This window comes from Mustela nivalis (assembly GCF_964662115.1).
Source record: "Mustela nivalis genome assembly, chromosome: 1".
Lineage (NCBI taxonomy): Eukaryota > Metazoa > Chordata > Mammalia > Carnivora > Mustelidae > Mustela > Mustela nivalis.
In genome coordinates, this window is record NC_139020.1 from 209,925,649 (window position 1) to 209,997,737 (window position 72,089).

A 72,089-nucleotide genomic window follows, 5' to 3' on the forward strand; every position below is an offset into this window, starting at 1 on the left:
GCAGCAGCCTAATCCACTGAGCCACCTATGTTTTCAAGATACATTTTTTGAAAATAGACTGATGACAGGATGGCATTGTAATATTAGTCTTCACCATCTTAGCACCAGTAAACTTCAAACACATGAAAAATAGAGAAATCTGAATACGTAGTTGGGCTCAAAAACTGACATGGTTTTCTATGTAGCACAAGAAAACGAAAATGTAAATGGTAAGTGTGCTGGAGCCAAAGGTTTCTGCTGATTTATGTTGACATAAATACTTACTCTTCTGAGTAATGAGGAATAAAGAATGAAAGTGGACTCCAGTCTTGCACTACTAACAAAAAAGTTCAGAATGGATTAAATACTTCAATGTAAGAGCTGAAACTATAAAACTCCTAAGACAGTACATAGGGGATAGCCTGGTTGATGCTTGGCAATGATTTTTTTGGATTTGACATGAAAAGCAAAGGCAGCAAAGCAAAAATAAATGTGGGAGTACATCAAACTAAAAAGAATCTACCTAAGAAAAGGAACAATCAAAAAGGCAACCTGTTTGACTTATTTCGCTAAGCATGATAATGCAACATGGAGGCTTAAGTGGGTAGGAGAAGAATAAATGAAACAAGATGGGATTGGGAGGGAGACAAACCATAAGTGACTCTTAATCTCACAAAACAAACTGAGGGTTGGTGGGGGGAGGGGATTTGGGAGAAGGGGGTGGGATTATGGACATTGGGGAGGGTATGTGCTTTGGTGAGTGCTGTGAAGTGTGTAAACCTGGTGATTCACACACCTGTACCCCTGGGGATAAAAATATATGTTTATAAAAAATAAAAAATTAATTTAAAAAAAAGGCAACCTGTGAAATGGAGAGAAAATCTGTGCAAAACTCATATCCATTAAGAGGTTCATATCCCCATTATATAAGAAACTCATATAACTCAATACCAAAAAATCAAACAATCGGGTTTTATTTTTTAAAAAAGATTTTATTTATTTGGCAGAAAGAGCACAAGCAGGGGGAGTGACAGGCAGGGGGAGAGGGAGATGCAGGCTCCCTGCTGAGCAGAGAGCCCCAACATAGGGTTCAGCCCCAGGTCCCTGGGATAAAGACCTGAGCCAAAGACAGATGCTTTAACTGACTGAACAACCCAGATACCCCTCAGATAATCGGATGTTAAAATAGGCAAAGGAACCTATCAAAATCCTAGAGGAGAACAAAAGCAGTAACTTCTTGGACATTGGCCACAGCAACTTCTTTCAAGACATGTCTCCAAAGGCAAAGGAAACAAAAGCAAAAATGAACTTTTGGAACTTCATTGAGATCCAAAGATTCTGCACAGCAAAAGAAACAGTCAATAAAACAAAGAGGCAACCCATGGAATATGAAAAGATATTTGCAAATGATACTACAGACAGAGGGCTGATACTTAAGATCTATAAAGAACTCCTCAACTCAACATTCAAAATGGGTATGTCAAAAAAAAAAAAATGGGCTGAAGACATGAATAGACACTTCTCCAAAGAAGACATACAAATGGCTAACAGATGCATGAAAAAATGTTCATCATCATTAGCCATCAGGGAGAATCAAATCAAAACCACATTGAGATACCACCTTATACCAGTTAGAATGGCCCAAATTAACAAGACAGTAAACAACAAATGCTGGGGAGGATGTGGAGAAAGGGGAAGCCTCTTACACTGTTGGTGGGAATGCAAGTTGTTGCAGCCACTTCGGAAAACATTGTGGAGATTTCTTAAGAAATAAAAATAGAGCTACTCTGTGACCCTGCAATTGCACTACTGGATATGTGCCCCAAAGATACAGATGCAGTGAAAAGGGCTGTCTGTACCCCCAATGTTCATAGCAGCAATGGCCACAACCTCCAAACTGTGGAAAGAGCCAAGATGCCCTTCAACAGATGAATGGATAAAGAAGATTTGGTTCATATACACAATGGAAAATTACACCTCCATCAGAAAGGATGAATACCCAACTTCTGTATCAACATGGACGGGACTGGAGGAGATTATGCTGAGTGAAATAAGTCAAGCAGGGAAAGTCAGTTATCATATGGTTTCACTTTTGGAGCATAAGGAATAACATGGAAGACATTGGGAGTTGGAGAGGAGAAGTGAGTTGGGAGAAATTGGAGGGGGAGAGGAACCACGAGAGACTGTGGACTCTGAGAAACGAACTGAGGGTTTTGGAGGGGAGAGGGGTAGGGGAATGGGTAAGCCTGGTAGTGGGTATTAAGGAGGGCATGTCTTGCATGGAGCACTAGGTGTGGTGCATAAACAATCTTGGAACATGGAAAAAAAAATTTTTTAAATGTAAATTTTAGGCTATGTGTATTTTGCCTCAATTTTAAAATAATAAATACCATATGATCTCACTTGTGTGGAATTTAAGAAACAAAACTGATGAACATAAGTAGCAAAAAAGAGAGGAAGGCAAACCATAAAATGAGTTCTTACAATAAAGGACAAACTGAGGTTGCTGGAGGGGAGGTGGGTTGGGGGTGTTTTAAATGGGTGGTGGACATTAAGGAGAGCACTCATTATGATGGGCACCAAGTGTTGTATGTAAGTGATGAATCACTATATTCTACTTCTGAAACTGGTACTACACTGTGTGTTAACTAACTGGGATTTAAATAAAAACCTGAAATTAAAAATTTTAAAAAACATAAAATAGGAAAAGGAGCTGAATAGACAGCTTCTTAAAAAAACCATAAGTGACTCTTAATCTCACAAAACAAACTGAGGGTTGCTGGGGGGAGGGGGTTTGGGAGAAGGGGGTGGGATTATGGACATTGGGGAGGGTATGTGCTTTGGTGAGTGCTGTGAAGTGTGTAAACCTGGTGATTCACAGACCTGTACCCCTGGGGATAAAAATATATGTTTATAAAAAATAAAAAGTTAAAAAAAAAAAAAAGACATAAAATTACCATCATGTACATAAAAAGGTTCTCAACATCAATAGACATCAGGGAAATGCAAATCAAAACCTCACTGAGATACTACTTTATACTTGTTTACATGTCTCTGTTAACCAGAGACAACAAATACCCATGAGTAGATTAAAAAAGGAACCATTTACACTATTTGTGGGATTGTAAACTGGTACAGCTACTATTAAAAACAGTGTAGCAGGTCCTTAAAACATTAAAAGTACTTACAAGGGAGACCCAAATAAATGTAAAGAATATTTTATTGTTGGATAGGTATGCACAGTGTCATAAAAATGTCAGTTTGCCTTAAATAGCTTTATAGGCTCAATGGAAATTCTGTAATGTTACTGTACTTGAGAGACTGATTTTAAGATTGTATGAAAGCAATGGAGAAAGAGCATTTGATTTGATGGCAAGTGAGAACAGAGTAATTGCTTTCTTATCTATCAATATTAATTATAGAGATTATAGAGATATAGTAAGTAAAATGGTCTGGTTCTGAATCAGAGTGAAAAATAGAACCAATGAAATGGGCACACATAGGAAGATTCTATTGAGGACAGAAGCAGTGAATAGTTTACTTATGACAATGTGGCATTTCAGGGGAAGGATGGTGCCATTCAACAAGTCTTTAGGTGGTAAGACTAAATATTGAAACAATACAAATTGCTTAACAGGAAAATGGCATTATTAGAGTTCTTGTTAAGATTATCAGGATAACTGGGGTGCCTAGGTGGCTCAGTGGGTTAAAGCCTTTGCCTTCCGCTTGGGTCATGATCCCAGGGTCCTGGGATCGAGCCCGGTGTTGGGCTCTCCACTCGGCAGGGAGCCTGCTTCCTCCTCTCTCTCTGCCTGCCTCTCTGCCTACTTGTGATCTCTCTCTCTGTCAAATAAATAAATAAAATCTTCAAAAAAAGAGATTATCAGGATAATTGGTAAAGGAAATAAGACCTCAAGTTTGCCAAATTCCTTGCCTTTCTCAAATTCACATAAGCTGTTTGCCTCATTCTGAGACTTAGAATGCTTTGCTTTAATCTCCACCTTTTTTAAAAATAATTTTTAAATTTTTTAATAAACATATAATGTATTATTAGCTCCAGGGGTACAGGTTTGTGAATCGCCAGATTTACACACTTCACAGCACTCATCATAGCACATACCCTCCCTAATGTTCATAACCCCATCACTCTCCCTACCACTCTCCCCCAGGCAACCCTCAGTTTTTTTTGTGTGAGATTAAGAGTCTCATGGTTTCTCTCCCTCCCTATCCCATCTTGTTTCATTTATTCTTTTCCTACCCCCAAACCCCCCACATTGAATCTCCACTCCTCATATCAGGGAGATCATGTGATAGTTGTCTTTCTCTGATTGACTTATTTCACTAAGCATAATACCCTCTAGTTCCATCCACGTCATCGCAAATGGCAAGATTTCATTTCTTTTGACAGCTGCATAGTATTCCATTGTGTATATATGCCACATCATCTTTATCCGTTCATCCATTGATGGACATCTAGGTTCTTTCCATAGTTTGGCTATTGTTTCCACCCCTTTTTAAAATATATTACTTTTTATTTTCTTCTAAAGATTTTATTTATTTATTTGAGAGAGAGAGAAAGAGTGAGCAAGAGAGAGCAGAGCACAAGCCAGAGAAGGGGCAGAGGGTGAGGGAGGAGCACACAACCCACTGAGCAGGGAGCCCAATATGGGACTCAGTCCTAGGACCTGGGGATTATGACCTGAGGTGAAGGCAGACATTAAATGATTGATCCATCCAGGTGCCCTACTTTTTATTTTTTTTAAGATTTATTTTTATTTATTTGAGAAGAGTGTGTGAATGTGAGAAGAGGTAGAGAGAGAGGGAGAGAATCCCCAAACTATTCCCCGCTGAGCACAGAGCCCTTTGTGGGGCTGGATCATATGACCCTGAGATCATGACTTGAGCTGAAATCAAGAGTTGGACTCTTCACTGAATGAGCCACCCAGGAACCTCTCTTTTTTTAATTACATATTTAAAGTGTACATAATGATGAGTTGATACAGATACATAATAGAATTATTACTGAGCAAGCTAATTAACATACCCATCTCCTCACATAGACACATCTCATATCTCTTCACAAAGACACTTCATTCTCGTGTCTAGTCATTAAGAGCACATCAAATCTAGGCAAGTCCTCTGGCTATAATGACACCATGGTTTAGCACTTTCCCCACCCTCTCCTTCTGTCACTAACATTTTCCTGAAAACAGTTCCCCTAAAACAACCATATAAAGAATCCCTTACTCTGATTCTGCTTTGATGGCCCCCCAAAAATCAAGCTCACAGTGTCATATAAATTTTTAAAAACACCAAAGCTATAGAAACCAAAGTCAGTTTTCATACGTAAGTTGAACTCTGTTTATGGTGTTTAGCCACTGAAAGATAAAAACTTGCTGAGAGAAGGGTCAGACAATCTGACTCACCCAGTATTCTGTACTTTGACTCATTCTAGAAGCCCAAGAGCAAGGCAGATGACACAATAACAAGATGTTTCTCAGATGAGTTTCTTCAAGGCTTCCTTAATGTTCTTGTTCCTCAGGCTGTAGATAAAGGGGTTCAACATTGGAGGGACCACAGTGTACATCACGGAGGCACTTGCAGTATCCCTGGAAGAATGAGTAACTGCAGAACTAATGTACACCCCAAAAGCTGTCCCATAGAACAAAGAAACAACTGAGAGATGAGAACCACAGGTAGAAAAGGCTTTGTATTTCCCTCCAACTGATGACATTCTTAGAGTGGAAGAGACAATTTGAATGTAAGAGAAAATAATCCCAAGGAGGGGGACACCACCCAATATGCTAGCTACTAAATACACCAGGATGTTATTGATGAGCGTATCAGAACAGGCGAGTTTGATGACCTGAGCAAGTTCACAGAAGAAGTGGGGAATTTCCAGGTCTCTGCAGAAGGAGAGTCGTAGCACCATTAGACTGTGGAGTAGGGCATCTGCAATGCTGATGGTCAGGGAGAGTAGAATCAGCAGGCCACAGAGGTAGGGGTTCATGATGACTGTGTACCTCAGTGGCTGGCAGATGGCCACATAGCGGTCATAAGCCATTACTGCAAGGAGGAAGTTTTCCAAGCATGCAAAAAAGAGGACGAAACCAACCTGGGTGAGGCAACCTGTGTAACTGATGGATTTGCTCTGTCTTTGGATGTTCACCAGCATCTTGGGAATGGTGGTGGTGGTGAAGCAGATGTCAGTGAAGGCCAGGTGGGAGAGGAAGAAGTACATGGGCGTGTGGAGGTGGGAATCAGAGCTGATAGCCAGGATGATGAGCAGGTTTCCAAGCACAGTGACCAGGTACATGGTCAAGAACAGTCCAAATAGAAGGGGCTGCCATTTTGTATCTTCTGCGAGACCCAGGAGGAGGAATTCTGCTACACCTGTTTGGTTTTCTGGCTCCATGTTCTTGATGAGACTGATGGTAATACAGAGGAGAGGATATGTAACAGATGTACAAGGATCTCTTGTATATATACAATGGAATATTACTCACCCATCAGAAAGGATGAAATGAATACCCAACTTCTGCATCAACATGGATGAAACTAGAGGAGATTATGCTGAGTGAAATAAATCAAGCAGAGAAAGTCAACTATCATGTGGTTTCACTTACTTGTGGAACATAAGGAAAAACATGGAGGACATTAGGAGAAAGAAAGGAAAAGTGAATTGGGGGAAATTGGAGGGGGAGATAAACCATGAGAGACTGTGGACTCCAAGAAACAAACTGAGGATTTTAGAGGATTTTGGAGAAATGGGTGAGCCGGTGGTGGGTGTTAAGAAGGGCAAGTATTGCATGGAGCCCTGGGTGTTATACACAAGCAATGAGTCTAGGAACACTACACTAATGATGTATGGTGAGTAACATAACATGATAAAAAAAAAAAGAGAAAATCCTGATATGAATTGGATCATATTATTTTTTCTTTTTAAAAAAAGATTTTATTTAAATTCCAGTTAGTTAAATACAGTGTAATATTAGTTTCAGGTATACAATATCATGATTAACACTTACGTACAATACCCAGTGCTCATCACAAAATTGAATATTATTAATCTTTTCCAGTGAACCTGGGCTGCTCAGTAGGTTAAGCATCTGCCTTGGGCTCGGGTCATGATCACAGGGCATCAAGGCCCAGCATCCGGCTTCCTGCTTTTTGGGGAGCCTGCTTCTCCTTCTCCCTCTGCCCCTCCCCACTGTGCGCGCGCGCTCTCTCTCTCTCTCTCAAATAAATAAATAATATTTTAAAGTCTTTTCCTTTCCTTTCACCTCTCTTTTAGTCACTCTCCTTTCCTCGGCCTCTTTTGTTTTTATCCTCATTTTTCTCACACTACTCAATTACCCCACTTTCATTTACTCATTCTTCACATTGTGCCAAATCATAGGAATAAGATAGGAAAAACATAAGTTTTTCTTCTTTCAAAATTCTACAGCTTCCACTTAGCATGCAGGAAACTAAAAACCAAGCAATATTAACTCAGGGTTTCAGAGAAGAGTTTCTCAAACTGTGCTTTGCCTCAGAATCCACTGGAAGGTTTGTTAATACTCACATAGCTGCCTCCTGCCCCAACTCAGAATATGAGATTCAGATTTAGACATCAGGCTGACAATTTGCTTTTCTAATAAATTCCCAATGTTGCTTCTCTCAGTGTGAGTTTTACTTTGAGGACCCCAATTTTAGAGTGTAGAAGATTGTGGGCATGGAAAATCTGCTTGACGACATGTTGGAGCCAACACAACATAATTATGGGAAGAATAGTAGCCTGATTTATCAACACTCTGCAGAGTGAGTCAGCTGGGAGTTCAAATCCATGTCTCAGTTAAGTCTCTTTATATTCTTTTTTTCCTTCCTTCCTTCCTGGAAATTTACACTCAGCTTTATCAACTCATTCTTAATTACAAGATAGACTCTATCATCACCGTGCAGCAATAACTTTTGAGAATTCCAGATTAGCTCTTCTTTTTCAGTGGGTCATCACAATCTGCCTATTAAATACTCCATTTCCATTTCAGTGCCTGGTCTTTGGAGTCTATAACAAAAGCCTTGCTATAATGGTTGTAATTAATGGTAATAGCAGATGTTCTACAAATAAATATAACTGCACACACTATCTTGAACACAGCATCTGTTGCCAGACACGGTCTTCAGTTGCCTTCTCATCCTAACTAATTTTATTCTCTCACTGCCCTGTCAGTCAGGTGCTTCTACCATCCTCCTGTTTACTCCTTAATGCAATTTAAAGAGAAAGGTTAAGGGGCAACTGGGTGGCTCACTTGGTTAACTATCCACCTTTGGCTCAGGTTTTGATCGCAGGGTCCTGGGGTTGAGCCCCAAAACAGACTCTTTGCTCAGTGGGTAATCTACTTCTCTCTCTCTCTGCCTCTCTCTCTCAAATAAATAAATAGAATCTTTTTTAAAAAATGAAAGAAAAGAGAGATATCTAGTGTAGTGAAATTACGGATACAAAATCTTGACACTCCAGTGAGATGTGTTGCAGGGATTGGAACTCAGGCTTCCAGACTTTGGAGCTGAACTCAGTACACCATGTGATGCAGTCTCTGTCTAGTGCAGATTTGGTGTCATGAAGGGTTAATCGGCTTCATCACTTGCCTTTTGAAAGTTTACACCTGCATAAGACTGCAAGTGTTTCCCTGCTTGAACTTCATCTAATCTCTGACCACATAGGTACTATGTAGCAAGTGATAGCTTCAAAACACTCCACACTCGGAACCAGAGATCAAGATTATAATATGGTACTTTAAGTTGTTATGGGTATTTTTCAATGAGATTCACTTTTCTCCTAACATTAGAATATTAAAACATTCTCTTAAGGTGATATTTAGCACATCTATGTTTTTCCCCCATACTGAAGAATTTGAGGAAGGAGGAATTTCTTGGCATCTTGAAGGAAAGAAAAAAAAAAAAAGCAAAAATTTGTTAGTGTGTTAAAAGCAGAATCCTGGGAGGAGAAAGATAAAATATACTGATACTAATGTCCAGGATGCTTGAGAGGAGTGTTGGTGTATTGGTAGGAAAAGGAAGAAGATTGTCAAATTAGCTTTAAGAGGAAAAACGAAATTGAGAAAGATATATCTGGATACCTCAAATGTCTTGCTAGTTAGGCTTAAATAATTTAATCCATAAAAATGGGAGCTTACAAATATATGTTTATAAAAAATAAAAAATTTAAAAAAAATAAAATAAAATAAAAATGGGAGCTTAGTGCCTGCGGAATATGAAGCACTTTTTATTTAGGATGATCGTGACAATTAGTTGAGAAAATAAGACCTTGTTTTTAGGAATGCCTACCTCTTCCTGCTCCCAGGGACCCACAGACCCACCCACAGCAACATATGAAATAAATACATGAATACTTTTTGTTTGACCAACAGTCACATTTTTTCATACATTTTCAAGATTTTATTTATTAGAAAGAGAGAAAGGGAGAAGAGAGCAGGGGGAGGAGCACAGGGAGAGGGACAAGCAAACTCCATGCTGAGAGTTGAACCTGAAGCGGGGCTTGATCTCACCACCCTGAGATCATGACCTGAGCCAAAATCAAGAGTCAGACTTTCAATAGACTGAGCCACCCAGGTGCTTTTTTCTTTTCCAGGGTAGCTTAATGAGATCATTCTCTTCTTTCATTTCCCTCTTTTTATGTGGATTAAGGAAATAGTTCCTTCCTACTCAGTTTAATGGATTTTCTGATGCTTAAAAAAAAAAATAACAGTTCTGTCCCTGTTGTATAACAGACAATTTTAAGGAAAGAAATGTTGAAAATCAGTCATAGAAATTCAGATTTTCCTCTTTCTATGTGTTTAGGCCCCTATCAAAGTCTGGGTCAGGGGCGCCTGGGTGGCTCAGTGGGTTAAGCCGCTGCCTTCAGCTCAGGTCATGATCTCAGGGTCCTGGGATCGAGTCCCGCATCCGGCTCTCTGCTCAGCAGGGAACCTGCTTCCTCCTCTCTCTCTCTGCCTGCCTCTCTGCCTACTTGTGATCTCTCTCTGTCAAATAAATAAATAAAATCTAAAAAAAAAAAAAAAAAAAAGTCTGGGTCAGGCAGCTTTGGCCACTCATTTCCAAAGTAATCTTTCGTTTATGTATCAGGAAGAACTCAAGAGTACCTCTGTTTCCTTTGTTACAGTGAGCTCCTGAGAATACTGTTACGGATTATCACCTAAAAAGGCAGAACAGGGTTATGTCCTGGGTGAGCCAGTGGATGTGCCAAATATTCTTAGGAACCAGTGTTTTAGAAAAAGTCTCTTCTGTGAACAACTCATTAAGATTAACTAATGTTCACAACTGAATGGCCCGAGGTCATCTCTATTTCACCAGTGAGAAACTATGAGCCCTTAGCACGGAGTCACGAAAACAAGCAACCAATAGCACGAATCAGCATTTCAATTTGGACACATAGGAGTTTGATTCTGTCTCCAGCGCTTGCTTTGTAAAGAAGGACATTTTCTGGGCGCCTGGGTGGCTCAGTGGGTTAAGCGGCTGCCTTCGGCTCAGGTCATGATCTCAGGGTCCTGGGATCGAGTCCCGCATCGGGCTCTCTGCTCAGCAGGGAGCCTGTTTCCTCCTCTCTCTCTCTGCCTGCTCTACCTACTTGTGATCTCTCTCTGTCAAATAAATAAATAAAATCTTAAAAAAAAAAAAAAGAAGGACATTTTCTTTTCAACTGTGCAAGAAGCCTAAGTCTCATTTGGATAATGAGAACCATTATAAAACCGTATGGAAATGTTGCAAGAATGAGTGATGAGTAGATGAAATCACCAAACACAGTGTTTGATATATGAGACACTCTTAATATTTCCTATTGTGATTTGTTTCTGCCATGGACACAAGGGTACCACCTGGCATGGTTCAGTATAAAAGGGAAGTGATAGGAGGGACAAAGTGTAGGAAGAGAGGAGAAACCAAGAATATCTTCAGCATAACAACCATAAATTTCAAGGGAAAATGGATGTGTTGAATCTCTTTGTAGGATTATTGCTTATGTAGGGAAACAGATAATGCCTATTTCTTATGGCCATATGATAAAATGCATAGCAACTAAAATGCATAAGTTAGGCCCAGACATATCAACACAAATATTAAAACTCCAAAGAGAAGATAATTTTCCTAACAAGACCTGTATCATGATACAGTTAAAGTGTCTTAAAATAATACTGATCTTAAACCTTTAATTTCTTGGGGCGCCTGGGTGGCTCAGTGGATTAAGCCGCTGCCTTCGGCTCGGGTCATGATCTCAGGGACCTGGGATCGAGCCCCACATCAGGCTCTCTGCTCAGCAGGGAGCCTGCTTCCTCCTCTCTCTGCCTGCCTCTCTGCCTGCTTGTGATCTCTCTCTGTCAAATAAATAAATAAAATCTTAAAAAAAAAAACCTTTAATTTCTTATTATAAAGCATTTCAAGCATACAAAGAGTACAGAGAAAACAAAGTAGTGGGTATTTACCACTAAAGATCACTAAATTAAAACATGTTCTCATGGTTCACTTCCCTTTCCAATTTCCCTCAACTCCCTTCTCCTCTCCCATCTCCCCATGTCCTCCATGCTATTGTTATGCTCCACAAATAAGTGAAACCATATGATAATTGACTCTCTCTGCTTGACTTATTTCACTCAGCATAATCTCTTCCAGTCCCGTCCATGTTGCTACAAAAGTTGCCTATTCATACTTTCTGATGGAGGCATAATACTCCATAGTGTATATGGACCACACCACATCTTCCTTATCCATTCGTCCATTGAAGGGCATCTTGGTTCTTTCCACAGTTTGGTGACTATGGCCATTGCTGCTATATACATTGGGGTACAGATGGCCCTTCTTTTCACTACATCTGTATCTTTGGGGTAAATACCCAGTAGTGCAATGGCAGTGTCATGGGGAAGCTCTATTTTTAATTTATTGAGGAATCTCCACACTATTTTCCAAAGTGGCTGCAGCAACTTGCATTCCCACCAAGAGTGTAAGAGGGTTCCACTTTCTCCACATTCTCTCCAACACATGTTGCTTCCTGTCTTGCTAATTTTGGCCATTCTAACTGGTGTAAGGTGGTATCTCAATGTGGTTTTAATTTGTCTCTCCCTGACAGCTAGTGATGATGAACATTTTGTCATGTGTCTGATAGCCGTAACCATGAGAGACTATGGACTCTGAAAAACAAACTCAGGGTTTTGAAGGGACGGGGGGTGGGAGGTTGGGGGAACCAGGTGGTGGGTATTGGAGAGGGCACGGATTGCATGGAGCACTGGGTGTAGTGCAAAAACAATACTGTTATGCTGAAAATAAATAAATTAATTAATTTAAAAAACATATTCTCCTATTTGCAGTAAATATTTTCAGAATTAAATTAATATATACTTATTTTCCCATATCCTTAATAACTTTTTCTTACCTTTTTCTTACCACCATACTGAACGTGGCATTCATGATTCCCTTGTGGTTTTAAATATTTTAATAAAAATGCATAAACTTCTGTTTTGCATTTTAAACTTGACCTATTGTAAATTTTGCATGTAGTTTTTTAAAGTAATACATTTAAGTTCTTGGTACATGTTTCTCTAGTTCATTAATTTTAAATATCTTACTTTATTTTCAATGTCTTATTATAACACAACTTACTTATCCTTTCTCCAACTGAGGCATTTTATAGTTGCCTTTGATACACCCACACAAACACATACAATGTGTAAACAATTTAAATAACATGTGGAGAACAACCATATTCAAGACTGTAGTTGCCTCTGTGAATGGAGGGGAACATAAAGGAATGTTCTGTCAATTCATGTTATTTTGTTACTTTCAAAAACATTTTAATTTTAATTCCAGTGTAGTTAACACACTGTTTTATATTAGATTCAGATGTCCAATATAGTGATTCAACAATTCTGTACATTACACAGTGCTCATCATGTTAAGTGTACCCTTAATTCCCTGCACCTAATTCACCCATGCCCAACCCAACTCTCCTCTGATAACTACCAGTTTGTTCCATGTTATTTTGTTATTTAAGAAAAGAACTCTGTGTGGGAAACAGTGTTGAGGTTCCTCAAAAAGTTAAAAATGGAACTACCTTAAAATCCAGCAATTGTACTACTGGTTATTTACCCAAAGAATACAAAAACAAAACCAAAGGGATACATGCACCCCTATATTTATAGCAGCATTATCTACAGTAGCCAAGATACACACACACACACACAAATATTATTCAGCCAGCAAAAAAGATGAAATCTTGCCATTTGCAATTACATGGATGGAGCTAGGGCATATAATGCTAAGTGTAATAAATAAGAGAAAGACAAATACCATATGATTTCATTCACATGTGGAATTTAAGAAACAAAACAAAGATGCAAAGGGGGAAAAGGAGATAGAGTAGAGATGGAGAGAGAAATCAAGAAACAGACTTAATTACAGAGAACAAACTGATGGTTACTGGATGGGAGGTGGTTAGGGGATGGGTTAAATAGGTGATGGGAATTAAGGAGTACATTTGTTGTGATGAGCACCAGGTTTCACATGGAAGTGTTGAATTGCTGAATTGTACACCTGAAAGTAATATACACTGTATGTTAACTAACTGGAATTAAAATAAAACATAAAAAAAGAACCAAAAACTCTGATGGCAAATACAAAATTTTACAAATTCCAGAAGCATGAGTACTTGCTTTTTTTTTTCTATTATTCCGTGTTCTTTTGCCTTTTAAATATTTCCTAGATTACTAAAAGGATACAGCATGGAGTATAGTTTTGGTACCTGCCTCATTCTCCACCTCCTCTGTCTTGAATACCCATTACCAGGAAACATTGTGAAAAACAAAGAACTCTTCTAGAAAGGAGTATCATGTGCCAGGAGTGGAAAGGAAAGGGGGGACTGGCCACATACTTCTTCAATTTGCCAAAGAAATGAAAGAAAATAGAAATCAAGAATATTCTTCAAAGTTGAGCCAAAGTAGATTTCTCTTGAGAACAGAGAAAGTCCTAAAATTTTAGAATCAGAGTAGGAGATGAGCAGAATGAGAGTTGGCCAACATTGGTGCAAAGCATTGGAAGCAAACAGGTGGAGAAGATTGATGGATCCTTAGGCAGACAGCCCACAGGTCACCAAACTCTGCCCATCTTCTGCATGTTCTCACCAAACAGTTACTGAATGGATCACTAAACAAAGAACTGTCCTTATTTCAAAACATAAAGTAGGGGACTTCAGATTACCTGGATGTCAACAGTTAGGAATGACATTCAGCTCTTCCCTGGATGTGAAGAAGAAAAATGAGAGCTCTGTTCCCAGTGAGCAGAGAAAGATACTGGAGCCCTGGGCTCCTGTGCAGAGATGCTGGACCCTGGGACAAGGCCCAGGTGGCCTGCAAATGACCTGGGTATGCCTGTGGAGTGGGGTGATCACACGCAGACTATTTGCAGTCTCTTTGTCTTTTGGGGGTTCAATATCCAAAGCTCCTCATTAGCCAAACTCTTACTCTCATGTGATTATAGGGCAGTGCTAATCCTGGGGGAGTGAGGCTCAGATGAGGAACTTTGCTTTGTCTGATTCTCTCACCCTGACTGGTCAAACATATGTTATCTTCTTCCTCCTTAATTCTTGGCTCACATCGATTTCAAGTCACCTACACAACCAACCACATCTTCCTCTGTTATTATATTCTAGACTTTGTTAAAGGTATATTTAAATTCAAGTCTATTGTAATTAAAATCTCAAGAAGACTGATAATACATTTGAGCTAAAAAAAAAAAAAGGTTTCTTTACATGGGTAGATAAATATTACCTGGACCAATATATGTGATAATGTAGGAAATGTACCCTAAAAATGCAAACACTGAGGGTGCCTGGGTGGCTCAGTGCGTTAAAGCCTCTGCCTTCAGCTCAGATCATGATTCCAGGGTCCTGGGATCAAGACTCACATCCGGCTCTCTGCTCAGTGGGAAGCCTGCTGTCTCCCTCTGTCTGCCTCTCTGCCTACTTGTGATCTCTGTCTGTCAAATAAATAAATAAAATCTTAAAAAAAAGAAATTTCACTTTCAACTTTTCCCAATTCAAGATTAATGGCTTCAGTATACTTTTTTTCACATTAAGGACCATGGGTTAAAATTACGAGTCTTGGTTATCAATATTGTTGCAGTAAATTACAAATTATTAGAGTAATAGTCAACCTGTGATAGTATATGACTCCGAAGATGTAATCATAAGATTTGGGGCCCATTTGTTGTAACAACAAAATTTTTTATTTGATTTTATCTTATTTTTTCCCAAGTTTTATTTAAATTCTATGTAGTTAACACATAGTATACCATTTATTTCTGGTGTAGGATTTATGAGTCATCACTTACATAGAACACCTAGTGCTTATCACAACATGTGCCCTCCTTAATACCCATCACCCAATTAGCCCATCACTCTGCCCACCTCAACCTCCAACAACCCTCAGTTTATTCTCCATATATGGTCTCTTATGGTCTGCCTCCATCTCTGTTTTTACCTTTTTTTTTTTTAAAGATTTTATTTATGTATTTGACAGACAGAGATCACAGGTAGGCAGAGAAGCAGGCAGAGAAAGAGGAGGAAGCTAGCCCCCTGCTAAGCAGAGAGCCCAATGAGGGGCTCGATCCCAGGACCCTGGGATCATGACCTGAGCTGAAGGCAGAGGCTTTAACCCACTGAGCCAAACAGACACCCCTCTGTTTTTACCTTTTTTTTCCCTTCCCTTCCTCTATGTTCATCTGTTTTGTTTCTTAAATTCCACATATGAGTGAAATGATGTGGGAATGGTCTTTCTCTGAGTGATTTATTTCACTTAGTGGGTATTTAATAATACCTTCTAGTTCCATTCACATTGTTGCAAATGACAAGATTTTTTTTTTGATGGCTGAGTAATGTCCTATTGTTTATATATACCATATCTTCTTTTTAAATTTATTTTTTATTTATTTTCAGCATAACAGTATTCATTATTTTTGCACCACACCCAGTGCTCCATGCAATCCGTGCTCTCTATAATAACCACCACCTGGTACCCAACCTCCCACCCCCCCGCCCCTTCAAAACCCTCAGATTGTTTTTCTGAGTCCATAGTCTCCCATGGTTCACCTCCCCCTCCAATTTCCCCCAACTCCCTTCTCCTCTCTATCTCCCCATGTCCACCATGCTATTTGTTATGCTCCACAAATAAGTGAAACCATATGATAATTGACTCTCTCTGCTTGACTGATTTCACTCAGCATAATCTCTTCCAGTCCCGTCCATGTTGCTACAAAAGTTGGGTATTCATCCTTTCTGATGGAGGCATAATACTCCATACTGTATATGGACCACATCTTCCTTATCCATTAGTCCGTTGAAGGACATCTTGGTTCTCTCCACAGTTTGGCAAGGCGTGGCCATTGCTGCTACATACATTGGGGTACAGATGGCCCTTCTTTTCATTACATCTGTATCTTTGGGGTAAATACCCAGGAGTGTAATTGTAGGGTCATAAGGAAGTTCTATTTTTAATTTCTTTTTTTAAATTAATTAATTTATTTTCAGAAAAACAGTATTCATTATTTTTTCACCACACCCAGTGCTCCATGCAATCTGTGCCCTCTGTAATACCCACCACCTGGTACCCCAACCTCCCACTCCCCCCGCCACTTCAAACCCCTCAGATTGTTTTTCAGAGTCCATAGCCTCTCATGATTCACCTCCCCTTCCAATTTACCCCAACTCCCTTCTCCTCTCTAACACTCCTTGTCCTCCATGATACTTGTTACGCTCCACAAATAAGTGAAACCATATGATAATTGACTCTCTCTGCTTGACTTATTTCACTCAGCATAATCTCTTCCAGTTCCATCCATGTTGCTACAAAAGTTGGGTATTCGTCCTTTCTGATGGAGGCATAATACTCCATAGTGTATATGGACCACATCTTCCTTATCCATTCATCTGTTGAAGGGCATCTTGGTTCTTTCCATGGTTTGGTGACTGTGGCCATTGCTGCTATAAACATTGGGGGTACAGATGGCCCTTCTTTTCACTACATCTGTATCTAGGGTAAATACCCAGGAGTGCAATGGAAGAGTCATAGGGAAGTTCTATTTTTAATTTCTTTGAGGAATCTCCACACTTGTCTCCAAAGAGGCTGCACCAACTTGCATTCCCACCAACAGTGGAAGAGGGTTCCCCTTTCTCCACATCCTCTCCAACACATGTTGTTTCCTGTTTTGTTAATTTTGACCATTCTAACTGGTGTAAGGTGATATCTCAATGTGGTTTTAATTTGAATCTCCCTGAGGGCTAGTGATGATGAACATTTTTTCATGTGTCTGATAGCCTTTTGTATGATAGCCTTCATTGGAGAAGTGTCTGCTCATATCTTCCCATTTTTTGATATGTTTGCCTGTTTCATGTGTGTTGAGTTTGAGGAGTTCATTATAGATCCTGGATATCAACCTTTTGTCTGTACTGTCATTTGCAAATATCTTCTCCCATTCCATGGGTTGCCTCTTTGTTTTGTTGACTGTTTCCTTTGCTGTGCAGAAGCTTTGGATTTTGATGAAGTCCCAAAAGTTTATTTTCGCTTTTGTTTCCTTTGCCTTTGGAGACATATCTTGAAAGAAGCTGCTGTGGCTGATATCAAAGAGATTACTGCCTATGTTCTCCTCTAGGATTCTGATGGATTCCTGTCTCACATTGAAGTCTTTTATCCATTTTGAGTTTATCTTTGTGTATGGTGTAAAAGAATGGCCAAGTTTCATTCTTCTAAATATAGCTGTCCAGTTTTCCCAGCACCATTTATTGAAGAGACTTTTTTCCACTGTATATTTTTTCCTGTTTTGTCGAAGATTATTTGCCCATAAAGTTGAGGGTCCATATATGGGCTCTCTACTCTGTTCCACTGGTCTATGTGTCTGTTTTTATGCCAGTACCATGCTGTCTTGGTGATCACATCTTTGTAGTAAAGCTTGAAATCAGATAGCGTGATGCCCCCCGTTTTATTTTTGTTTTTCAACATTTCCTTAGTGATTTGGGGTCTCTTCTGATTCCATACAAATTTCTGGATTATTTGCTCCAGCTCTTTGAAGAATACCGGTGGAATTTTGATCGGAATGACATTAAAAGTATAGATTGCTCTAGGCAGTATAGACATTTTAACAATGTTTATTCTTCTGATCCAGGAGCATGGAATGGTCTTCCATCTTTTTGTGTCTTCTTCAATTTCTTTCATGAGTATTCTGTAGCTCCTCAAGTACAGATCCTTTACCTCTTTGGTTAGGTTTATTCCCAGGTATCTTATGGTTCTTGGTGCTAGAGTAAATGGAATTGATTCTTTAATTTCCCTTTCTGTATTTTCATTGTTAGTGTATAAGAAAGTCACTGATTTCTGTACATTGACTTTGTATCCTGCCACGTTGCTGAACTGTTGTATGAGTTCTAGTAGTTTGGGGGTGGAGTCTTTTGGGTTTTCCATATAAAGAATCATGTCTTCTGTGAAGAGAGGGAGTTTGACTTCTTCATTACCAATTTGGATACCTTTTATTTCTCTTTGTTGTCTGATTGCTGTTGCTAGGACTTCTAATACTATGTTAAACAAGAGTGGTGAGAGTGGGTATACTTGTCTCAACAGGAAGGCTGCAAGCTTTTTACCATTGAGGATGATATTTGCTGTGGGTCTTTCATAGATTTTGTAAAGTTCAAGAATGTTCCCTCTATCCCTATACTTTGAAGCGTTTTAATCAGGAACGGATGCTGGATTTTGTCAAATGCTTTTTCTGCATCAATTGAGAGGACCATGTGGTTCTTCTCTCTTCTCTTATTAATTAGTTCTATCACATTAATTGATTTGTGAATGTTGAACCGTCCTTGTAGCCCAGGAATGAATCCCACCTGGTCATGGTGGATAATCTTTTTAATGTGCTGTTGGATCCTGTTGGGTAGGATCTTGTTTAGAATCTTAGCATCCAGGGGCGCCTGGGTGGCTCAGTGGGTTAAGCCTCTGCCTTCAGCTCAGGTCATGATCTCAGGATCCTGGGATCAAGCCCCGCATCAGGCTCTCTGCTTAGCAGAGAGCCTGCTTCCTCCTCTCTCCTCCTGCTTTCTCCTCTCTCTCTGCTTGCCTCTCTGCCTACTTGTGATCTCTCTCTCTCTGTCAATAAATAAAATATTAAAAAAAAAATAATCTTAGCATCCATACTCATCAGTGATATTGGTCTGAAATTCTCCTTTTTGGTAAGGTCCTTGGCTGGTTTGGGGATCAAGGTAATGCTGGCTTCATAGAAAGAGTCAGGAAGTTTTTCTTCTGCTTCAATTTTTTGAAACAGCTTCAGGAGAATAGGTGTTATTCCTTTTTTGAAAGTTTGGTAGAATTCCCCAGGGAATCCATCAGGTCCTGGGCTCTTGTTTTGGGGGAGGTTTTTGATCACTGCTTCAATCTCGTTACTAGATATCGGTCTATTCAGGTTGTCAATTTCTTCCTGGTTCAGTTTTGAGAGTTTATAGTTTTCCAGAAATGCGTCCATTTCATATAGGTTGCTTAGCTTATTGGCATATAACTGTTGATAATAACTTCTGATGATCGTTTCTACTTCCTTGGTGTTCATTGTGATCTCTCCCTTTTCATTCGTAACTTTAAGAATTTGAGCTTTCTCTCTTTTCTTTTGGATTAGTGTGGCGAATGGTTTATCGATCTTATTGATTCTTTCAAAAAACCAGCTTCTAGTTTCATTGATACGTTCTACTCTATCTCTGGTTTCTACCTCATTGATCTCAGCTCTAATCTTGATGATTTCCCTTCTTATGTGTGGAGTTGTTTTGATTTGTTGTTGATTCTCCAGTTCTTTAAGGTGTAGAGATAGCTGGTGTGTTCTGGATTTTTCAATTTTTTTTTTGAGGGATGCTTGGATGGCTATGTTTTTCCCCCTTAGGACTGCCTTTGCTGTATCCCATAGGTTTTGGACTGAACTGTCTTCATTCTCATTGGTTTCCATGAATTGTTTCAGTTCCTCTTTGATCTCCTGGTTAACACAAGCATTCTTAAGCGAGGTGGTCTTTAGCTTCCAGGTGTTTGAGTTCCTTCTGAACTTTTCCTTGTGATTAAGCTCCAGTTTCAAAGCATTGTGATCTGAGAATGTGCAGGGAATAATCCCAGTCTTTTGGTATCGGTTGAGTCCTGTTTTGTGACCCAGTATGTGGTCTATTCTGGAGGAGGTACCATGTGCACTTGAGAAGAATGAGTATTCTGTTGTTTTAGGGTGGAATGTTCCGTATATATCTATGAGGTCCATCTGGTCCAATGTGTTAATCAATGCTCTTGTTTCTTTATTGAATTTCTGCTTCGATGATCTGTCTATTTTGATCTGTCTATTTCTGAGAGAGGTGTGTTAAGATCTCCTACGATTAGTGTATTCATATCAATATGATTCTTTATCTTGATTAACAGTTTTCTTATGTAATTGGATGCTCCCATATTGGGGGCATAGATATTTACAATTGTTAGATCATCTTGGTGGATAGTCCCTTTAAGAATGATGTAGTGGGGAGAAGGGGGGTGAGGTTATGGACATTGGGGAGGGTATGTGCTTTAGTGAGTGCTGTGAAGTGTGTAAACCTGGCGATTCATAGACCTGTAACCCTGGGAATAAAAATATATGTTTATAAAAAATTTAAAAATTTAAAAAAAAGAAAGAATGATGTAGTGTCCTTCTGTATCTCTGACTACAGTCTTTAGTTTAAAATCTAATTTGTCTGATATGAGAATCGCTACCCCAGCCTTCTTTTGAGGCCCATTGGCATGAAAGATGCTTCTCCATCCCTTCACTTTCAGTCTGGGTGTATATTTAGGTTCAAAATGGGTCTCTTGTAGACAACATATGAATGGGTCCTGTCGTTTTATCCAATCTGCAACCCTGTGCCATTTTATGGGCACATTTAGGCCATTCACATTGAGAGTGATTATTGATAGATACGTTTTTAATGACATCATGTTACCTTTGAAGTCTTTCTTTCTGTAGATTGTCTCTATATTTCTGTTCAATGCTATTCTTAGGATTTTTCCTCTTTTATAGAACCCCCCCCCCTTAATATTTCCTGCAGTATCGGCTTGGTGGTTGCATAGTCTTTTAAGCCTTGCCGGTCTTGAAAACTCTTTATCTCTCCATCCATTTTGAATGTCAGTCTTGATGGATCAAGTATTCTTGGCTGCATGTTCTTCTCATTCAGTGCCCTGAATATATCTTGCCAGCCCTTTCTGGCTTGCCAGGTCTCTGTGGACAAGTCTGACGTTATTCTGATGGGCTTTCCTCTGTATGTAAGGAGCTTCTTTGTCCTAGCTGCTTTCAAGAGGTTCTGCCTACAATTATAATTCTTCATTCTTACTATTAGGTATCTCGAGGACTTTCGAGAATCTGTAATCTTGGGGGGAAACCGTTCGGCCTCTAGTACATGAACGCTTGTTCCATTCACGAGATTTGGAAAATTTTCATGAAGAACTTGTTCCACTATATCTTCTAGACTTCTTTCTTTCTCCTCCCCTTCAGGGATTCCAATAATTCTGACATTGGAACGTTTCATGGCATCATTTATTTCCCTGATTCTGTTTTCGTGGCTTCTAAACTGTTTGTTCCAGGCTTCCTCCTGATCCTTTCACTCTATGTGTTTGTCCTCCAGATCAATAATTCTATCTTCTGTCTCAGTTATTCTAGCTTTGAGAGAATTTAGATTAGATTGGAACTCATTGAGACAATTGTGAAGCGCATCCCTGGTAGCTTTCAGCTCTTCCCTAACATTGAAAACATGATCTCTGGTCGTTTTCAGTTTGGCCCTAATCAATTCCGTTTGGTCACCCATGGCTTTCTCCAACCTAGCTATTGCTTGGATTTGTTAGCCTGAATTCTCTTTCCGACATATTGTCTATGTTGATAGCTGTTAGCTCTGTTGCAGAAGGCCCATCCTCTGTATTTTTCTTCTGTTGGGCATTCCTCCTCCTAGTCATTTTGGTGAGAGATGGCTGAACGGGTGTAGCTGGATGTATCGACTGTGTTGTAGTCAAGGTGCACCCTTGAACGCTTCTGAGCAATCAGGGTTCCCCACCCAAATGAGAGAAAAAAGAAAAGGAAAAGAAAAAAAGAAAGAGAGAGATAGGAACGAAAGGTGAGATAAAAGAGAAGGTTCAGCCCAAATGGGCCGCAAGGTAAGACTTATGAAGTATACAAACAAAAAGACTGATAAAAGTATATGACAAGAGAAAAAAACAATATATTTATATTTGCATATATACATATGCAAATAAAGGAAGAATCTCGTCAAAAAGAACCCCAAGTGTAAGATTTATATACTATCAGGACAAACACAAAGCACAGAAACACTGGTGGAAGAAAATGATGGGAGAGTGGTTATAATTTCTCAGTGTGGGCGAGGAAGGTGGTTTTGATTTTTCCTGGGTGTATCTTGATATTTTTGTTAAAGGACTCAACTTTCCTAAAATAAAGGGGGATTAAGATTTGTTTTACCTATAGGGGTAGCATTGATTGGAGAAAGGGGATTACCTTGAAGTTTAACTCTATATGAATATTAGAAAATAAAAATTTAAAAAAGGAATAAACTAGACTAAACTAAATTTTTTTTAAAAAATTAAAAAATAGAAATGCAAAAGGAAAACACAGGTGTATGTATCAAAAAGTTCAGGTTAGAAGGTTATTATGGAATTTGATGTACTGGACATCTCACTGTGATGGTAAATAGGTTAAAAAATTATCTATATAATAATAAAAAAATTATCTATATAAAAAAAAGAGCCAGAATAGTGGGAACGAATTAATAATAAAAATTGTCCTATGAAGTAGTGGTGGTGGTTCTCTTGTTGTCTTTTTTTTTTTTTTTTTTTTCCTTTCCTGGTTGGTTTTCTGGGGGAGGGGCCTGCCTCAGTCAATGATGTTCTCTGAGTTAAGTCCTCCCGCCCCCCTCAAGGGGGTGGGCTCTGAGAAAACTGTTTTTTTCAGGCTTTTGTTCTCTGGAGGTTTTTATATTTGTTCACTTTTGTTTTTCTCTCTCACCTTGACCGCTTTTGATGTTTTTTGTAGTTTTAGAGGAAAGCAAACTGCACCCTGACCTTCCTCTCAGAGAGAAGCCTCAGTCTGGCTGCAGAGCCCAAATAAATCCCCCCTTGGCTGCTGGCCGAGCAGGTTCCCAGCCGCGGTCCCTGGGGACTCGGGATTTTTTGCTTGTACGCAAAACCAGGGCAGCCACGGCTGTCTGGGCAGCTCCAGACTGCCATAGAGGTTCCAAGCCGTGATTGCATGCTGAGATTTTCCCACTGGCCCCAGCTGGGAGGTCCTGGTCTTTCTGGGTCTGATTGCATCAGGCTGGCGCCTGTGCACACCTCTCTCAGGGGAGGGCACGGGGCGCGACTCTGATGATGGCAGGGCACTCGCGTGGGGACTGCAAAAAGGCTGTGCTTCTGTTGGCTGGTGAGGCTCCCAGCCCCTCATGGGAGCCTGGCCCCACGTGCTCTCAGGTGTACTGGTGGTTCAGGGAGCAAGACCTGGTTTCTCTGCCGCACTCTCTCTGGCTCAGCGCCAGGGGTGGCTATCCTGGGTCTGGGGACTTAAGCCCCTGTCCCTAACACCCGGATTCCCACAATTACCCCCCCACCCCCCGTGATCCTTTGCTCTTTTTTGAGTGCTTTCTACCAGACTCCCAAGTTAATGCTGGTCCCCAGGCACAGGGCACTCTAGTACTGGGACATTACTTTCCAATGGGTCACCTCTGGTGGCTCCCTCCCCCTTTTGTTTATCTTCTGATATCAGTCTGACTTTCCCACTGCACTTTACCTGCCCACTGGTGTCTTCTGCTCTGGTAGAGATCTAGATGTGTATAATTCTGATCTCAGGCTGATTTCGTGGGTGATCGGAGTTCTTTGGAAGGTAATCAGTTCACTTTAGGGTACAGGTTGAAAGGGCACCTCCTCCTACTTCCCCGCAATGTTGTCTCCCCTATACCATATCTTCTTTATCCACTCATCAGTCAGTAGACATTGCTGCTGTTTCTGTAATTTGGCTATTGTTGATAATTCTGATGTAAACATTGGGGTGCATGTGTCCCTTCAAAACAGTGTTTACATGTCCTTTAGGTAAGTATCTAGTAGTGCAATTACTGGGTCATAGGGTAGTTCTATTTTTAACTTTTTGAGGCACCTCCATGCTGTTTTTTAGAGTGGCTGCACCAGTTTGCATTCCCAATAGTGTAAGAGGGTTCCCTTTTCTCTGCATCCTTGCCAACATCTGTTGTTTCCTGTGTGGTTAATTTTAGCCATTTTGATGGGTGTGAGGTGGTATCTCATTGTGGTTTTGATTTGTATTGCTCTGAAGATGAGTGATGTTGAGCATCTATCTTTTCATGTGTCTGTTAGTCATCTGGGTATCTTCTTTGGCAAAATGCCTGTTTGTGTCTCCTGCCCATTTCTGGACTTGATTATTTGTGTTTTGGGTGTTGAGTTTTATAAGTTCTTTATAGATTTTGGATGCTAGCCCTTTATCTCATATGTCATTTGTTAATATCTTCTCCCATTCCGTAGGTTGCCTTTTAGTTTTGTCTGTTTCCTGCACTGTGCAGAAGCTTTTTATCTTGATAAAATCCCAAGAGTTCATGTTTGCTTTTGTTTTCCTTGCTTCTGGAGACTTGTCTAGGCAGAAGGTGCTATGACCAAGGTCAAAGAAGTTGCTGCCTCTGTTCTCTAGGACTTTAGTGATTTTCTGTCTCACATTTAGGTCTTTAAGCCATTTTGAATTTATGTTTGTGTGTGGGGTAGGAGAGTGGTCCAGTTTCATTCTTTTGCACGTCTGTCCAGCTTTCCCAGCAGCATTTGTTGAATACTGTCCTTCTCCCACGGGATATTCCTTCCTGCTTTGTCAAAGATTAGATTAACATGTAGTTTTGGGTCTATTTCTGGGTTGTGTGTTCTGTGCATTGATCTATGTATCTGTTTTTGTAGCAGTACCATACTGTCTTGATGACTATAGCTTTATAATACAACTTGAAGTCTGGAATTGTGATGCCTTCAGCTTTGCTTTTCTTTTTCAAGATTGCATTGGTTAGTCAGGGTTTTGTGGTTCCACACCAATTTTAGGATTGTTTGTTCTAGCTCTGTGAAAAACAGAGGGAGGTTGGGGTACCAGGTGGTGGATATTAGAGAGGGCACGGATTGCATGGAGCACTGGGTGTGGTGAAAAAATAATGAATATTGTTTTTCTGAAAATAAATAAATTGAAAAAATTAATAAAAAATAAAGAATTCAGAACTCAAAAAAAAAAAAAAAGGAAAGAAAAACAGAGGGATTGTATTAAATGTGTATTGCTTTGGGTAGTACAAACATTTTAACAATATTTGGTCTTCCAATCCATGAGCATGGAATTTTTTCCATTTCTTTGTGTCCTCTTCAATTTCTTTTGTAAGTGTTCTGTGGTTTTCAGAATATAGATCTTCTACCTGTTGGGTTAAATTTCTTTATCCATTTATCTATTTCTAATTATCTATTATCTATTTCTTTATCCATATATCTATTGATGGACACTTAGGTTGTCTCCATGTCTTGGCTATTGTAAATATGTTGCAGTGAAAATAGTGGTACACCAGGATGCCTGGGTGGCTCAGTCCATTAAGCGGCTCCCTACAGCCCAAGTCATGATCCCAGTGTCCTGGCATTGAGTCCCACATTGGGCTCCTTGCTCGGTGGGGAGCTTGCTTCTCCTTTTGCCCTGCCTGCTGCTCTGCCTGCCTCTGCTCTCTCTGTCTGACAAGTAAATAAAATCTTAAAAACAAAAACAAAAATGGTGGTACACCATCTTGAAGATAGTAGTTTCATCTCCTTCAGTTACATTCCCAGAAGTGGGATTGAGGGATCGGATGGTAGTTCTATTTTTATATTTTTGAGGTAACTTCCTTGTGTTTTGCATAATGACTGCACCAATTTACATTCCCACCAACAGTATGCCAAATTTACCTTTTCTTCACATCCTTGCCAATGCTTGTTTTCTCTTGCCTTTTTGATGATTCTAACAGGTATGAGGTAATACCGCATTGTGGTTTTGATTTGCATTTCATGGTGCTTATTGATGTGGAACATCTTTTTGTGAACCTGTTGGCGATCTGTATGTTTTCTTTAGAAAATGTCTATTCAGGAATGCTGGAGTGGCTCAGTTGGTTAAACCTCTGCCTTCAGCTCAGGTCATGATCCCAGGGTTGTAAGATGAAGTCTGGCATTGGGGGGTGGGGGGGGGGTCCTTGCTCAGCAGGGAACCTGCTTCTCCTTCCACCTGCTGCTCCTCCTGCTTGTGCTCTCTCTCTCTCTCTGACAAATAAATAACTGAAATATTTTAAAAAAAGAAAATGTAACTGGGTGATGGGTATTAAGGAGGGCACATGTTGGCATGAGCACTGGATGTTATGTGCGACTAATGAATCGTTGAACATTACAACAAAAACTTATGTACTATATGTTGGCTAACTGAACATAAGATAAATAAGTAAATACTCAGTTTCTCTGCCCATTTTTAAATTAGATTTTTTTTTTTTTTGCTGTTATATGAGCCTGTCACATATTTTGGATATTATCAGATACATGATTTATAAGTATTTCATTCCATAGGTACGCTTTTCATTTTGCTATTGCTTGCTTTGGGGCCAGAAGCTTTTTCTTTGATGTAGACACACTTTAATTTGTGCAACTGTGGCTTGTGTTCTGGTGTCTTAATTGTTGCCAAGACCAATATCAAAGAGTTTCCCTCTGTTTTCTTCTAGCAGTTGTATGGTTTTCTGGTGCTATGCTTAAGTCATTATTCTACTTGGAATTAAGTATTAATCTACTTGGAATTAATTTTGTGAGTGGTGTAACATACAGGGTTCAATTTCATTCTTATGCATGGGGATATATAGTTTTTTATTATTTATTTTTTTAACTTCTTAATTTAATTTTATTTTTTTCATGTTCCAAGATTCATTGTTTATGCACCAAACCCAGTGTGCCATGCAATATGTGCCCTCCTTAGTACCCACCATCAGGCTCACCCATCCCCCACCTCCCTCCCCTCCATAACCCTCAGTTTGTTTCTCAGAATCTGCAGTCTCTCATCTTTTGTCTCCCCCTCCAATTTACCCCAATTCACTTTTCCTTTCCTTCTCCTAATGTCTTCCATGTTATTGCTTCACAAGTAAGTGAAACCATATGATAATTGACTCTCTCTGCTTGACTTATTTCACTCAGCACAATCTCCTCCAGTCCCATCCATGTTCATACAAAAGTTGGGTATTCATCCTTTCTGATGGAGATGTAATATACCATTGTATATATGGACCACATCATTTATAGTTTTTAAAAAATATTTATTTATTTGAGAGAGAGAGACCAGGGGGAGGAGCAGAAGAAGAGGGAGAGAGAGAAACTCAAGCAGATTACCTGACAAGTGTGGAGCCTAACTTCAGGCTTGATGCCATGACCCTCAGATCATGACTTGAACTGAATTCCAAGAGTTAGACACTCAACTGACTGAGCCACCCAGGCACCCCTATAGTTTTTCCTACACCATTTACTAAAAAGACTCTTTTCTCCTTTGAGTGTCCTTGGCTGCTTTGTCAAATACAAGCTGATTGTATATGTGAGGGTTTATTCAGGGCTCTCTCTCCTGTTCCATTGGTCTGTGTGTGTGCTTTAATGTTAGTACCACACAGGTTTTTTTTAAGATTTTATTTATTTATTTGACAGAGAGAGGGAGAGATCACAAGTAGGCAGAGCAGCAGGCAGGGGGTGGAGGGAGCAGGCTCCCCGCTGAGCAGAGAGCCAGATGCAGGGCTCAATCCCAGGACCCTGAGATCATGACCTGAGCCAAAGGCAGATACTTAACCTACTGAGCCACCCAGGTGCCCCCACAGTTTTGATTACTATAACTTTGTAGTGTGGTGTAAAATCAGGACATGTGATGCCTCCATCAGAAGTGTCCAGAAGTCATTTCAGGCTTCCAGAGGAGCCCAGTCACATCACAGATATAGGCTGATTAGAGCTCAACCCTTGGGAAACAATTGGGAAAGCATGCAGTTAAACACTTTCCAGGGAGAAATTGGGATCCTTGTGTTTCTACCTCCTCTTTCTGTGCTGAGCTTGAGGGGGGGGGATAACCATGAGAAGTGCTCATGTAGTCCTGTAAAAACTGCCTCTTGGTTTTCTGTAGTATCTGGGAACTTGGAAACACAAAGCCACATTGCCCTCACAGCTAGAAGATTTGGGAGCCAGTCCTTCAAGTTTGCCATACAAGTTGGGGTCCTATGTGTGTGGTCTTAAACTTCCACTCTTCAGGGAGTTGCTGAGTTGGGGATTCTCTCCTGGTTGTGAGGTGCTGTCCCAGGGATGGGGTCGATGGTGTGAGCATACCTCAGCTTTTCCTACCTGTTTAGAGGTCAGTATTTTCTCAGCCCTCTGATACATAGGAGTCACCCAGCCAGTTTCTGGATTTCTGTCAGAGGGAATTAATCTCTGTGTACCTGTATAATGAGTGTGTTATCAGGAGGAGGGGTGTCAGGAACCTCCTCTTCTGTCATGTGGCTGGTGTTGATGAGAATTCATTAAGTTTAAACATTTAACCAGACCAATATAAGTTCAAATTTATTTAATATGTAGTATTGGGTAATGTAAAGGAGTGTTTAAAAAGACACATTAGGGTCCTATAAAAATGACAGTTTGTAGGACAAAAATGATCAGATACTGGAAATCAAATACTGGTGGCATCAATCTAATACCTGTCTTCATGGCCATATTGCCTCCTCCTTTTCTCTGGGTCTCCTTCACTTTTACCTGTTTTATAAGGAAACATATGATTTCTATTTAGGGCTCACCCAGATAACCCAGTGTAAGTGCATCCTTTGCAAAGACCCCTTTTCCAAGTAAGTTCTGGTACCATTCATCCTTTTATCATATGAGGTACTAATCACAAATTAGGGGGATTAGGATGTGGGCACATCATACTGAGGGGCCCCATTTCACCTCCTACAGATGTACTTTGACTGACTCCGTCAAGAGGCTTATTCTCATCTGACACTGGGACGGACAGTTTCTTGTCCCTGGGCATCATGTTCCAGCATGACATCTATATTTGCTGCCACTACCTTGCGACTGGAGGAGAACGAGTCCTCGGACAAAGCCACCAAATGCAGAACAGAGTGAAGCTTACTCCCCTGTTTCACATTCCCTGTCTTGAAGTTCTAATAATGACAAACAACTGTTTCCTGTTCGATCATATTAGGGATAGGTATTTTTCTCTTCATAGAACTGAAGGATTCTTCACTGATGAAGCAGAAATAACTCACAATTATTTCAGAATGAGATGATATCATTATACCAATCTTACAGATCATGAAACTGAGTATAGTGGATGGTTACTAATGTTACCTCAAGGGAATACAGTTTACTAATGATTGGTCTCCATAATTTCTAAATCAGGGTGTGAAAGGTGAACTCCCTTGCCTCACTGTAGGTCTGACTTTGGTTTTTTTTTTTAATTCATTATTTATTTATTTATTTAATTTTTTAAAAGATTTTTTTTATTTGACAGACAGAGATCACAAGTAGGCAGAGAGGCAGGCAGAGAGAGAGGAGGAAACAGGCTCCCCGCCAAGCAGAGAGCCCAATGCGGGGCTCCATCCCAGGACCCTGGGATCATGACCTGAGCCAAAGGCAGAGGCTTTAACCCACTGAGCCACCCAGGCACCTCATGACTTTGGGTTTTAATTGACATGATCTAATCACAGGATCAGGTGGAAGCCAGTCTCTATATAAGACCACAGTCATGCTTCTATTCTTTTCTGAGCTATCCATATTCTACAACTTTCCTTCTAAGAGTCATCATATAAACATTATAAAGTTTGACCTCTGCCTCAGACTCTACCTCTGTGGAGCTGAGAAAAACCTTGAAGTAAGAATTGAAACAATTTGTCAAGCATAAAAAAGTTGAATAAAAGTAAAAGTTGTCATGTTAGAAGCATTTGGTGACAGAAGTAGCAGGCATTCTGGTTCTCCTGTGATTTGTATAACTTTGATTTATTCTTACAACACAGCCCAAGGTACATGGCCCAATCACAGAAAAGAAGGTATCCTCCTGGCCAGTTTCTTCAAGGCACCCTGCATGTCCCTATTTCTCAGACTGTAAATAAAGGGGTTCATCATTTGAGGAATCACAATGTACATCACTGAAGCCATAGTATTCCTCCTGGAAGAGTCACTAACTGCGGAACTAACATACACTCCAACAGCCGTCCCATAGAACAAGGACACAACTGACAGGTGAGACCCACAGGTGGAGAAAGCTTTATACTTTCCACTATCTGATGGCATTCTCAAAACAGAGGAGAAAATTTGAGTGTAAGAGAAAATGATTCCAGAGAGAGGAACACCCCCAAGTAAGCAAGCCAAAACATACACCAAGATATTATTGATGAAAGTATCAGAACAGGCAAGCTTGACAACTTGAGCAAGCTCGCAGAAGAAGTGGGGGATGTTCAGGTCCGTACAGAAGGATAACCGTAGCACCAGCAGGCTGTGGAGCAGGGCATTGGCAATGCTAATGAGCAGGGAGAGCACCGTCAGCAGGCCACAGAGTTGGGCATTCATGATAACGGTGTACCTCAGTGGGTGACAAATGGCCACATAGCGGTCATAGGCCATTGCTGCAAGGAGAAAATTTTCCAAACCAACAAAAACCAAGACAAAGCAGACCTGGGTGAGGCAGCCTGTATAACTGATGCTCTGAATCTGTGCTTGGATGTTCACCAGCATCTTTGGGATGGTGGTTGTGCTTAAACAGATGTCAGTAAAGGACAGGTTGGAGAGGAAGAAGTACATAGGGGAGTGGAGGTGGGAATCAGAGATGACAGCCAGGATGACCAGCAGATTTCCCAGGATGGTGACCAGGTACGTGGACAGGAACAGATTGAAGAGGAGGGGCTGTAGTTCTGGATCATCTGTCAATCCTAGGAGAAAGAATTCTGAAAATACTGTCTGGTTTCTGGGTTCCATGTTGTTCATGAATCTGATGGAAAAGATGGAGTGAAAATTTAAAAAAAAAGAAAAAAGGAAGCGTCCCCAGATGAGCCCCAGCAACATCACCTGGGAATTGTTGGAAATGCAAATTCTGGTATCAGTCCAGATTGCTAATAAACTCTGAGGTGAGTGATCTACTTTTTTGCAAAATAATGATCTATTTTTGGCAAACTGTCCAGTTGAATTTGATACACACCCAAGTTTGAGAGCCAGTTCTTTTAGAAAAATGAAGGAAAAAAAAACCCACTATTGAGGATCCATGTGAATGTTCCAACTTTCCCTCTGCTAATTTTTCCCTCTAACATCATTTTGCATTCTTCTTCCCCTTCTCCCTATGTGGCCTTTCTTTTTTCTTTAAACCACCAGCTTTGTCAGAAATATTTCTTGCCTTCAAACAAATAGAAAGATAGGAATCACGTTATCCTATCTATCCTATAGAGTCTGCTATAGAATCTTTGACATGCTCAGAATCATCTGAAATGTGTGTCAAATTATTGATGAGTTAAATCATATTATTACTCCATTCACGCATGGGGGCTCGTAGGGGAGGTGACACTTATGTCATGGATGTGAAGTACACAGTGTGTGGCAAAGGCTAGGTCTGAGTTCAGGTCATCTGACTGCTGAGTTGGCCGTCCTTTTTTTTTTTTTTAATGTGTTGAAGTTTTTACTGAAATTCCAGTCAGTTAACATACAGTACAATATTAATTTCAGGTAACAGTACAGTGATTCAGGGGCACCTGGGTGGCTCAGTGGGTTAAAGCCTCTGCCTTCAGCTTGGTTCGTGATCTCAGGGTCCTGGCTCATCAGGCTCTCTGCTCAGCGGCGAGCCTGCTTCCTCCTCTCTCCCTCTCTGCCCGCCTGTCTGCCTACTTGTGATCTCTGTCTGTCAAATAAACAAATAAAATCTTCAAAACAAAACAAAACAAAACAAAACAAAAAAACAGTACAGTGATTCAGTACTGCCACACAATACTAGGTGATCAACACAAGTGCCTTTCTTGATCCCCATCATCTAATCAATCCCTCCACCCCCTCCCCTCTGATAACCATCCATTTGTTCTTTATAGTTAAGAGTCTGGTTTTTTTGTTTTTTTGTTTTTTGCCTCCCTCTTTTCTTTTTCCCTGTACTCATTTGTTTTTTCTTAAATTCCGCATATGGAATGACTTGACCAATCATTGTTAATGCTTCTGGATGATATGGCATTACTATTCCTAAACCACCTCATGTTTCATAACTTCCTTTAAAATGTTAATATTTTCATCTTGAGAAATGCCATAAATCTTCCCTTCACCTACAAGGCATGTCCACCTCTACCCATGATGTAGAGTAGCAGTGTGAAAAAAAAATGCAGCCTGTCATGGCATCCATTCAAGTATATGCTCTGCACCTGAGCATAGATTGAAAAGTGTTGCTTATAGAGACCCCTGGATGGCTCAGTCGGTTAAGCATTTGCCTTCGGCTCAGGTCATGATCTCGGGCTCCTGGGATTGAGTCCCATATTGACTTCTCTGTGGGGAGCCTGCTTTCCCTCTGCTTGTGCTATCTCTCTCTCTCTCTCTTTCTCTCTGGCAAATAAATAAATAAACTCTTTAAAAAAAAGAAAGAAAGGAAAAGTGAACTGGAAGAAATTGGAGGGAGAGACAAAGCATGAGAGACTGTGGACTCTGAGAAACAAACCAAGGGTTTTGGAGAGGTGGGGGTTAGGTGAGCCTGGTGGTGGATATTAAAGAGGACATGTATTGCATGGAGCACTGGGTGTGGTGCATAAACAATGACTCTTGGAACACTGAAAATAATAAAATAAAATTAAGATGTTAAAAAAGAAAAGAAAAATGTTGCTTATTAACTTGAAAGTCACAGGACTCCTCCATGGAAATGCTACTCATCTGTGTTAGAGGTTCATTCTAAGAAAAACTAGGCAACTATGTCAGTGATGTTCTCTGTCCTTAGGGGACTTTTCCAGCAAAGGTGATAGGGGGCATATCATTTTTAAAAAGAGGTGGTGGATATTATAGAGGGCACGGATTGCATGGAGCACTGGGTGTGGTGAAAAAATAATGAATACTGTTATGCTGAAAATAAATTTTAAAAAATACTGTTATGCTGAAAATTAAAAAAAGAAAGAAAGAAAATTTTTTAAAAAACCCAATGGTGACCACCATAACATAATAGAAATAAATAATAAATAAATAAATAACAGCTACATGAAAGAATCAAATGGACAGACTCTTCAAAATGGAGGAAAATTCAAACAATTACTGATCCTTTGAAGACAAAGACCTTCAAGACAGTGCATATTTATAAGATACTTAGAAGATAATCAAGTGCTCTAATAGGATTGCTCTGTGAAGCAGTGGTGCTGCCTCACCTGGGGGAGACAGAAGTTGCCATGACAGTCTTTATCATTTGGAGTATTACTTAGACCCAGAACTGAGAATGTGACCCAAACCAGCACTTGCTTTGTGAATGGGAAAAGTTGCTCAACTGTATGGAGGCATTGGTGTCTTCAATATAGAGTGGAAGCTGTCACCAAGTCTTACGGGGATGTTGTAGTGATGAGCAGAGCATAGAAGAAAAGCATCCAGATTAGCACTCAGCATATAGGACACTGTTAGTAATATTTGCTATTGTGTGTGTGTGTGTGTGTGTGTGTGTGTGTGTGTGTGTGATTTTTGATCTGTGAACAATGGCACCTGGAATATTTCATTTCTCAGAAGGAAGTAGTAGGAAGGGCAACAGAGGAGAGACAATAAAAAGAGAGTACATCCTTACCGTGATAACTGCAAATTTCAGAGAAGTGTTTATGAGCTGAAACTCTAGCTGGGAATCTTTATTGTGTAGAAGAGGAATGAAGTGCCCAGGAATGATGTCAGTATTCATTTGGCATGGACTAGACAGCAATCAAAATGAATTAAAGAAAAAATGAGTACCCAACATTTGCATCAACATGGTTGGAACTGGAGGAGATTATGCTAAGAGAAATAAGTCGAACAGAGAAAGACAATGATCATATGGTTTCACCTATTTGTGGAACATAAGGAATAGCATGGAGGACATTAGGAGAAGGAAGGGGAGTATGAGGGGGCAGTAATCAAAGGGGGAAATGAACCATGAGAGACACGGACTCTGGGAAGCAAACTGAGGGTTCTGGCGGGGGCATGGGTGAGCCCAGTGATGGATATTAAGGAGGGCACGTATTGCCCTCCCAGTGGAGCACTGGGAGTTAGTTATATGCAAACAATGAATCATGGAACACTACATCAAAAACTAATGGTGTAGTGTATGGTGACTAATATAACATAATAAAAAATTACAAACAAAAAATGAATCAGGATTATAGATTGATACAATATAAAAAGGTAAGAAGAAATTACATGAGAAAACTTCAAATATATATTGAAATCTCTCAGGCTGTAATCCCTAATAAAAATAAACCCCAGGAAAAAATAACAGAGAGACCACAGTGAAATGCTGGGTTTCCCACTAATTGATATGATCAAGTTTAGACAAGTTTAGATATGATCAAGTAAGCCTTAGGTGGGGCTGGATCTTGGGACTCCAGGAACCCAATCTGAGTGGAAGGCAGATGCTTTTTTTTTTTTTTAAGATTTTATTTATTTATTTGACAGAGAGAGATCACAAGTAGGCAGAGAGGCAGGCAGAGACAGAGAGGGGGAAGCAGGCTCCCCACTAAGCAGAGGGCCCAATGTGGGGCTCTCTCCCAGGACCCTGGGATCACAACCTGAGCCAAAGGGAGAGGCTCCAACCCACTGAGCCACCCAGGCGCCCCTGGAAGGCAGATGCTTAATAGACTGAGCTACCCAGGCATACCTCATTCTTGGTGTTTTTATTGCAATAAATCATAGAGATATAGGTGAAGCCCCCACATCATAAATTTGCACAATCTTGATTCTTTCCTTCTCCAAGGGAACCAGTACACTGACTTTATATACATTATTCCCCTGAAACTTTTATTATGATTAGTATTATCCCCTGATAAAAAAAACTTACATCCTTTTGCATTTTAAAAGCTTTATATACATGGAACCATACAATACATGCCATTTAAAACTGGCAGGCTTGGGTGCCTGGGTGGCTCAGTGGGTTAAGCCACTGCCTTCAGCTCAGGTCATGATCTTGGGGGTCCTGGGATCGAGTCCCACATCGGGTTCTCCGCTCAGCAGGGAGCCATCTTCCCTCCCTCTCTCTCTGCCTGCCTCTCTGCCTGCTTGTGATCTCTGCCTGTCAAATAAGTAAATAAATAAAATAAAACCTGGCATGCTTATGCTATTTATTTATTTATTTTTAAAGATTTTATTTATTTATTTGACAGGCAGAGATTACAAGTAGGCTGAGAGGCAGGCAGAGAGAAAGGAGGAAGCAGGCTCCCTGCTGAGCAGAGAGCCCGATGCAGGGCTCGATCCCAGGACCCCAAGATCATGACCTGAGCTGAAGGCAGAGGCTTTAACCCACTGAGCCACCCAGGCTCCCCTGCTATTTATTTTTTATTATGTTGTTATATTTAGTCCCATTCACTAATGTTAATTACCAGAGAGTATTACATGATACTGTTACATCAGTTTATTTCTCTACTCCCTAATTGATAATTATTATGGTCAATGTCTTTTATCCTGTGTATGTTTATGAAGACATGTGCAATATGAAACTAGGCATGGGGGATGCCATCATATTCAAGATTGTATTGTGTTTGGGAAGGGGAGAACAGGAATGAAGGGGGAGAAAAAGAGGTGCTTTCTCTTTGCATATACACACACTTTTCTACTTTGTAAAAAAGACCTGAAGCCAGTATGGCAGAATGTCAACATTTGCTCATTCTGGGATGAGTGGAAGGGTGGCCATATATTTTCTTGTTATACATCTCTGCTATTGTTATATAAAATGCTTAGTAATTTTATGAAGAGAAATTACATGTCCTAACAAAGTGTCTGGCTCTGTCTTTCTGTATCTGACTCCCTTCCTTGTGTCCTCAAGTGAGCTACAGGGATAATACACTTTTCCCTGCATGGTATGTTAGGAATCTGGAATGCAAGTAAAGGGAAAAGCTGACCCAAACCCTTCCCCAGAAGCATCACAAGAATTCAAGTAAATGTGAAAAGAGAATATAACAGTCAATCTTGTTTTAAAGGGGGCTGATTTCTACTCAGGAGGAAAATATGTTTTGTCATGTTTTAGAGAGATTAGGAGACCAGCTGATTGAGACTGGGGTCAGTATCCGTACAACCGGGCACTTGTTAACAGGAAAACAGTCTGGAATGCATGGGACACCTGAGTCTCATTTCATGCATGCATTCTCTTAATTGCTTCCCCTGGATGAGTCTGTAGTAAAATACTGCCCTTCTTACTGAAGCATTAACTAAAGGATTTTCAGTTACCTGGCTGGCATCAGTGTGGAGTGGTGCATGACATGTCACCTACATACAATGACGGAAGATCTGTCTTCAGGAAGGGCAGCAAGACCTAATGAGGCAATGGGCTTGTGGTCAAGAAAGATCATTCCTGGTTGGAGCCTCAAGTGTTCTTCCTGATTAGGTAAGGGCTGTAGAATGAGGTTGTTACAGGCTGACTCTTTACAATGTTCTATCCCTAAGGGGCACGGAGGGGGTGTCAATATCCAGAGCTCCTCATTAGACAACATTTTTAGTGTCCTTCCGATCCCTGGGCTCTGCAAATCCTTAAAGACCAAGACTATAGAAGAGAGGGATGCCTGATGGCTAATCCTTGAGCCTGTGAGGCCATGTGTATGTCATCTATTCTCCCTATCTGTTCATGCTTACCTCCATCTCACATAGCTTGCACACATACACACACACTCCTTTTCTATGAATTCTAGACTTCTTTTAGAGTTACAAAGGTATCACTATGTGATTAATGATATCTCAAGGACTGATTCCAGCTTTTAAGTGTGAAAATACTATTGATGTGCTGGTTGTAAATAATATGTTTATAAATACAGTTATTATAAGATGCAACTCCTGGGGATAGTTCACCTTTAGAGTCATTGAATGTTTCCGGTATTTTCTTTCTCTTCCTTATATTTTACGTGGGACTATATCATCTCTTCTTTGTGATTATTGTGGCTGTGATCCATGTAGACAGACTTCGTACTCTCCTTTTAAACTACTATACATGGGTTAATTTAATTTAAATTTAAAAAAATTTAAAAAACAGCTCTTGGCACTTGGTAGTACTTGAGTAAATGTGTGTACATATGAATAACTGAAAAAAAAAACCCAAATGAATAAAAGATACTACTTTGGATGGAAAAAAATTTTTTTAAACAAAATAAACTTTTTCCCCTATATTTTATTTACTTATTTTAGAGAGAAAGAAAAAGAGAGAGAGCATGAGTGGGATGAAGGGCAGAAGGAGAAGCAGACTCCCCACTGAGCAGCAAGCCTTAGGTGGGGCTTGATCCTGGAACTCCAGGAACCCAGTCTGAGTGGAAGACAGATGTCTAATAGACTGAGATACCCAGGCACCCCTCTTTTTAAACTTTCATGATTACCTGTTCCAAGTTCTGCACTATAGATGCAGCACATATTTTTCTTCCCACTGTGGAATTTGGATTGAGTTATGGTTCATTTTTAATTGGGTTGTGATGAAGTACGATGTCACCTAAAGGTGGTAGTGTGCAAGTTGTGAATCACCCAGATGTTTCCTCTGGAATTCAATAGGTATAGATGATACTCCCTGTTAATGTCCACTTAAAAACATTTTTCTTTAGTACTTTCGTATTTTCATCTATTCAGTAACTTATCTCCCATTTTAATGTTTCATTCCGCAAACACTCTTGGCATGTATGCCAAAGAGCCAATTAAAGCAGAAAAGAAACGCTCTATCTCCCATTTTAAAAAGATGTTATTTACTTATTTGAGAGAGAGAGAGGGAGCATGAGCAAGGGGAGGGGTAGAGGGAGAGGGAGAGGCAGACTCTTCATTGAGCAGAGCAACCGATGCAGGGCTCCATCCCAGGTGGGTGAGATCATGATCTGAGCTTCAGTCTGATGCTTAATTGACTGAGCCAGCCAGGTGCCCCAATTTCACATTTTTTAAAATGTAAATTCAAGTTCATTAACATACAGTATAACATTGGATGAGTAGAATTTAGCGGTTCATCACTTACATATGTCACCCAGTGCTCATTACATCCTGTGCCCTCCTTAATGCCCATCATTCATTTAGCCCATCCCCTGCCCACCTCCCCTCCAGCAACCGTCACCTTGTTCTCTATAGTTAAGAGACTCTTATGGGGCGGGGAGAGAAACCAAGATGGTGGAGTAGTAGGAGACCTTAGTTTCTTTGGTCCAAAGAACTCAGTTAAATAGCTTTCAAATCATTCTGAACACCTGCAGATGCAACTGGAGATCTAAGGAAAGAATAGTTGCAACTCTACAAATAGAAAAGTATCCACTTTTTGCAAGGTAGGAGGTGTGGGGGGAAAAGAATCTATGGCCATATATGGGAAGATAAACCATGGGAAGAGGGAGCCTCTCTGTAAGCCAGCTACCAGAAAGTGATATAACAGTGAAGTATAAAATCAGAACATTCAGAAGTCTGCGCTGGTGAGGGATGTCACTCAGGTGGCTAAGTGGGGCTGGAACCCTAGATGGGACAGTGTGGTCTCAGGATCCTTGGGGTCTCAGGAAGACGAGGGGTACCTGAGTGCAACAGAGTTCCCAGGCATCAGAGCAGGAAAGTCAGCTGTAATCAGCAAGCCCAGGAGTGGGCTCTCAGCTCCGGGTTGCCATAAATCACAAACCAAGGCATTTGGGTGACTGCTCTGTGAGCAGGGGCCCAGCAAGTGTCAGAACCAGCAAGAACCCACTTCCTTCCACAGGGAGGAGTGACACAGGAGCATGCCACAGGAGTCTGCAGGGTTTGGAGACTTGAAGGGGGTCATGTGTCTGAGATAGAAGTGCTCAGTTACAGGCTGGGTGAGCACAGAGTGCTGATAGAGACCAGGGAGACAGGAGAGATTGACTGCTTTTCCACGAGGGCTCACTGAGGAGTGGGTTCCTGAGCTTTGGGCTCCAGGTCCACATACCAAGAGCCCGCCATTTTCATTCTCATCCTCTAAAGCCTCATGGAAAGCCTTCAGGAACAAAAGCCACCTAGAGCAAACCAGCAAACCAAAGTTGAATACTTAACCTGGCCCCCTGGCAAGGGTGGTGCAGTTCTGCCCAGGGAAAATACACTTGAGAATCAAAGTAGCAGGCCCCTCCTACAGAAGATCAGCAAGAACATCCAGCCAAGATCAAGTTTACCGATCAATAAGAATTGCAAAACTCCAGTTTTAGAGGGGAGAAGTGTGGGGGTGAGGGTGACAGGGTGATGGGTATTAAGGAGGGCAAGTGCTGTGATGAGCACTGGGTGTTATATGTAACGAATGAGTCACTGAACACTACATCAGAAACTAGTGATGTAGTATACAGTGGCTAACTGAACATAATAAAAAAAAATTGCAAAACTCCAGTGCTAGGGAACTATACATATAGAATTCATGGTTTTTTTTCCCCCATGATTCTTTAGTCTTTCAGTTTTAATTTTTTCTCTTTCCTTTTTCAACCAATTTGTTATTTTATGAACTCTTTTTATAAATCTTTTTAAATTTTCATTTTTACAGTTACATTCTATCCCCTCATTATATTTAATTTTGTGTGTGTGTGTGTGTGTGTGTGTGTGTGTATAATTTTGAGATACAGTTTCTTCTAACAAACCCACCACAATACACTCAGGATGTAGTGTATTGCTCTGTTCACCTGTCTGTTCATATTCCTTCCTTTTTTGTGTGTTTTTTTTCTCTTTTGTTTTTTCTTGTCTTTTAATTTTTATTTTTACAGTTACCTTCTATCCTTTCATTGTATTTAATTTTATTTTTGTACATACAGAAGGTTTTCTTTGCAATTTCGGGATCTAGGTTTTTTTTTTTTTTTTAAGATTTTATTTATTTATTTATTTGACAGAGAGAGATCACAAGTAGGCGGAGAGGCAGGCAGAGAGAGAAGGAAGCAGGCTCCCCACTGAGCAGAGAGCCCGATGCGGGACTCGATCCCAGGACCCTGAGATCATGACCTGAGCCGAAGGCAGTGGCTTAACCCACTGAGCCACCCAGGCGCCCAGGATCTAGTTTTTTAACAAAGAGACCAAATACACACAGGATGCAGTGTATTGCTCTATTCTGTCCCCCTGATTATATTCTCTCTTTTTTTTCCTTTTATTTTTAGTTTATTTTTTTTGGTTTCAGGTCTCTTCTGATTTGTTTAGTGTATATTTCTTTGGGGTCATTATTGACATTTTATTACTTTATTCTCTTTTTCATCTATTCTTCTCTGGACAGAATGACAGGATGCAAAAATTCACCTCAAAAAAAGAATAAGAGGAAATACTGACTTACAGGGACCTAATTAGTATGGGAATAAGTAAATGTTGAAACTGGAGTTCAGAATAATGATTATAAAGATACTAGCTGGGCTTGAAAAAAGGCATGGAAAACACTAGAGAATCCCTTTCTGGAGAAATAAAAGAACTAAAATCAAATCAAAACAAAAATGGCTATTAATTAATGAGATGCAATAAAAATGGAGGCTCTAACTGCTGGATAAATGAGGTAGAAGAGAAAATTAGTGATAGGGAGGACAAAATGATGGAGAATAAAGAGGCTGAGAGAAAGAGATAAACAACTATGGGATCACAAGGGGGAGAATTCAGGAGATAAGTGATCCTATAAAGAGAAACAATGTTAGAATAATTGGGATCCCAGAAGAAAAGGAAAGAGAGAGGGACAGAAGAATAGTAATAAAAATTCAAAAATTGAAGTAAGAAGAAAGATAGATCCTATTTCCCATAGAACTGGAGCTTTGCAGCGTCTATGATCAGTAGACTGGTATATGTGAGGTGTTTGTGCTCATCTTCTGGGAAGGGACATGCGGCTCTGATTCTCAGGTGGACATGCCCTGGTGGAGAAGCACCTCCCCACCTAGTGGATGGGGCTTGGTGTAAGTGGCTCTGGGCTCCACTAGGTGGCACAGTTTTGAAGTGCTGAAGGCTTTCAGCACTAATACACCGGATGAAAATGGCTGTGCCCTGCTCTCCAGCTGCAGAACTGAGAGTTTGCGCCCCCCACTCTTCAGAAAGCCCTCACAGAAAAAGAGTCAATCAGTTTTGTGTCCCTGACTTCAGTAAGATACCTGTCTTCACCCTGCCAGTATCCCAGCTGTTTTATCTCAGGTGTGTGGTTGAGTTTTAAAACTCCAAATTCTAGGGACTCTCATGTCACGTACCCATGCTGATCCTCTGAGGGAAGGTCTTGCACATTTTTGCTGCTTGCCAGCCCATGCCAGGCAAGCAGTTGCACAACTGGGCAGCAGTTGAGTTGCCCAGAGAGCTGACACCTAAGCTTGCTGCCCTCAGCTGGAGTCTCTGCTCCTCTGCCTGGGAACAGTGCAGCATGTAGGTGCCGCCCACTCTTCTTGTGATCCAGAGGATCCTCTGACCATGCTGTCCATGCTTGGGCCTCCACACTCCTTCCCTACCTGAGTGCCTTTAAGTGATGCATGACCCTGGTGGTGGTGGCCTTCTAAAATTTCATATTTTATGCTCCACTGCTTATAATGTTTTCTGTAAGCAGGTGATCCATCTCTAAGGTGTTCTGTGGATGTCAATGGGGGAAGTCCTGCACTAGAACACACCTGGGAAGCAGGCAGAGAGCTGTCCCCCAGTTGTGGTGCTGACATCATACTTCCTCTCCTTACAATGAATCATGCTCCTTTGGTTATCCTGGGAGACCTCTGTCATTTTCCCCTATACACACATCCAGAAAGATACTTCTGGGGGGGGGGGTGCCTGGGTGGCTCATTTGGTTAAGCATCTGCCTTCAGTTCAGGTCATGATCCCGGAGCACTGGGATGGAGCTCCATGTTGGGCTCCTGGCTCAGCAGGGAGTCTTCTGCTCCCTCTCCCTCTGCCACTCTTGCCACTCGTGCTCTCTCTTTCTCCCTCCCTCTCAAGTAAATAAAACCTTAAAAAAAAATACTTCTGTCTGATGGCCCCACATTGTTGTACTTGTGGAAAAAGTGATAGTCCCCAACACCACCAACTTCTTTTTTCTCCTGTGTTATGTTACACTCCTCCACAGAAACACTGTTTCATTCACAATAACACATTATAAATTTTGTATAAGAGCCCTAATTATGCAGCCAACTCTTTTAAGACTTATCACTCCATCAGTTTTACTCAACCTTGTTTCTCTGTGTGGACTCCACCTGAGATGAGCAAGAAGTATTGCAAGGAGAAGTAATTAAAATAAATAAAAATTCAGATACATTGTTTTTTTTTAGCTACATTCTTACCAATGAACCAACGAGATGAATCAACGAGAAGGAATTAAAGCAAACAGGGTCTCAGAAAAATGATGAACATCCGTTACCCTGCCTACTCAATCATTTGATTATATTATTCAGACCAGAAAAACTACAGTAAAGATAAACAAATATGAATGTTGAAGCAGGTGGTAAAAGTATGTGAGTTCGAAAGGATTATACAGGTTATGAATATAGGCAAGATAAGAAAAACTATGATATGAGTTAAATGTTAATTCCTACTATATGTCAGGTGTTATATTAAGTGCTTGTCATGGTTATGACAGATGACTGCCCAACATGAATTAAACCTTGATGGTCAGTCTAAAACTTTCATTTTAATCATTTCTTCCTCACCAGTAATTATATTAAAAAGGAGCATATGATCCTCTTCTTTGTGGTGAGATTTAAGGGGATATCTTCTGGATGATGCCATGGAAAGGTCAGTTTTCAAATGGCTCAGGGAAAGACAGTCCGTTTTCTGTCCCTGGGCATCACAACTGAGTATGACACCTGTGTCTGCTGCTACCATCAGTCCTAGAATGACATCACCTCGCGGAGAACTAATGAAACCCTATTCTCTTATCCTTATACATTCCCTACCTCTGAATGAAAGATACTTTCCTTTCTTGTTTGAGAATATTAAAGAAAATTTATCTTTTCTTCTTCTTCTTTTTCCTCCTCCTCCTCCTCCTCCTCATTTTTTTAAGTAGGCTCCATGCCCAGTGTGGAGCCCAACATAGGGCTTGAACTCAGGACCCTAAGATCAAGACCTGAACTGAGAGCAAGAGTCAGATGCTTAACCACCTGAGACACCAGACACCCCCAAAGGTTTTCTTTTTATTATTAGAACCAAAGACTTTCAACTTCAGGTTAACATATTTCACAACTGGCTCAAACAACTGAGATAATCAGATTACACTGATTCTGTGGATGATGAAACAGTTTGGTAGATTCTGATGTTGCTCCCAGGAAACTCTGAGTGATTATGGAGTGTGGGTAGGAAAGGCCAGCTCCCTTGCCTCATGGTAGAAGCCCATCTTGGGTGAGATTTGCATGGTCCTAGATGTGGGATAAAGTGGAAGCTAGTTTCTACCTGTAACCATGACTCTGCTTACACCATTTCTCTGCCCTGTCTAACTTCTTCCATTTTTTGTGAACATGCTGTCCCCCTAAATCTATATAACAAGATTCCAGGATTCAGGTTCTCCCTCTATAGAACACTACCCAAAAAACTGAGTTTAGATGCTTGAAATCACTGCCAAACATCACAGAGTTAGACAAAAAGCAAAATCAGAATTCAAGCCCATGTTGAAATGCATGTATCCATCATGTTATCTAGTCATTTTAGATGATCTTGGTGATAGAAGAGTATTCTGAAAGACCAGAATACCTTTTACTTTGACTCATTCTAGAAAACTAGCCCAAATATGATGAAGCGTTATCCTACCTGATCATTTTTTTCAAGGCTTCCTTCATATCCCTGTTGCGCAGACTGTAGGTAAAGGGGTTCATCAATTGAGGAACCACAGTGTACATCACTGAGGCCACTGCAGTGTTTCTGGAAGAGTCCGTAACTGCAGAGCTAATGTACACCCCTAATCCTGTCCCATAGAACAAGGAAACAACTAAGAGATGAGACCCACAGGTGGAAAAGGCTTTGTATCTTCTGCCAGCTGATGGCATTCTCAAAAGAGAGTAGAGAATTTTAGCATACGAGAAAATGATCCCAAAGATAGAAATACCACTCAACACACTAGCCATAAAATTAGCCAAGATGGTATTGATGAAGGAATCCGAACAGGCGAGCTTGATGACCTGTGCGAGTTCACAGAAAAACTGAGGGATTTCCAAGTCAGTGCAGAAGGACAGTTGTAACACCATCACACTGTGGAGGAGGGCATCCATGATGCTAATGTACAAAGAGAGTAGAATTAAGCATCCACAGAGGTGGGGGTTCATGATAACGGTGTACCTCAGTGGGTGACAAATGGCCACATAGCGGTCATAGGCCATTACTGCAAGGAGAAAATTCTCAAAACCGAGGAAAACCAAGACAAAGCAGACCTGGGTGATGCAGCCTGTGTAACTGATGCTCTGGTTCTGTGCCTGGATGTTCACCAGCATCTTTGGGATGGTGGTTGTGCTTAAGCAGATGTCAGTAAAGGACAGGTTGGAGAGGAAGAAGTACATGGGGGTGTGGAGGTGGGAGTCAGAGATGACAGCCAGGATGACAAGCAGATTTCCCAGGATGGTGACCAGGTACATGGACAGGAACAGGCAGAAGAGGAGGGGCTGCAATTCTGGATCCTCCGTCACTCCCAGAAGAAGAAATTCTGATACATCTGTTTGGTTTCTGGGTTCCATGTTGTTAATATAAGACATTGGGTGACAAGAGAATAAAATGGATGGTCAACTGGACCTCCAGCAGCAGTACCTGGGAACTTGTTAAAAATGCCAATTTTTGGATCCAGACTTACTGATGAAAAGCTCTAGGGATGGTGACAGGCGGTCTGTTTTAACAAGCTTTCCAGATGATTCTGACATATGATAAAATCTCAGAACTTCTGTTCTCAAAAAATGTTTATCTATACTGTGAACCCAAGTGAATATTCAAATCTTTCCTCTGTGTATTTCTCCCTCCGTCCTTCTCCCTCATCCTCTTTCCTCTGCACAGTTTATCAGCCAAATTTTTTCTTTAATTTTTTCAATTTATTTATTTTCAGAAAAACAGTATTCATTATTTTTTCACCACACCCAGTGCTCCATGCAATCCGTGCCCTCTCTAATACCCACCACCTGGTACCCCAACCTCCCAACCCCCACCACTTCAAACCCCTCAGATTGTTTTTCAGAGTCCATAGTCTCTCATGATTCACCTCCCCTTCCAACTTCCCTCAACTCCCTTCTCCTCTCTAACACCCCTTGAGAGTGTGAGAGAGAAAGTGACAGTGTGAACAGGGAGGGTGGCCGAGGGAGAGGGAGAAGCAGACTCCCCGCTGAGCAGGGAACTCAGTCCCAGGACCCTGAGATCATGAACTGAGCCAAAGGCAGTTGCTTAACGGACTAAACCACCCAGATGCCCATCAGCCAGAATTCTAATGAGCAATGAGTGTCTAACATGTATCAAGTTTTGAGAGTGAAGAAAGAAAACATGGCTTTATTTCTTTAGAATTATTCCACACCTTCAAAAAATCAAACAAGTAAGAATAAAATTATAGAGGCACCTGGGTGGCTCCATTGGTTAAGGGTCTGCCTTCAGCTCAGGTCATGATCCCAGGGCCCTGGGATTGAGCCCTGTGTCATGCTCCTTACTCAGTGGGGATCCTGCTTCTCCCTCTCCCTCTGCCTGCTGCTCCCCTGCTTATGCTCTCTCTCTCACTTTTTGTTTCAAATAAATAAAATCTTTTAAACAAAAGAATAAAATTACAGAATTCATCTGATCTTTAGGGGTGTTCTTTCCCAAATGCAACAGATGACACAGGATCACAAACAAGTACAAAAATCCCCAGGTGAATAGGGGAAAGGATAAAATGCAAAGGATCCTGAAAAGATGAATAAAAAATAATAATAATTTGTCTTTGGGAGATAGACACTCATAAGTCGACATTAGCACCAGGCATCCTAAGAGGCACATCCCCATGCAACAGTGGTTGTGTCTTTCCTGTGGACACAAGTGGCCAACAGAGGATCAGTCACTTGTGCAATACTTAGGTACTCTGAATTTAATCCAGGCTTCAGTACTTGCTTTGTGAAAAGGGAAACGTTTTTAACTTTATTAGAATCCCAGTGTTCTTGTGTATATATTGGTAACTATCATAATACTTTATGGGATTGTTGCAACAAGGAAAGTGAATAGGCTTAAATTAGTCAGCACAGGGCTCAGCTTATGAGACCCTCATAGTGACATTTCTTACTGTGATTTTTTTTCTGCCATGAACAATAGCATCTGGCATGTTTCACTCCTAAGGTAGAACTGGTAGGTTGGTACAAGTTGAGGAAAGAAGAAAGTAAGAGAACATCCTTGGTGTGATAATTGCAAATTTCAGGGTTGGGTTTCTGTGCCAAAATTCTAGCAATCTTGGTCATGTGCAAGGGAAAGGAAGGAAATATCAATATATCAATATTTATTTGGTGTGAACATAAAGCAATTAAAACTAAATAAAATAAATATTAGAATGAAATAGATCTATGAATCAATATAAGCAATGAAAACCAACAAGAGATAAAATTTTTCATATAAAATACCATAAATATATACACACATTATATATATATATATATATATGCACACAGTATGAACATATGCTTGGGGGATAACATTATATTGGTGTTGCTTCTGTGAATGGAACTATGAGGAACACAAAAAGAGTGCCTTCTGTATTTATATTATTTTGTTAATTAAAAAATGGGCATGAGGTGATACACTAGAATGTCAACATTTGCTAGTTCTTTAAAGGGGTTAATGGTAACATATTATATTTATTATTACAATATCTATGCTGTTCTTATAATTTAAAACACGTGGTACTTTTATAAAGAGGAACAAGTAGATGAAGAAGGTAGCCTGCTCTGTCTGTCTGGGTCTACACTTCCTTCTTGAAGTCCTTACACCCAAGCTATAAAGATAATACCAAAAGCTCTTCTGTACAAATGTATGGGGGATTCAAATGAATCAAACAAAGCTAATTAATCTCTCTCCCTTCCATCATGAAAAGATGCAAGTAAATGTCAGAGAACTCTGTAATTGTTACCATATTTGTGAAGGGGAGGATTCAAGAGCAAAATGGTTTCTGCCATTAAATAGAATAGAAAACTAACAAAATCAGAGCTGCTTCAGCATTGTTGTGGAGATACAAGGTAACCTGTCAAGGTGATGACATTCAGGAAGGAGTCCCATTGGGGAGTTAGTACTGATCGTCTTAGGCATGGATTTGCATCGTGTCTATGCAGGGAAGCAACTCCAGTAGACACCTTCCCTCATGTCCACAGTATTGTCTAAGGGACTTTCTGTTACCTGGCTGGCATCATGGCAGGATGATACTTGATATCTTCCCTGGATAGTAAATGATGGAGTCAGAAGCTCTATCTCTGAGAAGGGCAGAGGGGCTGAGAGAAGATATGTTTCTAGGCAGGTGGGATCGTTGCTGGGAGGTGGCCCAGATGTTTCTTCCAGACTAGGCAGGGCTGCTAAGTCAGGGGTCATAGACTCTTTGCAGTTTCTGCATCCCTGAGGGTTCAATATCCAAAGCTCCTCATTAGACAAACACTTTTATTTAGATCCCAGTACAGTGTAAATCCTTAAAGACCAAAACTGTAGAAGAGAGAAGAATTCAAGATGGCTGATCCCTGACCCTGTGAGGCCACACACATGCTATGCAGTTCTTTCCACCTGGTCACACTCACCTCCATTTCACATACCTTGCATGTGAGGACACAACATCCTTTTCTAATTGGATTCCTGTATATACAAACAACAGCATCTCAATCTAATTAGTGATATCAGGAAACCAGATTATAATTTTAAATGTGAAGGCCCTCTATATACATATATATAAAAGACTATCTCTCTCTCTCTCTCTCTCTCTCTATATATATATATATATATATATATGTATGTATGTATAAAATATCTATTTATAAATAAAGCTAAGCTGTGTAAAAATGCAGTCAGTGAAAATTTTTTTTTCTAAGAATCATTGATGTTTCCTGATCATTCATTTTCATTCTGTATAAATTCATACTGCAGATTTTAATCTATATTATCTCTAAACAATTCTGACTATGATCAGTATATGTAAGACACTAGAATTTCATAAACACCATTTCCAAGTTCATCACAAAGGGTTCAGTGTACATTTTTCTTCACATTAGTGGGTCATGGGTTGAAATTATGACACTTTTAAAAAATAGATTTATGAGAAATTACAGTGCCATTGATAAGGCACTGGTATGTTGTTTCATCCGTACGTTCAGAATGAGTGAGATTTCAGCAACAATTTAATAGGGAAAGATGGTGCTCCGTGTTAATACTTAACTACAAATATTCATTATTTAATAAATTCACACACATCAATTTACTTTTGCCATATGTTAACTCTTTCTATATACCTTCACTTTTTAAAAAGATTTTATTTGTTTATTAGAGAGAGTGCATAAGTAGGGCAGGGGGCAGAGGGAGAGGAGAAGATTCCCCACTGAGAAAGAAGCCTGATGTGGGGCTCAATCAGATGCTTAACCAACTGAGCCACCCGGGTGCCCCTATGACTTCATTTTTTTAATTATTGGAGTTCTTGTGATAGTATTTGAAACCACCATGAGACAAGATGCCATTTGAATGTCACCCTTTCACTTCAACACATTATATAATAGGTACATATAAAAATTCATAGCTGGTCTCATAAAACAAGACAAACCTTTCCATGTGCTACAAAAGTAAATCATATAAAGGGTGAAGGCACTGAAACCTGGAGGCTTGATGGAGTCACCTCCAGAAGGAAGACATTACTCTATCCGGGTAATGAACATCTTGGAAGCTAAATGTCCTAGAAAAAAATTAATGCTTGAAGTCAAAGACAAAAATGGATATTCAGTATTTGAGCAATATGGGTGAACACAAAAGTGGTGGACACTGCCTGGACCCAACCATAAATACGGGTTTGGAACAACTGAAGGTCTCAGAAAAGCCCCAGTATCTCAATCCAAGTTACCTGTTGGCTTGGAGACTGGGTTTGTGATATTCACAATATAGAAAAACAATCCTCAGGTTTATGTAGAGTCTCAAAAGACCCCAAAGAGCCAAAGCAGTCCTCGGTAAGAAGAACAAAGTTGGAGGCATTTCACTTCTTTACTTCAGACTATAATGCAAAGCTAAAGTAATCAAAACAGTATGGTTTTGGCATAAAGATAGACACAGGGACCAATGAAACATAATCCAAGATCCCAGAAATAAACCTTGGTATATGTGGCCAACTAATATTTAACAAGCTGTGGAAAGAACCAAGATGCCCTTCAATGGACAAATGGATAAGGAAGATGTGGTCCATATACACTATGGAGTATTATGCCTCCATCAGAAAGGATGAATACCCAACTTTTGTATCAACATAGATGGGACTGGAAGAGATGATGCTGAGTGAAATAAGTCAAGCAGAGAGAGTCAATTATCATATGGTTTCACTTATTTGTGGAGCATAACAAATAGCATGGAGGACAAGGGGAGTCAGAGAGGAGAAGGGAGTTGGGGTAAATTGGAAGGGGAGGTGAATAATGAGAGACTATGGACTCTGAAAAACAATCTGAGGGGTTTGAAGTCGAGGGGTGTGGGAGGTTGGGGGAACCAGGTGTTGGGTATTGGAGAGGCCACGGATTGCATGGAGCACTGGGTGTGGTGCAAAAACAATGAATACTGTTATGCTGGGAAAAAAAAAAAAACAGAATGTCACCTCACACCTGTTAGAATGGGTCACATCAAAGCAAAGGTGTGGAGAAAAGGGAACATTTGTTCACTGGGGTGGAAAACAGCATAGAGATTTCTTAAAAAATTAAAAATAGAGCTACCATATGATCTAGCAAATCCACTTCTTGATACATAATCCAAAGGAATTAAAATCACAGCTTATAGAGATATTTACACTCCAAGGTTCATTGCAGCATTCACAATAGCCAAGTTATAAAAACAACCTAGTGTCAACAGATGAATGGTTAAAGGTGTTGTATAGGGACACCTGGGTGGCTCAGTTGGTTAAGCAACTGCCTTCGGCTCAGGTCACGATCCCAGATCATGTACCACATCAGACTCCCTGGTCAGCAGGGAGTCTGCTTCTCCCTCTGACCCTCTCCCTTCCCATGCTTGCTCGCTCTCTCAAATAAATAAAATATTTTTTAAAAATATGTTGTATATATACAACAGAATATTATTCAGCCTTGAAAAAGTAGGAAATCTGGAGCATCTGGGTGGCTCAGTCAGTTAAGCGTCTACCCTCGGCTCAAGTCATGATCCCAGGGTCCGGGGATCCAGCCCCACATCTATCAGGCTCCCTGCTCAGTAGGGAATCTGCTTCTCCCTCTCTCTGTGTTACTCCCCCTGCTTGTACTCTGTGTCAAATAAAAATCTTCTAAAAAGTTAAAAAAAAAAAAAAAGAAAGAAAAAGAAAAAAGAAAAAGCAGGAAATCCTGCCTTTTGTAGCACCTTGGATGCATCTTGAGGGCATTGTGCTAAGTAAAATAAGTCAAACAGAGAAACAAATGCTGTATTATATCACTTACATGTGGAAAATATGAAAAAGCTAAATTCACAGAAACAGAGACTAAAATGATAGCTGCCAGGTGTTGAGCAGTGGGGAAAATGGAGAGATTTTGGTCAATGGGTGTAAACTTCCAGTTAAAAGATTAACAAATTCTGGGGATCTAATATAGATCATGACAATTATAGCTAATAGTACTATATTATATACTTAAATATTGATAAAAAAGTAGAATCTTAAATATTCTCACAAAGATGAAATGGTAATTAAGTGATGGCATGGAGGTTTTATCCATACATTGGTGGTAATCATTTTGCAATATATAAATTCATCAAATCAGCACATGGGATGCCTTAATCTTACAGAATCTTATATACAATTATATCTCAATAAAGCTGGAAAAATGACCGAATACTGGAAATTAAATACTGGCTGCATACCTCCAATTTCTGTCACCATGGTTACATTACCTCCTCATTTTCCTCTAGTTCATTTCCACTTCTGTCTATTTTAGAAGGATACATGTGATTATATTTAGAACCTACCCAGATATTAGGGGGATAAGCTCATCTTCTACAAAGACTCCAAGTAGGTACAATCTGCCCTTCTATCAAAAAATACTAGTAGTAAATTATGGGGCTGGGATGTGGACAAATTCTTTCGAGGAACATATAATCCATTGCAGCTGGGTTCTAGTTGACTCTTATAACTGACTCTGGAAAATTCTGTAATCATCTGACTCAAGGAAGGACATTCAGAGTTCTGTCTCTGGGAATCATGTCCAAGTATGACATCTCTGTCTGGCGCAACCACCTGATGACCCCGAGGAGAGCCAGTCCTAGGACCATACAATCCATGGAGGACTGAATGAATCTCTACCTATTCTTACACATTCCCTGCCTCTAAGTGCTTGTAATTAAAGATAACTCTCTTTATTGTTGGTAATATTTGAGTTAGGGATTTTTTCTTATTGTAGATGAAGGTTTTATCACTGAGAAAGTTTGAATATCTCACAATCATCTCAAACCACTGAGATAATCTAATTATGCAAATTTCATAGATAATAAAATGGAATATGGTAGATGGTAAAGTTCCTCAGACAGATAAGGTTAATAGTGAACAAATTAATTACTAACTAGGTATATAAAAGGTAAACTCCCATACTCCATTATAACTCTAACTCTAGTGTTAGTGGCAGGCTGTAACCTGAAATCAGGTGGAAGCTAGTCTCTAGATAGGACCCCAGTCTTCTTTCAGTACTTTCCTTGTCCTTCATACTTTCTGCAGTATTCCTTCTGAGAGTGATAAAAAAAAAAAATCACTATAAAAAGAACCCTTGCCTCAGGCTGTGCTTCTGTATAGAATCTGAGCAAAGAAACTGAATTTAGAGAATTGAAATCATGTGTCCAACATCATAAGACTAGACAAAAAAGTAAAATATATTTCAACTGCAAGTTAAAATTAACTTGGACATTCTGTTGTCTGGCTAGTTTAGAGGAATTCAGTGATGGAAAAATCAAGCATTATGACACGTCCAGGATTACTATCATTTTGCCTCCTTCTACAAACTCAAGTCCAAAGTAGATGGCATAATCACAGCAAAGAAGGGATTCCACTGATGAGTTTTCTCAAGGCTCCTTTCATGTCCCTGTTCCGCAAGCTGTAGATAAAGGGGTTCATCATTTGAGGGACCACAGCATACATCACTGAAGCCACTGCAGTCTTCTTGGAAGAGTCAGTAACTACAGAACTAATGTACACTCCAACAACTGTCCCATAGAACAAAGACACAACAGACAGGTGAGATCCACAGGTGGAGAAAGCTTTGAGCTTTCCCCCCGCTGATGGCATTCTCAAAACAGAGGAGACAATTTGAGTATAAGAGAAAATGATTCCAGAAAGAGGAACACCACCAAATAGGCTAGCCACAAAATAAATCAGGATGTTATTGATCAGGGTGTCAGAACAGGCAAGCTTGATGACCTGAGCAAGTTCACAGAAGAAATGGGGGATTTCCAAGTCCTTGCAGAAGGATAACCGTAGCACCATTAGACTATGGAGCAGGGCAACCATAAGGCTAAAGAACAGCGAGAGTAAAATCAGCCGAGCACAGAGTTGGGGGTGCATGATAACAGTGTACCTCAAGGGGTGACAAATGGCTACATAGCGGTCATAGGCCATTGCTGCAAGGAGAAAGTTTTCAAAACCACCAAAAGCCAGGACAGATCCAACCTGGGTGAGGCAGCCTGTGTAAGTGATGCTGTGGTTCTGTGCTTGGATGTTCACCAGCATCTTTGGGATGGTGGTTGTGCTTAAGCAGATGTCAGTAAAGGACAGGTTGGAGAGGAAGAAGTACATGGGGGTGTGGAGGTGGGAGTCAGAACTGATGGCCAGCATGATGAGCAGATTTCCCAGGAGAGTGACCGGGTACATGGACAGGAACAGGCAGAATAGGAAAGGCTGAAGTTCTGGATCATCTGTCAATCCCAGCAGAAGAAATTCTGAAACATCTGTGTCATTTCTGGGTTCCATGTTGATGGATCTAATGGAAAATATGGGGTAAGAATAAAATAAAATGAATGGTCCTTGGGTGACCAACAGTAGCATCACTTGGGAACTACTGAGAAACGCAAAATCTTAGTAATGCTCTAGATACGCTGCTGGTAAAGTCTGAGATAAGAACTAGCAATCTAAGCTTTAAACAAACCATCCAAATAAATCTGATATATGGTAGTAGTAGTTTGAGACCCAGTGCTTACGTAAAAAGAAGTACAACTTCATGTTTATGGCGAAGCCGAGTGAATATTGAAATCTTTTCCTCTGCTAATTTCTCCCTCCATCATCATCATCTGTTTTCTTCTACCACTCAAATTATTGCCTCAAATTTTTATTGATCATCAACTCTTTTTCGTTTATTGTTCCAAGTGCTGAGACTGAGACAAAGAATCAACTATAGCATTTCCTTCAGAAATATTCCTTGTCTCAAAAAACCAGATGAGAATGAAGTTATCCAATCTCTGTGTAGAGTATGGTGCCTGACCCTTAGTGTGCCTCAGAATCAGCTGAAGGGCTTGTCAAATTACAGGTGAGTTAGATCATACCATCCATTTATCTGTAGGGAAATTTAGAGGGGGTGAGGTACACAGTGCCTGGAAAAGACAAGGTGTGAACTCAAATGGTTTGACTGATGAGTTGATTGTCTAGACCAATGATTGTTAATGTCTCTAGATAATACAGAATTTCCATTATTTTTTTAATTAATTTATTTATTTCCAGAAAAACAGTATTCATTATTTTTTCACCACACCCACTGCTCCATCTTGTTGCTTAAACCAACACTCAGATTTCATAAAATATCCTTTAAATGGGCACCTGGATGGCTCAGTGGGTTAAGGCCTATGCCTTCCGGCTCCAGTCATGATCCCGGGGTCCTGGGATCGAGCCCCGCATCGGGCTCTCTGCTCGGCGAGGAGGCTGCTTCCTCCTCTCTCTCTCTCTGCCTGCCTCTCTGCCTACTTGTGATCTCTGTCTGTCAAATAAAATCCTCTCTGTCAAATAAATAAAGATTTTTTTATAAAAAATATAAAATTTTTTATATTTTATATTATAAAAAATTTAATAAAAAATAAAAATTTAAAAAAGATGTTATTTATTTGACAGAGATCACAAGTAGAGAAGCAGGCAGAGAGAGAGAGAGGAGGAAGCAGGCTCCCGGCCAAGCAGAGAGCCCGATGCAGGGCTCGATCCCAGGACCCTGGGATCATGACTGGAGCTGAAAGCAGAGGCCTTAACCCACTGAGCCACCCAGGCGCCCCTAAATAAAATCTTTCAAAAAATCCTTTAAAATCTTAATGTATTCATCTTGAAGAATGCCCCAAATATTTCCCTTGTCTATAGCATATGTCCATTCTACCCATGAAATATTGTGTAGCAGGTACATGACATCCTTCCAAGCATATGCTCTGTTCCTAAGCAAAGATTAGAAAATGTTGCATATTAACTTGACTCCCACATGGAAACGCTACTCACCAGCATTAGCAATTAATTCTAAGAGAAGCTAGGCCAATGTCAATTTCAGTGACCGTCTCTATCTTATCCTAAGCAGACCACTTCCCTAGGTGATAGGTAGCAGGACTATCATTAAAAAACAAAAACAAAAGCAGCTAAGTGAGAGAGAAAGGAAGCATAGTCTTCTAAAAAAAATAGATAAAAATAGCAACAATTTTTCATCCTTGGAAGACAGAGAGTTAAAAGGTAAGATGGACTGATATGACAATTATAAGATAATCAGACATCCTTAACAGTAGTACTTCTGGTGTCTTCCTTAGGCTTAAATACTGAATTTAATCCAGACCAGTACTTGATTTGTGTGTTGGGAGGGGGCATAGAATTGTTCACTTATGAAAAACCTCATTTATATAATAGGGACCGTCACAAACCCTCATGGGGATATTGTAATTAATGGAAATGAATAGAGGAAAATCATCTGGTACATATTCAGTATAGAGGACCCTGGTACTGACGTTTCCGTGTGTGTGTGTGTGTGTGTGTGTGTGTGTGCCCTGCCATGAACAACAACACCTTGCACATTTCACTCCTACAAGGAAGCAGGGGGGTGGGGTAACTTGAGGAAAGATACTAGAAAGAAAGAATACGCCTAGCACATTAACTGCAAATTTGTGGGAAAAGATTATAAGCTAGAAACTTCTATCATGTAGAAAAAGAGTGAAGGACTCATCAATGATACTAGTATTCATTTGAAACGGGCACAGTGGGGGGACGGGGTAACTGGGTGATGGACCTTAAGGAAGGCACATGATGTAGTGAGCACTGAGTGTTACATAGAACTGATGAATTACTGAACTCTACCTCTGAAATTAAAAATACACCATATGTTAATTAATTGAGTTTAAATAAAACTAAATTAAAAATTTAAAAAGGGAAAAATGAAATGGGCATAATAATGGGAGTGTTTGGGTGGCTCCGTCGATTAAATATCTGACTTTAGCTTAGGTCATGATCTCAGGGTCCTAGAATCAAGTCCTTCATGGGGTTCCAAGTTCTGTGGGGTCTGCTTGGCCTTCTCCCTCTGCCCCTCCCCATACTCATGCTCTCTCCTCACCAAATACATAAATATTTTTTTAAGAGATGGACATAAGATGAAAACTATAGCAGTTAGGGTGGCCTGGGTGGCTCAGTCAGTTCAGCATCTGCCTTTGGCTCAGGTCATAATCCCAGAGTCTAGGATGGAGCCCAACCTCAGGCTCCCTGTTTGGTGAGGAGCCTGCTTCTCCCTCTCCCTCTGCCCTTCCCCTGCTTGTGCATAAGTGTGTGCTCTCTCTCTCTCATGAATAAAAGCTTTAAAAATGTATAGCCGTTAAAATAAATTACATAATAAAATGTATTAGATGTACAAATTTGTATAAATGAAGACCTATAAGTAAATATTTTTGAATCATGTAAAGTACACATCATTAGAAAATTTTAAATATATTTTGAGCCATTACAAGGAATAATCCATAATAAAATTTTTTTAAAAAACCTAACAGGTTTTTTCTTTATTATGGATCATTCAAGCAAAAAACAAAACAACAACAACAAAAACCTACAAAAAAAACCCCATTGAGATAAATGAAGGATGGTAGCCACCAATCGAAAGCATAAAATTCACACACATCACCATCTTCACTCTAAATGGGTTTTTTAAAATATGTATTTTTAAAGTTTTATTTATTTAAGTAATCTCTGTACCCCAGGTGGGGTTCAAACTCAAGACCCTGAGATCAAGAGTTGCATGTTCACCTGCTGAGCCAGCCAGGGGTCCCTCATTCTAAGTGTTTTTATTGCAATAAATAGTACAAGTATACACATCATGTATTTGAAAAATCTTGATTCTTTTCTTTCCCCAGGGGAATCACTACACAAACTTTATACAGCTTATTCCCCAGCAATTTTTACTATAATTAGTATTGTTGTTAATACAATGACATAAACAACTATATTGTTTTCTTTTTTTTTTTTTTTTAATTTTATTTATTTGGCAGAGAGCGAGAGAGAGAAAGCACAAGCAGGGGGAGCAACAGGCAGAAGGGGAACCAGGCTCCCCAACAAGCAGGGAGCCTGACATGGGGGCTCAATCCCAGGACCCTGGGATCATGTCCAGAGCCTAAGGTAGATGCCCAACTGACTGAGCCACCCAGGTACCCCACAACTACATTATTTTCAATTTTGAAAACCTTATATAAACAGAACCATATAGGACATGTCATTTATATTTGGAATTCTTATGTGATTTATCTTTTATTTATTATTAATATATTTAATTCCACTTTATTTTAAATTATCAGAGAGTAATCCACTGTATTATTATGTGATGATTTATTTCTCCATCCCCTGACTGATAGGTATTATAGTTAATGCCTTTTATCCTAGGTATGTTTATGAGGACATGTACAATATAAAGCCATGTATAGAGACCACCACATTCAAGATGATGTTATCTCAGGAAAGGAAAAACAAGAGTTCAAGATACAAAAGAGGTGCTTTCTGTATGCATTTTTTTAAGTGGGCTCCATGCCCAGGGTGGAGCCCAACATGGGGCTTAGACTCAGAAGTGTGAGATCAAGACCTGGGCTGAGATCAAAAGTCAGACACTCAACCAACTTGAGCTACCCAGATTCCCCTATTTTGTTAATTTACCAAAAAGACCTGAACTTTGTATAGCAGAAGTCAACATTTGTTGATCCTGGAATGACTTGAAGGATGTCTTTTAATTTATTATACTATCTCTGTTGTTCTTATATAAAATCATTGTTGATTTTACAGAAAAACAGGTGTATTAAGAGGGCAGCCAGCTAGATCTGTGTCTCCACTTTCTCCTCACCATCCTCAAACAAGCTACAGGGATAACATACTCTCCTGCACAGTGGTGTATCAAGAACCAGGAATGCAAATAAAAGGAAATGCTGACCAAAACCCCTGTCCATGACCACCATAAAAATTCAAGTAAATACCAGAAGTTTTTATAACAATCATCTTGTTTTGGAAGAGGTCAGTTTCTGTACTGGAGAGTAACTGGGTTCTGTCATTTTTAAAAGAGAGATTGGGAGACCAGCAGATTGAGAATTGGGTGTGTATCAGTGTATCAGTACAAACGTACATGGGAACTTGTCAACAGGAAGGCAGGCTGGAGTGCATGGGACACTTGGTTCTCGTCATATCATGCATGCCCACTCCCCACTACTTTCTCTGGATGAATCTTCAGTAAAATAACTACCCCCCTTACAGAAGCATTAACTAAGGGACTTTCAGTTACCTGGCTGGCATCAGTGTGGAATGATGCTTGACATATATCACCTGGATCCTGAAGACAGATCTTCTGTTTTCAGGAAGGGCAGGAACACTAAATGACACGATGGGCTTGTGGTCAAGTAAGATCATTCCTGGATGGAGCCTCAGGTGTGCTTCTTCTTGACGAGGCAAGGGCTGTGGAATGAGCTTGTCACAGGCTGACTCTGCAGTGTCTCTCTGGATCCTTGGGGAATCAATATCCAAAGCTCCTCATTAGACAGATATTTGTAGTATCATTCTTATCCCCAGGCCATGCACATCCTTAAAGACCAACACAACAGAAGAGAGGAATTAATGGTGTCTAATCCCTTACCATGTGTGGGCAGCGGCACACTATGCGGTTCCCTCCACCTGCTCATCCTCTCACCCATTTCACATGCCTTGCACATGCAGACACACCATCCCTCTCTAACTGAACTCCAGTCTTTGGTCTGTCAATCGAGGCAAAGGCATTTCAATCTAATTAGTGATGTCAGGAAACCAGATTCTAACTTTAAGTGTCAAAACACAGTTTATATATGTGGGGTATAAAATATACATTTACATATGCTGAGTGAAATCAGTCAAGCAGAGAGAGTCAATTATCATATGGTTTCATTTATTTGTGGAGCATAACAAATAGCATGGAGGACAATGGGAGATGGAGAGGAGAAGGGAGTTGGGGGAAACTGGAAGGGGAGGTAAACCATGAGAGACTATGGACTCTGAAAAACAATCTGATGGGTTTGAAGTGGCGGGGGGGTGGGAGGTTGGGGTACCAGGTGGTGGGTATTATAGAGGGCACGGATTGCATGGAGCACTGGGTGTGGTGAAAAAAATAATGAATACTGTTATGCCGAAAATAAATAAATTAAAAAAAGAAATACAATAAAAAATATATAATATATATATTTATAAATGTGTATATAATATATATATGTATACATATATAATTGTATACATATGTATATGTATACATATATAATTGTATACATATGTATATGTATACATATATATGTATACATATATCAGTATACATATATACATACAAATATATGTATTTATAAATGTGTGTATATACACACATTTATAAATACAGCTAAACTATGTAAAAATCAATGGTGGTTTTTTTCTAAGTCATTGAATATTTCCTGAACATTAATTTTCATTCTGTATAATTCATACTGCAGATCTTAATCTATAATCAGTAAACTAATGGGACCATGATCAATATAGATAAGACTTAACAATTTCATAAACATCATTTCCAGTTTCATCACAATGGGTTCAGTGTACATAGTCCTTCACATTAGTGGGTCATGGGTTGAAATTATGACCCTTCTTTTTTTTTTTTTTAATCATTCTGCTACTCTTGTTTTTAAGTTTTATTTAAATTCCAGTTAGTTAACATACAGTGTAATGTTTGTTTCAGATGTACAGTATAGTGATTCAATACTTCATACAACACCCAATGCTCACCCAAGTGCACTCCTTAATCTCCATCGCCTATTTCTTTTTTTTTTCTTTAAGATTTTATTTACTTAATTGACAGAGATTACAAGTAGGCAGAGGCAGGTATAGAGAGAGGAAGGCAAGCAGGCTCCCCGCTGAGCAAAGAGCCTGATGCAGGGCTCGATCCCAGGACTCTGAGATCATGACCTAAGCTGAAGGCACAGACTTAACCCACTGAGCCACCCAGGAGCCCCTCCATTGCTATTTCATCCATTCCCCACCTCCACCTCCGCTCTGGTAACTATCAGTTTCTTTTCTATAGTTCAGAGTTTGTGTCATGGTTTTCCTCTCTCTCTCTCTTTTTTCCCTTCGCTCATTTATTTTTCCTAAATTCTGCATATGAGTGAAAACATATATTTGTCTTTCTCTGACTGACTTATTTCACTGAGCATGACACTCTCTAGTTCTATCTCTGTCGTTGCAAGTGGCAAGATTTCTTTTTTTTTTTTTTAGTAGAGTTATAAGAAATTTCAGTATCACTAGCAAAGCAATAGTAGCTCGTTCATCCATACTCTCAGTAGGATGAGATTTCAACCCTCATTTAATTGGTGAAGATAGTGCTTGGTGTTAATAATTACAAACTTTTCATCATTAGTGAATGTAATATGTCTAAAAGTAAATAAAGGAAGTCTAGAATTCTATAGTCTTTATGCAAAAATTCATATTTTAAACATTGCATGACCAAACTTTGTTGAATTACTTTTTGTCAGGAAGGATTTGACAAATTCACTGATTTATCTTCTCTTTTACCAGTATATTTCTGCCCTTCAAATCCTTCCCAAAATCTGTAGCATGATGCATTGTGAATGTTGTTAACATCACAACCTACAGAGTGTCATGGTGTTCAGGCAATCACCTCTTGTCTCAGTGACATTGGCCAAAAATGAAAGTTCTTCCCAGAGCATCATGTAGATCCTCCCCAGAGCAGATGTTTAAGTTATGAGTCATGCCATTTCAAGTGTTAGAAGTGCTTATGGCTAGTTCATTATTTTTCTAAAATTGTCGGCACCTGGGTGGCTCAATCAGTTATGTGTCTGACTTTGGCTCAAGGTCATGATCTCAGGGTCTGAGATAGAGCTCCATGATGGGCTCTGCACTTGGTGGGGAGTCTGCTTCTCCCTCTCCCTCTGCCGCTCCCCCCACTTGTGCTCTCTCGATCTCTCAAATAAATCTTAAAAAAATAAAAAATAAAATTGAGTAGAATTTACCTAATGTAAAATTAAACATTAACAATTTTTTTTAATTGACGTGTATTTGAGACAACAATGTTTTATTGGGTTCAGGTATACAACGTAGGGATTTGACAAATCTACACATTAAGTTGTGCTTACATCAAGTGTAGCTACCATCGTCACCATGCAATGCTATTTTAGCATCATTCTCTATGCTGTACCTTTTATTCCCATAACTTACTCATTTCAACACTGGAAGCCTGTACCTTCCACTCCCCTTCACCCATTTTGTCCAACTCCTCACTCCCTTCTGACAACCATTAATTTGGTCTCTGTATTTATGGCTCTGTTTCTGCTTTTCGTTTGTTCATGTGTTTTTTAGATTCCACAGAGAAATGAAATCACAAAACATGAGCCATTTTTAAGTGGTTAATTTAGTGGCATTAATTACATTCATGATGTTCTGCAATTATTACCAAGATTTGTTTTCAAATCTTTTCCCTCACTCCAAATGGAAACTCTGTAACCATCAATCAAGCACTTGTAATTTCCTTTCCCTCCAGCCCCTGGTAATCTCTCACCTGCTTTCTGTGTCTGTGAATCAAACAATATATGTCCTTTTGTATCAGGTTTATTTCACTTAATGTAATGTTTTCAAGGTCCATCCATGTTGTAGCAGATTCCAGAACTCAATTCCTTTTTATAATTGAGTAATATTCCATTATATGTACATACACCACGGGGCTGTCTTGTGCATTAAAGGATGCTTAGTAGCATCCTGGCTTCTACTTGGCAGAGGATGAGAACAATTGTGACAACCAAAACTGTTCCAAAAAACATTGCCAAATATCTGCTGGGGGACATAATCAACCTGATTGAAAACCGGTATCTTTACCTCTTTCTGCCTCAATCCACTAGGGAAATACACATTTAGGAATAGCATTCCTATTTAAATAATGGAAATTTTATTACTAAGGCCTAGCTGACAATTTCAAGATGGTGCTCCACTGAGGTTGTGAGGTATAGACAGGGCTGACACACTTAGGTAACCTATTCCAGATATAGAATTCTTATCAGTTGGGGCTCTCAGGGACAGGGGTTCCTCCTTCTTGTAAATGGGCAACAGTCTCCCACTTACTGATTATATCCCAGAATTCAATGTCACAGGGTGCCCACCCTTACTCAACTATCTCATTCCACATGCCTTTGGTGGAATGTAGCTACGTAGTAGGCTTTGTCCCAGCACAGAGAAGACAAATTCCTTCTGTGTGTGTCTGTATACACAGACACACAGTATAGTCTGACACACAGTATAGTCTGACTCAGTTGTGTGTCTAATGGAATAACATTTTCTTCTAAGGAAAATAAAATACATATATATACACACACATATATACATATATAATATCATATATAATATATATACTATATATCAGATGTGTATATATGTATATACATATATGATATATATCATATCATACATATATACATACATACATATACACATACATAGATGTGTATATATGTATATACATATATGATATATAGTATATATGAATATACATATATGATAATATATAGTTTAATTATTATGATATATATTTATCTTTATATATTTTATATATAATATATAAATATATATCCAGGTTGAGGCTTAGGCAAGAAGAATCAAATTAACTTTCTCTTTCTGAATGCCAATAAGAAACACTAAAGCAGAGGTCCCTGGGTTAAGCAGCTGCCTGTGGCTCAGGTCATGATCCCAGAGTTCTGGACAGGGAGCCTGCTTCTCCCTGTCCCTCTGCCTTCCCCCCGCCCCGCACCCCCGCTCATGCTTGCTTTCTCATGCTCTCAGTTTCTCTCAAATTATTAAGTAAAATCTTAAAAAGAAAGAAACACTAAGGCAGTCAACCACAGTAAATACGCATAAAACCAAAACTTTATTTGATTTTTTAATCTCACAGGAGGCAGAGTTCTCATCCTGCTCATGCTTTTTTCACTTTTTATTTTGAAATATTTTTAGACTCACATAAAAATTGCAAGAATAGCACCAAGATTTCGATGTACACTTCCCAGAGCTCTCCTTGATGGTAATGTAATCTTTCATAATCTTTGTAAATTACCCAAACCAGGAAAGAGATCTTAGAGCAATACTATTAACTTAAACTATATGCCTTACTGGGATTTAAACAGAGTTCACTTCTGGAAGCATGGAAACGACAGACTTCATGCATTCACACTGAAATCAGATGGAAGTCTTTGATTAAAGTCTCAGTTCATTAAAAGAGGACATAGCCATACTTTTGAAATTATGAATAATTTATTTCCAGTCTCAGTGTGTGCCAGCCTGTATTCATAAAAAAAAAAAAAAAGAAAAGAAAAGAAATCACTCCAGGACACCCCTTTGTATGTTAATCCACATGCATGCATGTCTTTTCTTTCTCAATTCCCTAAAGCTGCAGCTCTCAGCTGCACAAAAAGCACAGCCAGGTTTTGAACCTCCTCCTGTGGTGCTTTTGAAAATTCCAGTGCATGAGACTCCTACTAGACCAATTAAATTCAGATCTCCAGAGGCCACATTTTAAAAATTCTCCAATGATCCCAAATGCAGCCAAAGTTGAGAATCACTGCTTTCAAAGATTCTGCAATAAAAATGACTCAAATTGACAGGCTCCCAAGCTAATGATAAGCTATAGTGGGAGACAGACTTCCCACTGAATTTCACATCAAAGCTAATTTTAATTTGTGCCATTCAGAGCTGAAAGGGCCTGTTCTCTATTGCCCTCCAAGCTGTTGTGAACATTAGCAAAGAAAGAGGATAGAGAAAGATGACAACCAGAGGGCACTTGTGGGCTAATGTAGGGAGAAAAATTCAACATTCACATCGTTTTTAAAGAAAACAAAAGGAATTCAAAAAAAATAATTCTCCAAATGGAACCATACACCAGTTTCTACATGGAAAGACTCAATATTGTAAAGTTTTAGTTCATCCCAAAATAATTCTAAAAGTTAATGTATTTGTGAAATTATTCCAAATTAGGTTAGAAGATGGTTAAAAACCCTAAAACTGAACAGTGTGGAGATTCCTCAAGAAATTAAAAATAGAACTTCCCTATGACCCTGCCATTGTACTCCTGGGTATTTACTCCAAAGATACAGATGTCGTGAAAAGAAGGGCCATCTGTACCCCAATGTTTATAGCAGAAATGGCCACAGTCGCCAAACTGTGGAAAGAACCAAGATTCCCTTCAACGGATGAATGGATAAGGAAGTTGTGGTCCATATACAGTATGGAGTATTATGCCTCCATCAGAAAGGACGAATACCCAACTTTTGTAGCAACATGGACGGAACTGGAAGAGATTATGCTGAGTGAAATCAGTCAAGCAGAGAAAGTCAATTATCATATGGTTTCACTTATTTGTGGAGCATAACAAATAGCATGGAGGGCATGGGGAGATGGAGAGGAGAAGGGAGTTGGGGGAAATTGGAAGGGGAGGTGAACCGTGAGAGACTATGGACTCTGAAAAACAATCTGAGGGTTTTGAGGGGGCCGGGGGTGGGAGGTTGGGGTACCAGGTGGTGGGTATTATAGAGGGCATGGATTGCATGGAGCACTGGGTATGGTGCAAAAATAATGAATACTATTATGCTGAAAATAAATAAAAAATAAATTTTAAAAAAACACCCTAAAATTTAGTTGCAGGAATAAAAAGATAGAATTCCAAGAATATTTTAGAAAAGCTGAATAATAGATGTACTTACAGCAATTGTCAAAGTAAAACTTTTTTTTTAAATGATGTGGTGCTAATCTCAGGAATATGTAGACCAAATTACATAGAAAACCTAGAACAGACTTCAAAATTGAAACTGAAAAAATCAAGTGATTTTCTATCGCCGTCCAGCAGCGATACTAACAACCCTCAGTCTGGTCGGGTTTCAAAAAAGCGGGCTCCCTTTATTTCATATGGCCATCGCTTATATAGGGGAGCTAAGCCAATCAGCATAGACAGTGATATGCATCCACCAATCTTAAGCTTGTTACCAAGTACCCACAGCATAGCAATAGTTCAACAGCCAATAGGTAGTACTTCCTGTTTACAATCAGTCACTCTAGACACACCTTCTGGCAAATCGCCAGGTGCCATTTTGCAAAGCTCTGCGGTTGACGGATCTCCGGGCCCCTGGAGCATCCGCCCTCAACAATTTTCTATAGGCTTACATTGTCCCATTAGAATATGAGCTTGAATATGAGCTCCAAATGTTCAAAATGAAGTGCTGCTATGTTGATTTTGTTTCCTTTTGCATTTATTTCCTCTAGAGAAATAGATACATGTATAAATTACTATCATCATAAATGTTATTGTTATCACAACTAACTTGAATTTAACGTTCCTCATTGGGTCAGAAACTATTCTAAGCCCATTATATCTATTGTATTATTTAATAGATAGAACAGTTTTATGAAATTGATACAATTATTTGTACATATAAAGATACTGAGACTTAAAAATTTGCTGTAAATGCCCATAGAGGGTGATGGTGAGGCCAGGAGGCAAACAGGGGTGATCTGGTATCAAAGCCCAGGTTCTTTTTTTTTTTTTTTTTAAGATTTTATTTATTTATTTGGAAGAGAGAGAGAGCATGAGAGGAGAGAGGTCAGAAGGAGAAGCAGACTCCCTGCCTACCAGGGAGCCCGATGTGGGACTGGATCCCAGGACTCCAGAATCATGACCTGAACCAAAGGTAGACACTTAACCAACTGAGCTACCCAGAGTGTCTCTAGAGCCCGGCTCCTTAAGAATTGAACTGTAACTTCACATGTACACATATGCTCATATTTTTAGGCATTATTAAGTAGCAGGCCAAAGTTATAACATAGATGACAAAAAGCAATGCCATTTTTCTTTTGGGAATGATCATTTTTCTTTATACCTAAATGTTTAAAAAATTATGTAATAAGCATTACTTTTATAACCACAAAAAGTACTTCTAAAAAGTAAAAAAAAAAAAAAAAAATTCTCTACCTGTCTGGTCTCAGTAGTAGTCACATTATAATTAAACGCAAAGGAAGGAACTCAAACAAAAATGCCCAGCAAAGGAATTGAAGCAAGCTCCTTATCTACTAATGTAATTCCCAGAAAGTAGCCAAAGGTGAATTTCTATAACACCTAGTTCAAATGCATGGTGAGATCTGAAAACAGCACACTGAAAACAAGCAAAAATGACTTAGCTCAGGATGCCTGGGTGGCTCAGTTGGTTAAGTGGCTGCCTTTAGCTCAGGTCATGATCCCAGCGTCCTGGGATCGAGTCCCACATGGGGCTCCTTGCCCAGCGGGGAACCTGCTTCTCCCTCTGCCTCTGCCTGCCTCTCTGTCTGCCTGTGCTCACTCTCTGACAAATAAATGAATAAAATCTTTTAAAAGAATGACTTAGCTCCTTGAGGTTAAGAGTATGAACCAATTGGGCGCCTGGGTGGCTCAGTGGGTTAAGCCGCTGCCTTCGGCTCAGGTCATGATCTCAGGGTCCTGGGATCGAGTCCCGCATCGGGCTCTCCGCTCAGCAGGGAGCCTGCTTCCTTCTCTCTCTCTCTCTGCCTGCCTCTCAGTGTACTTGTAATTTCTCTCTGTGGAATAAGTGAAATCTTTAAAAAAAAAAAAAAAAAAAAAGAGTATGAACCAATTAAAATAATTTACTTATCAAAATTAACAGCTGGCTCATTAAGACTCACTGTGCTATGACCACCATGCAAACCTACCACATTGTAAGCCACCCTATCCTCACCACCCTAACTTGAAATCACCAGCCCAGGCACTAAGACCCTATGAATGTCCTTCCTTGATTTCCCCTCTGAGACACTACTGAGATCCTCTCAAGGTGGTAGTCTTCTTTGCTATGGTGGGTCTAATAAGCTTAGTCACTTACTATACAGCATTCTTGGGTATTGTTTAAAGAGTCAACCATGGATGGAATCTTCAAGATTCATGGTTACATCACGTGTTACTTTTTTTTAAGATTTATTTATTTAGTTAGTTAGTTAGTTATCAGAGAGAGAGAAAGAGAGCATGCGCATGAGCGGGGGGAAGAGGCAGAGAGAGAGAGAGAGAGAGAGAGAGAGAATCCTCAAGCAGACTCCCCGCTGAGTGCAGAACCTGACACAGGGCTCAATCTCATGACCCAGAGATCATGACCTGAGCCAAAAATCAAGAGTTGGAAGCTTAATCAACTGAGCCACCCAGAGGCCCTACATCACACTTTTTTTAAAAACTGTGTCCTGTGGCATGACACAGCATTTATTTATTTATTTATTTTTGCTTTTTTTTTTTCCCCCCCAGACTTCACCCTCCTTCTTTTTTTTTTAATTTAAATTTTTTTTCAGTGTTCCAAGATTCATTGTTTATGTACCAAACCCAGTGCTCCATGCAGTACGTGCCCTCCTTAATACCCACCACCATGCTCAACCAACCCCCCACCCCCCTCCCCTCCAAAACCCTCAGTTTATTTCTCAGAGTCCACAGTCCACAGTCTCTTATGATTCATACCCTCTGATTTCCCCCAACTCACTTCTCCTCTCCATTTCCCCATGTCTTCCATATTATTCCTTATGCTCCACAAATGAGTGAAACCATATGATAATTGACTCTCTCTGCTTCACTGATTTCACTCAGCATAATCTCTTCCAGTCCCGTCCATGTTGCTACAAAAGTTGGGTATTCATCCTTTCTGATGGAGTCATAATACTCCATAGTGTATATGGACCTCATCTTCCTTATCCATTCATCCACTGAAGGGCATTTTGGCTCTTTCCACAGTTTGGCAACTGTGGCCATTGCTGCTATGAACATTGGGGTACAGACGGCCCTTCTTTTCACTACATCTGTATCTTGGGGGTAAATACCCAGTAGTGCAATGGCAGGGTCATAGGGAAGCTCTATTTTAATTTCTGAAGGAATCTCCACACTGTTCTCCAAAGTGGCTGCACCAACTTGCATTCCCACTAACAGCATACATCACATTTTAAAAGTTCACATGGGGAAGAGTGATGGCAGCAAGATGACAGCATAAACATTTCTGGTGATCATCTGCTCCTCAAAACATCCTTCAAAGTGATGATCCACACAGGAAAATACTGTAAGGAGTGCTAAGGATTCAGCTGAGGGATTACAGCACAGAAATAAGAGAAAATGCCTTAGAGTGGACGGGGACATCAGTTTTACTCTAACCTGACAACCATCCTCTAAGACGGGGCAGCACAGCGTGGACAGAGACACCCTCCTGTAACACAGAGAGAGTGAAGTGAGCACCCTGTTTCACCTGTATACACCAGCACCAGGACAGCTCTCACGGTACCAGGCTCCTGGCTCACCTCAGTGCCAGACTTGCCCCTGTGGACCTAGACCCCAAACCAGTTCCCTCAAATCCAGGCTCCTAGAATACACCAGCACTGGGTTGGCTCTGGCAGCCCCAGATTCTAAGCAGGTTCCCAGGCACTGAGGCTCCTGGCCAGACCCAGTGCCATGTCAGCTACTATAGACCCAGGTTCCTGGCTCACTCCATGACCAGGCTAGATCTCATGACTCCAGGACCCTGACCTACCCCAGCACCAGGCTTGCCTCTGTGGGCCTGGAATCCAGATCATCTCCCACCAACCCAGGCTCCCAACCCACTATCATAGTGGACTGGCCCCTATGACCCGAACCTCCAGGTAGGCTCCTACAGACTCAGCTTCCACGCTTGCCCCAGCACCAAGCCAGCCCCAGGCTCCCAACTGGCCCCAGCACCTGACTAACCCTGTGACCTTAGACTCCAAGTGGGCTCTCGTGAACCCAAACTCTGGTCTTTCCCAGTCCCAGGCCAGCTCCTGGGCCCCCAGCCTCCAGACCAGCTACCACAAACCCAAACACCAAACCCACTTCAGTGGTCTCTGGAGGTCGTTAGCCTCCATGCACCCATGATCCAGGCCCATTCATACAGATGGCAGGTCCTAGGCTCATCCCAGTGAAGCCACTTTGGTCCCCATGTATCCAAGCACCAGACCTGCCCATCTAGCAATTCAGGCGCTGAACTGCCTGCTTGAGAACTCCAGCTGCAAGCATGTAAGAAATCCAGTTTTATTGGCCAAAAATAGTTGAATGTTGGCAATTTCATATGACTCAGCCTAGTACTATATTCTCCACTTTTGTCTATGATTGGGTGATTTCCATAACTAAAGGCTTTTTAAAAACTAGCACTTAATATATCAATTGGTTACATGAGTATTTATTGACCCACGACCTGATAATCTGGCAGTGACCTCATAAAACTGAATTCCTAAAAATGCAAAGGTAGAGATTCCCACTAATTCCAACCTGGAACCAGTACTCAGAGCAAGGACCTGGCTGCAGACCCATTCAGCGAGCCTCTCTCATATGTGCCCATCAGGTAAGATTCTACTTTTCCCATCAGCAGAACTAGAAGGAAGTCATGGTATCTTTACAGAAAGTTGCCCTCTTGAGGGTAAATGGGACTAGAGGCAGCCTTTGTTTCTCAGTGTGACATCACTGGGGGAATGCAGGGAGATGTTTCTTGGTTCTTGAGCTGGTGAGGAACTCTGGCTTCAAAGAAGAGTAAATACTTCCTCTAGGAGAAGCCCTTGACCTTGGGGAGATGGAGTTTAGGAGGGTTTGCTCCCTGAGGAGAGGGTGAAGAACACTTTGGGAAACCTACAACTTGCAGCAAGTTGCCTTCTGAAGACCTCACATAGTAAATACAGGCTTCTTGCTGCCATGTGCCAGCCCCCATAGGAAACAACTATTCAGGGAATAGAAGTGAAATTGGACAATTTGTCTAACAAGGAGCCTTGGGACTTGACTTCTTATTGGCCCAGAACTTGTAAATATTCCCTCTGTTTTTATAATTTACCCCACCCTAGTTTTTCTTCTTTGAGCCAGGTGGACATATACCTGTGCCTCAATGAGGCATTGTCTGTCCCCAAGATATAACTCATCATTCTTGTACTTTGTGGAAGCAGAGCAGCATCTTTATTGACCATCACCAGGGAGGAAACTGAGTGAAGTTTGCTTCAGTGATAATGTCAAGAAGAGGAAAGATAGTCCAGTAAAGGGACTTGGGGAACCACAGGGGAGAGCCAGAGAGAGAACCTCAGTGAATGTTGGCAAAGTGAGTAGGTGGCAGCCTTTCATTTCCAGAAACACTGGGAGATTTGACGTGGCTGAGTTCAGCACTATTTCCCAGCGTAGGATTCAATAACCATACCTATCTACCCGGCTTAAACTAGTGCAGCTATAATACCACCAATATCTTTCTAAAGTGGATGATTTATAACACCGTTCTTTGTATCCAGATAATGTTTTTCCAGGTCTACTTGAGCACCCGGAAGAACAAAAGCATTCCCTCCAAGATGCTTGTATTACTCCCACCATTGACTTCCTGAAACCCTTGGATTTCTTGATCTTTTCAGGCTGAGAGGCCCCACAAACAAGTCCTGGGATAGGAATTGGGTTTACTTGAGTTGAGCCTAACCAAGAAGGTGAAGAGAACACTTGAGTGTCCTGGTTCCTAAGACTTAAAGCTTTCCCAAGAGCTTGGAAGGATAAGGAGGGACAGAATAAGTAAGTGATAGCTTAGGTGTGCAGGACAGAAGAATGTGAGATGAGCACATTGCCTAGTAATTTAATCTATGGGGTACTCACTAGTTCCTTTTGGTGTTAAAAATATGATACCATGGAAAAAATTTTTAAATTATTTTTAAAAATATGGTACCATGAGGTAGGATGTTGTCAGTGCTATAGAGTGGCATAACCTCTGATCTGATGTCAAAACACAGAGTAAGAAACCACCTTTGACATGGGGGCTTTATGGGGGTGAAATTTGGTGAAGGATAGTAAGGGGGCCAGGGAACTTCAGGAAGAGAGAATGCAGGACATCATGGCTCAGTGGAAAAGGCCATGAGCTTTAAACTTAGGAAGGCATATGATGGAACAAAGCTCACCTCTGAGAGCTGTGGGAGCTACACATCATTCCTCGTCTTTGGGTCTCAATTATCACACCTGTAAAAAGGGATCAACCCCCCCCCCCCCCGCGTCATGGTTTGTTGCTATGACAATATGTCATGTATGTGAAGTAGTTACCGTAGTAGTTGGCACATTCTAGGAATTTATTGAATGATTTGAAATGTGAAGAAGCATGGAGATAGAAATAGCAGGGAAGGATGAGATTTTAAAGGGATTGGCATACTGTCCCCCAAAGCTGGTGTACAACATAATTTTAGGAGAGCAGTACTAAGTGAGAAGTACAGATTTGCATAGGTGTCTTCACCTTTGAAGAAATAGACACTTCTTCCAGACTTTATGGACTGACTTCAATAAGAGAACAATTTCACTTGTGGGTGGGGGCATACTGGAGCATGCTGTCACCCTGGGTCTAGTGGTGTTGGGTGCCAGGTGCAGGGGTTTGTGTTGGCTTGGATAGGGAGGAGTGATGTTTTTTCAACCGAGACTGCTGGTTGACAACTGTGTGGTGGTCGTTGGTGAGTGCTGTGGGAGGTCCATAATGGTAGCAAGAGCTCTTGCCTCCATATCCTTCATTAAGGACCACAGCAGGCAGGAGTGGTGGCTGGAACCACTGACGTGCACACTCTTGGCTGGGGGCCATGGTAGGCAGCAAGGGCTGGGACCAGCTATGGATTTACTGGCAGCTGTGGGGGCCCTGGCTGTTGGTGTGTTTTCCTGTGCCTGCGTGATTTCCCCACTGACATTTGCACTGCATTGAGGCCAATAACAGGTATCAGGACAGAAGCTTGTATGTGCACAAATGGAGTGGCTAGTCCTGAGCATGCACATGGTTGTGAAAGTCAGCAGGAGGAGCTAGTCTAGCATCTTGCACTCCTACAGCTGCAAGAGGCCAGAGTGGATGACAGGTGAGATTCCTAGGCTGTGGCCAGGGCAGGGAGAGACTCAGACAGCTGGTTTCCATGAATGGGAGTCACTCTGGGGCAAAAAGCTGGTAAAATCTGTAGGTGGTCCTAACAGCTGTGCACACTATTGATTCCTTCGTCAGTGCTAAAATCTGCTGAGTTTGTTTGCAAAGCAGATCACTGGTAATTGTAGTCACTTGGGCTGTGTGGCTGCTTTTCTTCCTTGTTTTTAGCTGTCTCTATATATCTCAGCTTTGTAGGGTTTAGGTGGGGTAAAACTGAAGCAGGTCCTTTGTGCGGTGCCCCAGGAAGCTGAAGAAGCTGGCTGCTCACCTGACTCTGGTAAGGGTGATCTCTTTCGGGTTTTGAAGGTCCTGTTTGCTTTCCTTTTTTTTTTTTTTTTTTTTTTTTTTTCAGTGTTCCAAGGTTCATTGTTTATGTACCAAACCCAGTGCTCCATGCAG

The 72,089-nt window shown here is 40.3% G+C and overlaps 2 protein-coding genes across 4 annotated transcripts; both read right to left on the reverse strand.

Annotated features, from left to right (window-relative positions):
* Positions 1–5,476: 5,476 nt before the first annotated feature.
* LOC309865773 (olfactory receptor 7G2-like) lies at positions 5,477–44,821 on the reverse strand (the record flags this gene model as incomplete). Of its 3 annotated transcripts, none has more annotated exons than XM_082732562.1 (2): positions 5,477–6,322; positions 44,750–44,821. In XM_082732562.1, 2 exons carry the CDS (start codon positions 44,819–44,821, stop codon positions 5,477–5,479), a joined length of 918 nt encoding a protein of 305 aa, XP_082588688.1. The 3 variants fall into 3 exon arrangements, with proteins under 3 accessions (XP_082588688.1, XP_082588689.1, XP_082588690.1); XM_082732563.1 differs by lacking the exon at positions 44,750–44,821 and adding an exon at positions 30,978–31,049; XM_082732564.1 differs by lacking the exon at positions 44,750–44,821 and having other exon boundaries at positions 5,477–6,400.
* Positions 44,822–52,293: 7,472 nt separating this feature from the next.
* Positions 52,294–53,250, reverse strand: LOC309865798 (olfactory receptor 7G2-like; the record flags this gene model as incomplete). The annotated part of the gene is made up of 1 exon (XM_082732646.1): positions 52,294–53,250. Exon 1 carries the CDS (start codon positions 53,230–53,232, stop codon positions 52,294–52,296), a length of 939 nt encoding a protein of 312 aa, XP_082588772.1. The 5' UTR covers positions 53,233–53,250.
* Between the last annotated feature and the right edge of the window lie 18,839 nt (positions 53,251–72,089).